This window comes from Centropristis striata, chromosome 9 (genome assembly GCF_030273125.1).
Source record: "Centropristis striata isolate RG_2023a ecotype Rhode Island chromosome 9, C.striata_1.0, whole genome shotgun sequence".
NCBI classification, from domain to species: domain Eukaryota; kingdom Metazoa; phylum Chordata; class Actinopteri; order Perciformes; family Serranidae; genus Centropristis; species Centropristis striata.
Window position 1 is genome coordinate 14,238,926 of NC_081525.1, and position 72,089 is coordinate 14,311,014.

At 35.8% G+C, this 72,089-nt stretch overlaps 4 protein-coding genes across 7 annotated transcripts in view; 2 read left to right on the forward strand and 2 right to left on the reverse strand.

Moving 5' to 3' along the window:
• Window positions 1–22,591: 22,591 nt before the first annotated feature.
• Window positions 22,592–27,028, reverse strand: LOC131977357 (ubiquitin carboxyl-terminal hydrolase 37-like). 3 transcript variants are annotated; one of them, XR_009394882.1, is made up of 4 exons: window positions 26,333–27,028; window positions 25,088–25,219; window positions 23,143–23,291; window positions 22,592–22,679 (listed from the first exon to the last, which is right to left on the reverse strand). XR_009394882.1 is itself a non-coding variant. In XM_059340613.1 (3 exons), exons 1-3 carry the CDS (start codon window positions 26,533–26,535, stop codon window positions 23,276–23,278), a joined length of 351 nt encoding a protein of 116 aa, XP_059196596.1. In that variant the 5' UTR covers window positions 26,536–27,028; the 3' UTR covers window positions 22,704–23,275. The 3 variants fall into 3 exon arrangements, 1 of the variants encoding a protein (XP_059196596.1); XR_009394883.1 differs by having other exon boundaries at window positions 22,593–22,676; XM_059340613.1 differs by lacking the exon at window positions 22,592–22,679 and having other exon boundaries at window positions 22,704–23,291.
• Window positions 27,029–33,981: 6,953 nt separating this feature from the next.
• On the forward strand, window positions 33,982–40,030 carry glulb (glutamate-ammonia ligase (glutamine synthase) b). Its single transcript, XM_059341779.1, has 7 exons — window positions 33,982–34,123; window positions 35,018–35,200; window positions 35,588–35,749; window positions 36,300–36,446; window positions 37,022–37,149; window positions 37,800–37,999; window positions 39,243–40,030. The coding sequence occupies exons 2-7, from the start codon at window positions 35,035–35,037 to the stop codon at window positions 39,559–39,561; spliced, it is 1,122 nt and encodes a 373-aa protein (XP_059197762.1). The 5' UTR covers window positions 33,982–34,123; window positions 35,018–35,034; the 3' UTR covers window positions 39,562–40,030.
• A 20,710-nt stretch (window positions 40,031–60,740) lies between these two features.
• On the forward strand, window positions 60,741–63,330 carry znf648 (zinc finger protein 648). Of its 2 annotated transcripts, XM_059341691.1 has the most exons (3): window positions 60,741–60,838; window positions 60,955–61,120; window positions 61,243–63,330. In XM_059341691.1, the coding sequence occupies exon 3, from the start codon at window positions 61,296–61,298 to the stop codon at window positions 62,784–62,786; it is 1,491 nt and encodes a 496-aa protein (XP_059197674.1). In that variant the 5' UTR covers window positions 60,741–60,838; window positions 60,955–61,120; window positions 61,243–61,295; the 3' UTR covers window positions 62,787–63,330. The 2 variants fall into 2 exon arrangements, with proteins under 2 accessions (XP_059197674.1, XP_059197675.1); XM_059341692.1 differs by lacking the exon at window positions 60,741–60,838 and having other exon boundaries at window positions 61,096–61,108.
• A 4,877-nt stretch (window positions 63,331–68,207) lies between these two features.
• The window catches only part of sec16b (SEC16 homolog B, endoplasmic reticulum export factor), a 27,905-nt gene continuing 24,023 nt past the window's right edge, over window positions 68,208–72,089 (reverse strand). The window contains exons 24-25 of the mRNA XM_059341444.1: window positions 72,008–72,051; window positions 68,208–71,180 (exon numbers count right to left, since the gene is read on the reverse strand). Of these exons, the coding sequence (XP_059197427.1) occupies window positions 72,035–72,051 (17 nt within the window). The 3' untranslated portion in view covers window positions 68,208–71,180; window positions 72,008–72,034. The remainder of the gene's footprint in view (window positions 71,181–72,007; window positions 72,052–72,089) is intronic.

Genomic DNA, 72,089 nt, shown 5'->3' on the forward strand with positions numbered 1-72,089 from the left:
CAAAAAAGGGGTGTCAAAACTTACTGAAGCAAAAGTACAAAAGTATTAGCATCAAGATGTACTTATTATGCAGAATGTTCTCACTCAGATATTCCAAATATTATTGGATTGTTATTTTTGCATTTATTAAAGCAGCCTTTTTATTGTTATAATCACAGTATGGCTAATTTTGACTACTTAATATATTGTTATCTGTTTTGAAATTTTTTTTGGAAATGCATAATTATCTTAAATTGATGCTATGTTTTTCCTTAATTCCAAAATTAGTAAAAAGTACAATATTTGCCTCTTAAATGTAGTGCAGTAGAAGTATAAAGTTACATGAATGGAAGTACCTCAAAATTGTACTAAAGTACACATTGCAAAAAAAAGGTGTGTCTAAAAACAAGATAAAAACACTAAATCTGAGGTAAATTATCTTGCTGCATGGACAGATAATTTCACTTGACAAGATTTCTTAAATTCAGTTTATTAAATCTAGAAATAAGCATGTTGTATGCTTAAAATAAGAAATTAACTCTTAAAACAAGATAAATCATCTAACTTTTTTTTTTTATCTTGGTAAGAAACAAATAATTGTCAGGTCACTCTGCTCGGGTCAGTTCATCGCTGCTTGCAGCTTTAATTTGTCTTGTTTTAAGAGTTAATTTCTTATTTTAAGCTGCTATGTGTGCTATTAGTACTTTCACTGAAGTAAAGGATCTGAATACTTTTTCCACCACTGCACAATCCTGCACAACGCATCTCAGTCATCTCATTAAAACATTTCTGTCCACATTCCTTCGACAAATTCAGTAAAAAAAAAAACCTGAAAAGAGACAATTTGACATCTTAAACCTCTGAAGACCAGGAGATTTTGGTTCAACTTTGTCATCTGTTACACCTTTTCAGAATTTTTAATTTACGATTTTTCATTGTTGTTTTTATTATTCTAATTTGTAATTGTTTCATTATTGTTTATTATTACTGCCATTGCTGTTTTATTATTATTGTTTTGTTTTTAATTGTTTATTGTAAGGTGACCTTGAGAGTCCTGAAAGGCGCCTATAAATAAAATGCATTTTTATTATTATTATTATTATCATTATTATTATTATTATTATTATTATTATTATTACTCCAGAGGGTTAATGGTATCTACATAAATGCTGTAATCCAGTGGAATGCTCCAACTCTGGACTGTAACTAAGTACAAGTAAAGTGCACAGCAAAAAAGGGGTGACTAATAACAAGATAAAAACACTAAATCTGAGGGAAATTATCTTATATCAATCTATATTATATATGTCAACTATATAACTATATAGCTAACTAACTCCTCACTATAGTTTCTTTCTTTCTTTCTTTCTTTCTTTCTTTTTTTTAACATTTAAAAAAATGCTATTAATTTCTCATCATTGTCTGTTTACATCCGACTACATTAGGCATATATTGTTATTTTTGTTATTGTCATTATAATATTTCAATAAAAAGACTGAACAGTAGTAGCCAACATTGGATGATGTCGACTGGAGGCCAGCTGTAAGCGGAGCAGATCTGTGACAGTATTTGACCAAAAGGGACTAATAACTAGAGGAAAAAACAAACATGAGGGTTGCACATCAGCCGAGCGGCGATTGTTTGTTTCCAGCGTGTATCACCCCCTCGGAGAGCAGGATTCCTTTACATGCAATGTGACAAGACTTCCTCTATTCTTAACTTCTGCCTCTGTGACTGCCGGGCTGGAGGACGGCGGGGTCGGGGGGTGGGGGTCGGCCGGCTCCTGGCGGTAAGATGTACTTATTATGCAGAATGTTCTCGCTCAGATATTCCAAATATTATTGGATTGTTATTTTTGCATTTATGAAAGTAGCCTTTTATTGTTATAATCGCAGTATGGCTAAGTTTGACTACTTAAAATGTTGTTATCTGTTTTGATTTTTTTTTTTAGAAATGCATAATTATCTTAAATTGGTGCTATGTTTTTCCTTAATTCCAAAATGTATTGGATTAAAAAGTACAATATTTGCCTCTTAAATGTAGTGCAGTAGAAGTATAAAGTTACATTAATGGATTAATGAATTGCAAAAAAGGTGTGTCTAAAAACAAGATAAAAACACTAAATCTGAGGGAAATGATCTTGCTGCATGGACAGATGATTTTACTTGACAAGATTTCTTAAATTAAGATTATTAAATCTAGAAATAAGCATGTTGAACGCTTAAAATAAGAAATTAACTCTTAAAACAAGATAAATTAAAGCTGCAAGCAGCGATGAACTGGCCCGAGCAGAGTGACCTGACAATTATTTGTTTCTTACCAAGATAAAAAAAACTTTAGATTTAGAAGTGTTAAATAATTTATCTTGTTTTAAGAGTTAATTTCTTATTTTGCAGTGTTCATGCATTTGAGCATGAAATATGTTAAGTTACTGCACTGTAAACATGTTTAAAATTGCAGTTTCATCATATCTGGTTAAGTGCACGGTCCTATATGTGGCCCTGTGGTAGTGTCCATGAAAAATTGTGGCCCCCTCCAACATTTATAATATCAAAAAGCTAAATCTGCTATTTTATAACATAACAATTTTAAACAACTTTGTTATATCAAAAAGTATGTTGAAGTTAGCAAAATCTCTTAAGAGTGGCCAGTTGCACCATCTCTACCATAACGGTATATTTTAATGATATAACAAGACATTTTAATCTTACAAAAACATCTTACCTACCCAGGTCTCTTCACAGACAGCCGGGTGAAATATAGCAATTCTGCTAAGCCTGTTTGTACAACCATCTTCTCATGTCTCATGTTTCATGTTGCAATGTTTAATGGCTCTGTACTGTCTGTCCTAAATAAAATTAATTAATTCATTCATTCATTCATTCATTCATTTAAGTTGCCCATCCCTGAAGTAGGGGATGGGCAACTTAAATGCTGGAGGGGATGTATGCTTAAAATAAGAAATTAACTCTTAAAAAAATAAAAATAAATCTAAAGTCTTAAAAACACTTCTAAATCTAAAGTTCTCTTTATCTTGGTAAGAAACAAATAATTGTCAGAGGACGGCCGGGTGGGGTGCTGGGGGGGTGGTGGTCGGCCGGCTCCTGGCGATGGCCTGACGGAGGAGCGTCTGACAGCCTCTCCGCTCCTCTCTGCTCCACCACTGTGTGCCTGCAAGACAGCACGCAGCCATCTGCTGGATCCCCCCCCCCCCCACCGCCACCACCACAGCACCACCACCACCACCACCACCACCACAGCCCAGAACCTCCACCCTCCACTCCATCCGGATGCTGCTATAACCACTGACAACGCAACAAGCTAATTAGGAGATTTACTGCACTAATTACACATGCACAGAAGTGTTGCTGGAGATTTCTATTTGGGGCTCATCTCGGCGCACGATTTCCCCTCGATTAAAGGCAAATGTAGCATGTAAAACAGTGTGATTGTCTTTTACACCCCTGCCTGATGCTGATTCACAATGACACCCGACAGACAGCTGGAATGGCTGAGGGCCACCTGACTTCTGAGGGCTGTAAGAAAGAGACGCGCTCCAAGCCCCTGCAAGCAAAGTGAGAAATGAGTGGCTCGGCGCTGAGGGGATGCTAGACTGGAGATAACACCCACAATCCATAGCATTTTGGTCTACTTTCTCTGTCAATTAAGAGACAAGCAACAACATGACTACAAAGGCAACAACAAGCCTACAGTGTGGAACGCCCGCCCAACACTACCAGTAGTTCTCTTTGATATCAAAGTCAGGTTTACTGCAGAGCTTTTCAAAAGTTGCATTGAGCCCCAAAGGAGGAATGAGACGGGTATCAAATTTATTCTCAGGAAACTGAAATGGCAGTGTTATTTTGAGAAGCCCTCCACTGAATCTTGCACTATTATGTACTTGAAATACTTCAGATAAACACAAAAATGAGTGTTTTATATTGCTTAAACTCTGTGAACATGCCACATTGAACTGAATCACCCAAAAACAGCTTGGAAGAGCACTAAGTGCTGCAGTCATGGATGGATTACTGAGCAGGCCTACAGGGCTCAGGCCCCGGGGCCCAAAGTGTCCTCCAACTCAACTCAACCTCAATCCCTAAAAAAGTCGTTATGCTGTGAAAAATTACTGAAAACAGAATGTGATGATCTACTAATCCTTTGTGACCTATATTTAGTTGAATACACAAGATATCTAATGCTCAAACTGGGAAACTTTCGTTTTTGTACACTGGATATGATGCACAGGGTCACAAGTTTTTTAGAATCAGGGTTGTGCAAAATTTCAATCAAAGAGACATGTATATATGTATACAATAAGAAGACTACAAAGTGACCAAATCAACTACAGAAAAATGCAAAACAGCTGCGTAGATAACGGAGACTCACAGCGACTTTGACAAAACAACCAGAAACAGAAACAAATAACTATGAAGAGACTGAAGAAACAACAAGACTCAAAATGAGCACAAAGAGACACAAAATTACAATGAAGAGACTCATGGTGACCGCAAAGATATATAAAATGACTACAAAAAGACAAAATCTTGCAATGAAAAGAACAACCACAAAGACAAAAACAAAGAGACGCAAAATTAATAGAGACACAAAGAGGCTTAAAGTCATCTGAGTGAGTCTGATGGTACTTCAAGATTAAAAGCATCCTAAAAATCCTAGAAATGATGGTCCAATAACAAAATTGTTAATATCATGTTTCAAGGAAAACATATTTTCTCTAAGATTACAGTCACAGTTATAAATACGTGATTCACATGGTTAGGAAAAGTATGTTATTTACGTAACTTGAGATATGTACATAAATTAAGTATGTTCTATATGTGATGTAAGTTCAGTCCATAAATGCAGCATATTCTCATGAATAGGCTCATATGATTTTTTTTACTAATCTTTTGCGTTTCAAAAGTACAGCACTTACTATGATACGATAGTTGCTGTTTTAAACACGTTGTTGATGTTGTGATATGGAAAAACAAAAACACTTGTTTAAGGTTAGGAAAAAAAAACTTAAAAAGGCTTAAAATCACAGAACAACTGGAGGCTGTTATGTAGGTGACCTAGAACCTGACGAGAGGAATTTCCAATAAGACTATGAAACACTGGTGTCCTGGGTCAAAGGTCAAAGGTCATGGTTTGTGAGGCCTTTTAGCTTCTCCTGGGTGAAGGTCTCATGTTTGTTTGACCCACCTCAACCTCCTCCTCCTTAAGTGGACTCTGATTAGAAACAGATTTGTGGTATGCCCTGGAAAGTTCTTTCTGATCTTATCTTTGCATGCTATAGTATGACTTATTTTTAAAGGGGTCATTTTGGACAAACTATACTACAACATGTATCAACAGATTATAGTTGACCCACTTTACGCATTTTTAGGCATTTTAAAATTTGACCATTTTTGACAAAAATCATGCTATAGTATGATTTTTTTTCTTCAGTTTTTGGACATCCCATAACATGGTATTTTTCTGTCATTTCATGTCATATTATGCTCTAATATGCATCAAAAGGACTATAATTGATCCATTTTAAACCATTCTATCGTATGACTTTTTTGAGGGGGTCATTTTTAAACATCCCATAATATGGTGTTTTTACGCTAATTTTGGACAAACTATAATGCTTCATGTATCAACAGATTATAATTTACCCATTTGTAGCATTTTTAGGCATTTTAAATTTTGACCATTTTTGACAAAAATCAACATCTTATCTTATCTTATCTTATCTTATTTCATCTTGTCTTGTCTTATCTTATCTTATCTTATCTTATCTTATCTTATCTTAGGTAATAAAGTGAGTAAGTGTTCTTCCCCAACTGCTCCTTTCACACCAAAATGTGCAAAACCCAACAGAAACGTGTGCACAGTACCAAGTTGAGTGAGGATGATGCTGAGTATCTTTGTCAGGTGCACGGTAATTCTACCTCTAACCAGAGCTAAGTGTAGCACCGTTTAAGCAGCGCAGCAGCAGCAGCATGCTGCCTTATTACTGGGAAAGGCCGAGCAGAGCGGCAGGAAATATCTGGAAGCCCACAGATCCTCTAAATATTAATGAACTTCTCCTCACACGGGAATAGTGGGAGCTTCTCCTTTCCTTTTTCTCTCCGTTATTATGCTCGTTTGTTTAATTAAAAAGAGTGTGTTTTAGGGAAATGAGCTGCTGTCGACCGCCTCTGGGGTGGTTCCCACCAGGAAGTGGGCTGCTGGCATTTAGATGAAGAAGCTGGTTGACATTGATCAGACCTGAGACCTGCTGGAAGAAGAAGATGACATTGTTTTTAGCTTAGTTGGCTTAGAATTTAACAAATTATCACATTTAGGTTATAGTGCTGGCAAAATGAACACATTCATATTTGCAAATTATCTGAAATATTGAACACATAAAAAAAAAGAATAACGCAAAATTAAAGTTCTTGGCTGTAGCCGGCAGAGTTTTAAAGATGCAGTAGTAATGTGCTATTATTAGTGATTCCATCAACAAAATTTTATGCACATTTTTGAAGATTTGCATGAGAAAAGCTTGATGAAAACACCAAAATTAGAAAAAAAAAAAATGTAGAAAAGTCACATAGAAGTTTTTATGTTCGCTTGAGTCGGTTCTTGTCTTTTTTTTAATAATAGTTAATGCGCTAAACGGAGATGGAAATTATTTTTAGTGAATAAGTTCTGATGTAGTGAATATTTAACTCCTGACTGATCAGCTGTTTTCACTCTGACCTGAAAGAGCAATTATAAGTTGCCCAATTGAATCTAATTCCTGATGACATATTTTCTCTCATGGGTGTTCAAAGTTGTCCGATTAGCAACATCTTTTTTATTATTTTTTCTCTCTTGCTGTTTACTGACGGATTAGCCTGCAGCAACACATAACACTGCCATCTTCTGACCAAAGTATGTTAATGCAGCTTTGTTTAGTCAATCCAAACCAGTTAGTGAAAACGTCCTTAATTCTCATTTTCTTTAATGCGACATTTCAAAATTTTGCTTCAAAATTTAATTCAACTTTCATGGAAACACTGCTCGTGAAGCAACTAGATAGTGCTGTTTAACAAAGGGCTGAAAGCACACTCAATTATCATTGAGTTCATTGCTTGAGCTCTTTCTTTAAAACTGAGAGCGCCATCTAGTGGGCTCAGAAAATAAAGAAAATGGTTCATGAAGCTTCATTGGCACATCACTAAGATACACTAAAGAAACTGGTATCTTATTAAACAGCCTGAGGAATTCATAATATCTTGTGAGAAATTGTGAAAAAAAAAATCCTCAGAAGTTGAAAAACTGGCCATTTTTAAAGGGGTCATTTGACCTCTGACCTTAATATATCTAAATGAAATTGGGTTCTAAGTGGGTTCTACAGGTGCATCTCAATAAATTAGAACATCATAGAAAAGTTTATTTTTGTCAGTTATTCAATTCAAAAAGTGGAAATAACACATTATATAGATCAATTACACACAGAATGAAACATTTCATGTCTTAATTTATTTAATTTCTTCTAATTATAATTATTATGGCTTACATTTAATGAAGACCTTAAATTCAGTGTCTCAAAAAATTGAATATAACAAAAGACTAATTTTAAAAAGTATGTTTAATATGTAAATGTTGGCCTCTGAAAAGTATGTCCAACTATATGACTCAATACTTGGTTGGGGCTATTTGACTTGAACTACTGGAAATTGACTTTTTCCATCATATTCTCATTTATTGAGATGCTCCCGTATAAAGAAATATTCATTATTATTACAAGCTTCAGTTTTAGGATGAAAAAAGCGATGAAACACAACAAACTGTGCAATGAATTAGTTAACTTGTTTTAATTGATTTACAGACCTAATACTAAATATAAAAGCAGCTGATAAAACCAGTTTGTCCTTTTTTTTTTATTTTTAATTTTAAATAATATTTGCTTGTTTAACATAGAAACATGATGCAGTAAAACAGTCTTGGCACAACTGGAGGATGTGTGCAGGAGAAATATAGTCTTGTATTTTTCTTATATTATATATGTCATATACCACTTATACTGTGTATATCTCTGTGTATATTTATATTTAATGTTCATACTTATACATGTAGCAATCTATTTAACCTGTTTAACATGCTGAAATATATTTTCTCCAATGTGCAATATTTGCAAAATGGAAAGTTCTTTCTGATCTTATCTTTGCATGCTATAGTATGACTGATTTTTAAAGAGGTCATTTTTGGACAAACTATACTACCACATGTATCAACAGACTATAATTGACCCACTTTAAGCATTTTTAGGCATTTGAAAATTTGAAAATTTTTGACAAAAATCAACATGCTATATAGTCTGATTTTTTTTTCTTCAGTTTTTGGACATCCCATAACATGGTGTTTTTCTGTCATTTCACACCATATTATGCTCTAATATGAATCAAAAGGATCCATTTACGCATTTTCAGGCATTTTAATTTTTGACAAAAATCGACACACCATAGTATGACCATAGAGTTTGTCCTTTTAAAAAACATTTTTTTAATATAATATATGCTCGTTTAACATAGAAACATGATGCAGTAAAACAGTCTTGGCACAACTGGAGGATGTGTGCAGGAGAAATATAGTCCAGTTGCATAAAAACATGGCCCGAGGCGGCTTTTAAATTCAAGCCACACAGTCCTTCATCATTAATAAGAGCGAGGTATCAGATAAGCTGATCTCTTCCGTAACAATAACATGAGTAAACAGGACTTCCTTTGGCAACAATCCTCCCGACTCTCTGTTCCAATTTCTCCACGCTTTACCCTTTCACAATCCAATTCACTTCAAGGCTCGACATAAATGAGCCCGAGTTGAACAGATAGTAGACATAGAGCTTTTTTATTTCCAGTATATAACAGTGACAGGTTTGTGGAGAATACGACCACACTTGAATCCCTGTTTTAATTGCTTTTCAACAGCGGTAACAAAGGAGTCATTTAGACCACATACAATAGCATTCTCAGCTGGCCTGCCCTAGTTATTCCAGAAAGAAACTTTTAATTCAAAGTGCTGTGTAGATTAATTTTCTGATATGTTAAACATTGTTCTGCATACTAATTGACACCATTTTTTATTGTGCAAAGCAAGTCTTTTCATGGAGGCGTAATTAAAAGGGTTGGCGAGGCTTTTATGGCACACGTTAGAACAGAAATTAGCCAATTACCATTTCTGTTTGAGGGGTGAAATGACCATCACTGTGCCTGGCTCTCTTTTATGTGGCCCACTTAATGGTTTTTAAATCCCCCCCCCCAAAATATTTAGTATTCCAAGCCAAAAGAGAGAAGCAGAGAGCAAATTACCAAGCCAATATATCTGTCCTCAAACATGAATGACTGTAACTTCACAAAAGAGGTTTCTCTCAGAGGGCAGCGTTGGTTTCTCTGCAGGAAATAAAAACCCAGGAGTTTATTTATCATATTTATCATCACTTGTCATAGCATAGCACAAAAGAACTCACTGCATGTTGGGGCTGACAAGCACACTGGAAACATTATTTCAACATTTAGATCATCTTCGGATTAAATATTTATCGCACACACACACGCACAATAAACATAAATAAATAAATAAACAGGAATACCGTTGTACCTGATGTTTTGGCTTTTACAGTCTTTCAGAGGAGAAAGGGTAAAAACACTGTCGGACTAAAGGTGGAGTGATTGCACCACCCTGTGGTTGAAATCAATGCAACATGTACACACATACACAAAGAAAAGGGTTGTCTAAAAACAATAAAAACACTAAATCTGAGGGAAATTAATATGTTGTTATCTGTTTTGATTAAAAAAAAACATAATTATCTTAAATTGATGCTATGCAAAAGTATCAGCATCAAGATGTATTTATTATGCAGAATGTTCTTACTCAGATATTCAAAATATTATTGGATTGTTATTTTTGCATTTATGAAAGCAGCCTTTTATTGTTATAATCACAGTATGGCTAATTTTGACTACTTAACATATTGTTATGTGTTTAGATTTTTTAAAAATGCATAATTATCTTAAATTGATGTTATGTTTTTCCTTAATGTTTTCCAAAATGTATTGGAGTAAAAAGTACAATATTTGCCTCTTAAATGTAGTGCAGTAGAAGTATAATGTAACATGAATGGAAGTACCTCAAAATTGTACTAATGGCAGATAATTTCACTTGACAAGATTTCTTAAATTAAGATTCTTAAATGTAGAAATAAGCATGTTGTACACTTAAGATAAGAAATTAATTCTTAAAACAAGATAAATTAAAGCTGCAAGCAGCTGCAAATTATTTGTTTCTTACCAAGATAAAAACAACTTTAGATGTAGAAGTGTTAGATATTTTATCTTGTTTTAAGAGTTAATTTCTTATTTTAAGCGTACAACATGCTTATTTCTACATTTAACAATCGTAATTTAAGAAATCTTGTCAAGTTAAATCATGTGTCCATGCAGCAAGATCATTTCCCTCAGATTTAGTGTTTTTATCTTGTTTTTAGACACACCTTTTTTGCAGTGTAGAGCAGGAAACCTTTTCAGCCTGATGCATCGACTGGATTTGTATTAGTAAGAACTGCTAGAATCAGCAATAAAAAGGGCTCATTCTGTGTTTTGCTTACTTTACCTGAATGTTTGACTGTTCACAATGATTAAGTGGTTTTCAACAAAGGGCTGACCATATGTCAATATGACTTTTTTTCAGTTTTTGGACATCTCATAATATGGTGTTTTTCTGTCATTTCTGGCCATATTATGCTCTAATATGTATCAACAGACTATAATTGACCAAATTTAAGCATTTCTAGCCATTTTAAAATGTCGCAATTTTTGACATTTTTTTAAATCAACATGTTATGACTTATTTTTAAATGGGTCATTTTTGGACATCCCATAATATGGTGTTTTCCCCCCATTTTTGGACAAACTATACTACCACATGTAATAACAGACTATAATTGACCCATTTTTAGCATTTTTATGCATTTTAAATTTAGACCATTTTTGACAAAAATCAACATGCTATATAGTATGATTTTTTTTTTTCTGTTTTTGGACATCCCATAACATGGTGTTTTTCTGTAATTTCGTGCTATATTATTCTCTAATATGTATCAACAGATTATAATTTTCCCATTTGTAGCATTTTTAGGCACTTAAAATTTTGACAATTTTTGACAAATATCGGCACAATATGACTTTTTTTGAGGGGGTGATTTTTGGACATCCCATAATATGGTGTTTTTCTGTCATTTCTAGACATATTATGCTCTAATATGTATCAACAGACTATAATTGACCCATTTTAAGCATTTTAGATTTTTTAAATTTGGCCATTTTTGACAATAACCGACATACTATAGTATGACTTTTTTTGAAGGGGTCATTTTTGGACATCCCATAATATGGTGTTTTTACACTATTTTTGGACAAACTATAATGCTTCATGTATCAACAGATTATAATTTACCCATTTGTAGCATTTTTAGGCATTTTAAATTTTGACCATTTTTGACAAAAATCGACATGCAATAGTTTAACTATTTTTTGAGGACGTAATTTTTTCACTATTTTTGGACAAACTATACTACCATATGTATGGACATACTATAATTGACCCATTTTAGGTAAAATTACTAATACCACACTGTGAAATTACTCCACTAAAAGTCCTGCATTCAAAACTTACTGAAGTAATAGTACAAGACTATCAGCATCAATCAAAATGCACTTAAAGTATCAAAAGTAAAAGTACTCGTTATGCAGAATGTCCCCACTCAGATATATAGTGTAAATATAATATCTGACTATTTGTCTTGATGTTTTTATTCAAGCAGCGATTTAATTTTGTAAAGGTAGGGCTTCTTTTAACTATAAATACTGTTAGGAGGTTTAATTTATGAAAATGTGTGATCATTTTAAATTCATCACATTTTCTTATGTTAAACCTCAACCTTAAAAGTAACTTAAGCTGTAAGCTAAATGTAGTGGAGTAAAAAGTACAATATTTGCCTCAAAATGTAGTGGAGTAGAAATATACAGTTACATAAAATGGAATTACTCAAGTAAAGTACACATACCTTACTTGAGTAAATGCATAACACTGGCACATCGCTCACAATTTGGAATATGGCAGTCAGATTTTATTGCAAAGCTCAATTTTATCCACTAGATGTCACTCTCTGACCACAGATTGCTTGTTGCTCTCCAGTGGCATTCTGGTGTGATGGAGACAGAAAGCTTTTCTAGTTTTAGATAAGTAAGCATGTGATTTTTGAACCTAAAGATATTATCTCAAAATTTGAATCTAATGACAAAACAGTATGTTTTATAACAAATCTTATGCTTCTGATGGGAAAGTTTCACATCCACATGGTGAAGTTTTCCAAATCCATCCCTAACTTTAACGTTTTCACAAGAGAATTAAAATGTTGAATCAAAACTTTAGAGTTGAATAAAAAATGTGAATACACTTTAAAAACTTATTTTCAGAAGCCCCAGAATAATATAAAGGGAAGCACCTTATACCCTATGTGCCTTATTATGTTATTATTTTTATGTATTTAATTCTATAGATACTGTAACTGACATTTTTCTCTATTTATCTTGTTTATATACTGAATGCCTGTATTTCTTTCATTGTTAATAAAGATCTGGAAAAAAAAAAAAAAAAAAAAAAAAAGATAAGTAAGCATGCGCTGAGTGATGAAGACTTGCCTTTCTGTGACATTAGGACTAGGGTTGTCACGATACTAAAATTTTCAACTCGATACCGATACTCGGGAAAATATTCGATACTCGATACCATTTTCGATTATTGGAGGATATAACATTCTGCCAGCATGTATAAAAAAAACATACGAAAAAAATATTTTTAGAAAAAAGTTTACGAGATAAAAGTGGCAAATCTACGAGAAAAAAATGCGCAGATTTATGAGATTTAAAGTGGTGAATCTGGGAGAAAAAAAAAGTTGCTTTTTTCTCGTAAATCTGCGACTTTTTTCGCACAGATTTGCCACTTTAAATCTCTTAAATCTGCAACTTTTTTTCTTGTAGATATACCACTTTAATCTAGTAAATGTGCAACTTTTTTCTCGAAATATTACCTGAAGTTACCAAATATAGTTCTTTGGGTTAAACACTTCTGGTTAGATGCTATCTGCATTTCGTTGCTTTGTACTTGTGACATGTGCAATGACAATAAAGTTTAATCTAATCTAATATTCATCTGCTACCACTTTCATCTGCTTACCTGCTGGTTTGCGGTTGTACTTGAGCACCTCACAGAGCACCAGCTTGTTGGGGTCTTTCCTGAACGGGTCCCTGAACATGGCAGCAGGGATCAGGAACATGTCGCTGTTAGACCCCTCTGACTGGTAAGTGCTGGAGCCGTCAAAGTTCCACTCAGGAAGATCTGACACAGAAAAACAACTGAAATCAATAATCCAAAATCTTAAAAAAAAAAGATCATCTTTGACTGCATGCTGACTAGGGTTGTCACGATACTAAAATTTTCAACTTGATACCGATACTCAGGAAAATATTCGATATTCGATACCATTTTCGATACCACAAGGATAAAAACAAAGACCCCAAAATTAAACAGAAATATTCTTATTAACAAGAAAAAAGCAACATGTAAAAATGAACAGAACCACAGGTTAAATATTTATAATAAAAAACAGTTGTGCAAAAATAAACTGCAACTATGATAACAAGCTTCAGGTCTGAGGTAGTGCAAAAAATAAATAAATACAATAAACAATAACAATTAGAACAATATTTTCAGCTGTGTGTGTTGCTGTTTGGTTGCAGGTCGATTTTTCTCTGCTTCATTCTGGGACTTCAGGAGAGAAAATAACACTTTTCAGTCACCAACATTTATGTAAACTTATCGATACTTTTGAAAATGAGTATTGTATCCGGATACAACGTTTTAGTATCTATACTTTTTTGAGTATCGATACTTTTGACGACCCTCATTAGGAGAATGCTGTAGGTCTTCGTGGAACACAGCTTGTGTTAGATGAAATATATACAGACATGGACCCCCATGAGAAAGTCTGTGAAACCCTCCGGGGGCTCCTGCCACAGGGTCAGCAGCTGCAGAGAGGCCTCGCAGCAACAAAAAGCAAAGGACACAGCAGGACAAGCTGTCAGTCTGCAGGTCACCAGACAGAGAGGAGGGGTTAATACAGGTGTGTGGAATCTCTACACTTACACAAGCGTCAATTTGATTTTATGCTCCACTGTTGTAGACACTTTTGATAACCGTAAATCAAATAGCACAAAACTTCAACTTTTACTGTCATAAACTGTAGGAAAGACACAGTTCTGCTGTAAAAATATAACATTTTCTTAATACTTTATTGCGAGGCTTCTTACTTTCACAAACATAATCAGTCATTTTGTTTTCTTTATAATATTGTACCTTGCATATTTAATAATATTTATAAGGCAAACTGGTATTTCCCAAATGAGGATCTGAAAGAAAAGAAATAAACAACAAAAAATAAATAAATGAAATAAAATAAAATAAAAATAAGATACTAAAATAAACTAATGGGAAAATAAGGGGTGGTGCATGTATGCGTGTTCATGTATCTGTGTGTTTGTATGCATGTGAGTGCATGAAAAAATATAAAATTGTCATGTAAAATTAAATTTTTGCTGATATTTACTTTTAAATTTACAGTAGAAAAAACCCACTCACTGTATTTTTTACGGTGAAGTTCTGGCAACCACAGCTGTCGGTATTTTACCGTAAATTAAAGTTTTTTTTTTTTTTTTTACAGTATGAGGACTTATCTTGAGCCTTCTGCATGGTAAGAAGCAGGATCAGAAATGGCCAGAATCAAACTCCATCATAAAGTCAAGTCAAGTCAAGTCAAAGTTTATTGATAGAGCACATTTAAAAACAACCTCAGTTGACCAAAGTGCTGTAGAGTTATTAAAATAGAATAAATCATACACAAATACACTCACAGAAATGAATCATGGTGGAGTTAATCTTTAAGCATACAAATCTATTTGATTTTATTTAAATACTCATAATTTTTAAATTTATGTAAAGCAATTCATTATAATCTGTATAATTCGGTCAATTCTAAAATATATTAAATGTAATTACTTAATACATATTAATACGGTTTAAATAGTCAAAGCTGTGAAACAAACACGATTATTTTATATTAAATGTATGTGATTGGTTTACATACAATTGAGGGGAAGTGAAATCGGGAAACAGGAAATTACATCCTTATTTTTTGCTGGACGCCATCTTCATTTCACAGTGTATGGGTGCCTCTGGCATGTGAGTAATCCAAGTCATCCATTGTCTAATTACATCAATTTGTGTATTATTCTTGCAGTTTAATTCATATAACATTAATATCAATTCATTGATGATGAAATTACGTAGTTTGTGATGATTATAAGTAGTTTTACGTCGTGTGTACCGGCGCTCGCTAGCTAACGTTAGCTAGCAATTCATTGAACTTCGTACAGCTGATAACAGTAAATTATTATGTTATTACGTTACGCTGAGTGTACAGCGTGTTTTAAAACTAGCTCCTTTCATAGTGCCGTTCAGTGCCGGGACATTTACTGATCTGTAACGTCTTGCACCATGAACGCGCCAATTTTCCGCCTCCAGAGGTAGTCACACTGACTGTTGGAAGCAGGGCAACTGCGAACGGCCATTGGGGTAAAGCGGGATATTTGACGTCGCACGTGATGTCGATCACGTCTCCCACTTGGTCCGACAGTCGTCAAATCAGCAGCTGCACAACTGCGGCTGCCGTCGCTAACTGTGCACAGAGTCCTCCGCTTACTAAACAAACCAGCATGCTAACTGTAAACAAAGTGTCCGGTGCTTGTTGTAAACAAACGGAGATCGCTAACTGAACACATGCTGCTGCAGCACATACACACTTTATTGCTACAGAGCTAACTGCATAGCCTATTAGCACTGCACTGCTACACAGCACTGCTGCTGCTCTGACGCACGTCACTATCGTCTCCTCCACCTCGTTCCGCCACGCCGGACTGCACTATGAAAGGGCACGAGGGCAGTTCAAGGGGCCTTTTTTTGCGCCGCGAGTGATCGTGTTTAGTCAGGCAGGAAGTCAACAATAAAACAAAGGGAGAATCTGGTCAATTTTCAAAATAAAAACACCGCGACTGATATATACGACATGCGTGTGCTTCTCAACGGAGCGCGACACACACGTTGACTGACAGTTCATGTGATTTTAAAATTGTTTAAGATATTAAAGCTAAAATTTTGAGTCAATGGGATAAATTCATTGATAACAGAAAATGTAAATGGCCTAAAATTTCTGATCTTGCAGAAGCTTGGATGTGTGGGGCGGGAGCTACCGCCACCCCTGTCCAAGTCTGTATCCTGTCTGTTGTCTTTTACAGATCAACTTGGAGTTTATGCGGCTGACGACTGTACCTCTGACCTCCAAATTCCTTGGGGAACTGGACCGCCTGAACGACGACCTGATCAGGGTTTTTCATACCAAAGGGGGAGCCGCAGGAAGAAAGATCAGAGCCGTGATGGCAAAGACGGATAATGTAAGTATTTTTTGGTCTAACCTAATACACATAGGGTTTGTTTGACTCAGCCATATGGGAAAGCTCCTTTTGTTAACGGTTTGGAAAAGGATAGGCACTTTCAAAATGACTGTGTAGTGAATGGGCTAGGACCTGTGTGACCTTTAACTGAGTGGGGTGAAACCAGGTGAGTTCAGGATGGTCAAGGAGGGAAATGTCAGTGGCTTGGCTTGCCTCAGCACATGCATGTTGATGTGTCTCTGACACTGACCAGCATGGAATCATGTAATGTTTGTTTCAGAGTGAAGACATCAACGTGAGGCGTGATTGTGTGCTGAGCTGTCTGAGCATCTACCTCAATGAAGACCTGGACACACTGGTCAAAGAATACGTGGTAAGTATGTCATACTTCTGTCCTTTGTGCCAGATGTAATTATTAGTGGTGTCAACAATAATCGATTCGGCGATGCATCGCAATGCGGGGCATGCACGATTCAGCATCGATGCGGCAAAGTGCCATGATCGATTATGTTTATTTCCTGTCCTCCAGTGGAAAGTTGTGGGGGCCAGGGTGGGCATTTCACACTCTGGCCTTGATGCCCTGTGAAAAAATGTTCAATTTACGGCCAAGGTGGCCTTTGCGCCCCTGTCAAAGTTCCAGTAAACACAGCGCTAACCCGACCTGCTCCCCCTCCTTCGAGAGGTGTGCACATCAACACGTGGCTCATTTGAATATTCAAATGAGCCATGTGTTGATGCGCAGCACTGGTAAGCTAGCGGGACAAGCTGTTTTGATATGTTGTGACTGAAGTATATGGTAGTATTTGACAGAACTTAACATTTACGTTTTTATAGAAAGTACTATTGATAGGTAATTACCATTGTATTTTCCTATTTAAAGTCAACTCGTTAATGTTACATTTTTGCGTCATGAAACTAGCGATAGATAGCTAGTTGGGATAGCGCTAACGTCTTCCCTACCTCAGGAACAAGGGGTCGACATTTAGCTGATGTAAATTTCACCTCAGCAGGTTCCTTTTTTATGGCAGGGAGGAGGCATTTCTCTTTCCTTACTCTTAGATGAACTCAGGCAGGAGATTCATTTTGCCATCTTTTCAAAAAAATGCATTTGCCATCTTTTCAAAACAGGTTCATTTGTCATTTTCCAAAAAGGTCCTTCTAATATATTTAATATATTGTGCATTAATGTTTCTTGGTGAATGAGAATGTTAAGGTATTAATCTGAAAGGTAAAACCAGCGTAATTTAACCAAACGGCCTTTATGCCCTGTCATGTGGCCTTTGTGCCCTTAAAATAAGTGTGAACAGGAAGGCCAAATGGCCTTGCCCCTAAAATGACAAAATTCCAAGCCTGGTGGGGGCAATTGCTCTGTCGCTAGTTTGGAGTTTAAAACTGTGTTAAACTCCAAACTAGTGACAGAGCAGAGTGGATGATACACACATAGCAGCCAATAAAATCTATTGTTATTAGGCCTATCTGACTGCTTGTATTGCCTCATGACTGACGAAAAATGTCCCTTGTGTGCAGTATAATTGTGATGCATCGCAATGCATGGTAGAATCGAATTGAATCGAATCGTTACCTGGTGAATCGTAATCGAATCGAATTGTGAGGGCAGTGCCAATGCACACCCCTGGTAATTAATTTCCCTCCAGGTCTACCTGATAACATGTGGCGTTCATGAGAATGGGATGGACATTAGGTCACATTGACCTTGACCACCAGTAGTTTGTCATTGAGTCCAATGGGTTGTTTGTTTTGAGTAAGAAATTCCTTCAAGGCAATGGTGGTAGTGCTGTCAATTGAAGGAAGCAAATCCACATGGTCCGGAGGAGTCTGAGGTTAGGGCTCGGGTCCTGGCACCTAAGCGCCTCCAATATGCCAGTGACGACAATTCTGCCCCAAACAAGAAGGTAAGGACACAGAAACTTGACAGTTCTCATAAAGCAGCAGTTATGTAATTTGCACCTGTTTTGGAAATGTTATTTAGTAACAAAGGCCTTTCAGATTATGTCAGGTGGGTTTTGATTCTTGATTCTGATCAGCTTGATTCTCCTGTTTAACTAGGATGCATGTTGTGGACTGTCTGCTTATGAACGCCTTGAGAACATCAGAGAGAGGGAAGCCTTCGTGTCTTCCTTGAAGTTAATGCAAGTAAGTGGACATGTTGACTGGAACTCTAACCAACACAAGACTGATCAACTGGTTGCACTTTGCCTGTCTCCCCTACTCTGTCCTTTCTGTCCTCTCCCTCCCTCTTTTCTGTGTCTGGCCGTCTCCCTCTCCTCTCTCTCTCTCCATCCTGCTTTTACTCTCTTCTTCCTCTGTCTGTCTGTCTTCTCCCTCTCTGTGTCTCCCACAGACCTCACACATGAAGCTTTAATGTGTGTTACCTCCTACCACAGTGTAACTTCACACATACATAAAGCATGTGATTTTAAAAAGGTGTAAAAGTATGGCTAAATGTGTTAATTCTCCATTTTTTTTACAATGTAGTTTACAAAGATAATGCCATACCTTTTTTCCTCCTTTACCATACCTGTAGTATATTTTGGGCTGATATCCATGGAGAGAAATAATGGGATAATTTTTTTTCTGTGTCCAAAGGAAGCTGAGGATCTGAGGAATTCACTAAAGCCAAAGCCACATGTCAAGAGGTAAGTCATAAAACTGTCGTTGTAAGGATACTTTGTTTTGTTTTGGCTGTTGGGACTGATTCTGTTTAATAGAAGGCATTTTCAAGGGTTGATGGGTTAGGAGAGAGAAGGTGAGGACAGAAAACAGAAGGACGTTAGGAGAGAGGTAGGACAGCACGAGAGGTTTGAAGAGGGTTGGATAGGAGGGAGGAGTAAACCTTAACCTATGAGAGGAGGTGAAGAGAGATGGCGGAGGGTAGGAGTGAGGGAGCGGGGGGTGGACAGAAGAGGTTGGCCTCTTTCCAACTGGCCTTTCTCCCCTAATGTTTTCGTTTACTTCACAGATCTATGAATAAAATGGGTCTTGTATTTTTTTCTTACGTTTTAAGTTTGTGTTTTGTTGACTCCATTTTTATTGTGGCAGGTCAAAGACTTCATTGGGTAAAGTGCAGTCTCTTTGGTCTCCCCGGAAATCAGCACAGAACCTTACCCTCAGAGGAGGACTAACCTATGAACATGTAAGTTACTATCTTATGTTTCATGTGCACCATTAAGAAATCACTATATTAAAGGATTAAAAGTATTACTGTTCAGCAATAAGACACTACATGCCGTTGTTTACGGCACAGAGTACCCACAAACACAGTAAAAAAGGGCAATGAGGTTCTTTAACCTTCATTGTGATCAACAATGCTCAAAGACCACTTTTTATCATTTTTAAATAGTTGATGATCATTGAATGTACAACTCCATTTACACATAATGTCACTTTTTGACTTTTTTTTTGTCTTCCAGGCTTCTAGGGAGTCAAAGATCTTGAGGCCTTTGTGACCTTGAACTTGTGTCCATCTCATTCTCATGAACACTATATATATATATGTAAGTGCCTTAAGGGAATTTCTTCAAATAACCACGCACTTGGCCTCAGTGATGAGCTGCTTAGAATTTGGTGGTCAAAGGTCAAGGTTAGGGTGACACAGCTCATTGTTCTCTGTTCCCTCCATCTTTCAGGACATCGACTGCAGTGAGGCTGAGGCAGATGTCGCAGAGATGACCATGGCAATCCACACCGTTCGAGCTGAGGGTGATGATCCTGATGGTCTTGGTGGACGCTTTGCAGATGTCGGTGTTGTCCTGGAAGGGGTTGAAGTTCTCCACAACCTCCAGAGTATCAACCATACATGCGTGATGCTTTTTGGGTGAATCTACGCACTTAATCTAAGCTATCCAAAAAGCTTGAAGAGTACATTCAAAGTTTACCACAAGATCCTGATGGACCTGGAATCGTCCACGCTTTCCCCCAAAGTACGAGCACTGAAACTCAAATTGCACAGGTGACTCTTTTTCGGGTTGGGGCGGGGATGGGAGGAGGAAGTTCAGAAAGAGAATGGCCATGCATGCCGATAACCATATATAGTGTTCTTGTACGTTCACAACCTGGGAGATTCACACAAATCGAAAACACAGAAAGCTAGAAATGGCAATTGTTCAGTTACTTACAAAAGTGTTGAATGTGTTGAGCCTGTTGAGTTTGTTCTAGACCAAAAAAAGAGCAGGTCCTTTCAATATATCCCAGTACTGCGATCGTTAAAGCAGATAATTGTTTCTACTGAAGTGTTGAATAGAGTTATTGATACCCACAGAACACAGGAGAGTAACACTGACCAGCCTGAAAACCAGCAGTATTGCTCCATAAGAGATAGTGTATACTTCAAGGAAAACCCGTTCCTGCAAGTGATGAGTTAAAACTTTGTTTAGCCTTCCTAACTTGCCTCTGTGTTTTTGAAGTTAGAAAACATTTATGTTCCATAATCCGTGTTTCATTCGTCCTTAGGTTAGGAAGGCTATTTTACATAAATCTTAAAAGTTAGGGTTGAATATTTCTGTGTGTGTAGTTTTAGCTAACCATTTCAACTGTTTATCTGATAGTTTTAGCTAACCATTTCAACTGATTATCTGATAGTTTTAGCTAACCTTTTCAATTGTTTATCTGATAGTTTTAGCTAACCATTTCAACTGTTTATCTGATAGTTTTAGCTAACCATTTCAACTGTTTATCTGATAGTTTTAGCTAACCATTTCAACTGTTTATCTGATAGTTTTAGCTAACCATTTCAATTGTTTATCTGATAGTTTTAGCTAACCATTTCAACTGTTTACCTGATAGTTTTAGCTAACCATTTCAACTGTTTATCAGTTACTTTTAGCTAATCAGTTCAACTGTTAATCCATTACTTTTAGCTAAATATTTGAAATTAGCTAACTTCTATTAATTAAATTATTAAAATCCATAGTTTTTTTATCCATAGTTTTATTTTTTCACACATTTTTTTGGATGTTGTTTGTAAAGAAAAGGAGAAAGAAAGAAAGAAAGAAAGAAAGAAAGAAAGAAAGAAAAGAACAAGAAGAACAGTGGTGTTCCCATGAACGGTTTTCAACGCGAATTTAGAGGATTTGCATGAAAATGGCTTGATGGAAACACATGTTTTTACAGACACCCTCTGTCCATTGACCCTCACAGTGGACCAGGAAAAACTCCTCAAAAAACCCTTTAACGGGTGATAAAAAAGAGGAGAAACCTCAGGGAGAGCACTAGAAGAGGGATCCCTCACAGGACGGACAGATGTGCAATGGATGTCGTTTTTTAAGAATAGGAGACAGAAAGAAAGAAAGAAAGAAAGAAAGAAAGAAAGAAAGAAAGAAAGAAAGAAATGTTTTTTTTACCAGACTGTGCAGAGTACAACACCTTCTGTCCTTTGACTGTCACAGTGGACCAGGAAAAACTCCTCAAAAAACCCTTTAACGGGTGATAAAAAACGAGGAGAAACCTCAAAGAAAGAAACAGAAGAAAGAAAGAAAGAAAGAAAGAAACAGAAGAAAGAAAGAAACAGAAGAAAGAAAGAAAGAAACCGAAGAAAGAAAGAAAGAAAGAAACAGAAGAAAGAAAGAAAGAAACATAAGAAAACAAACAAAGAAAGAAAAGAACAGTGGTGTTTCCATAAACGGTTTTCAATGCAAATTTAGAGGATTTGTATGAAATTGGCTTGATGGAAACACGTTTTTACAGACACCTTCTGTCTTTTGACCCTCAGGACGGACAGATGTGCAATGGATGTCGTTTTTAAAGAATAGGAGACAGAAAGAAAGAAAGAAATGTTTTTTTTCCAGACTGTGCAGAGTACAACACCTTCTGTCCTTTAACCGTCACAGTGGACCAGGAAAAACTCCTCAAAAACCCTTTAACGGGTGATAAAAAAGAGGAGAAACCTCAGGGAGAGCAACAGATCAATAGAGTACCTCAAGAGAGAGACAGAGAAGAACAAACACATAAATATACACATATAAAAATAAATATATATATATATATATATAAAACTAGATACCAATCAACACATAAATATATAAAAGAGAAAAAAAATATATAAAATATACAAAACACTGTTTTGAATTTTGGTCCTCCAACGATGATTCTTTTCTACTGCTGAGAAGACAAAATAAATTAAATAAAGGTTAAATAAAAAAAATAAAATAAAAAAATAACAGTCACCAACATTAATATAAACTTATTAACTATATGCTTGTGTATACTGACACTGTGTCAATTAACGTAATATGGGCATACTACGTCCCTGATTTATTTATTTATTTATTTACGTTGTTTATAATCATTAACGTGACGTCAGCCTTTAATTGTTAGCTGCGGCTAACGGCTAATAATAACACGGCTAACATTAATGCTATGATAACATCAGTAACAGGTCAGTTTGAAACGAAAGTTTGGGCGGTATCGATACTTTTGAAAATGAGTATCGTATCCGGATAATACGTTTTAGTACCGATATTTTTTTGAGTACCGATTACTTTTGACAACCCTAGTGTGTGTGTCTATCCGCTTCTTCAAAAAGACACATATTTCTCTCCATAGAGAAGAGCTGTTGCCTTACCTGCTTCACGTAGAACAGGAGGTAGGCTGTTTGTCGGCGGTTGTGGCAGACAGACGCGCCGGTCGTCTCACTGACGTGTTTGTCGTTGTAAGTTAGCCATCGGTCTTTATTATCTCCCGGTCTGTAGGCTCCGTCACAAATATAATGTCCTGAGAGAAGAGGAGGGGACACGTTTTTATACAGCTGAAGGGGAAGTCGATTTGTAAATGATAACATTTGACTAATTTTCAACATGTAGTCTAGACCAGCTATTCTCAACCTTGGGGTCAGGACCCCAATTGGGGTCGCGAGATGATTTCTGGGGATCGCCAAATCATTTTTGTTTGTGTTTTATTCTCTTTGGTCACGTAATGTCTTTTTTTGACCATATTGTAGTCAATTTGTGTCTATTTTGGTCATTTTGTTTCTTTTTTTGGTCATTGTGTGTCTTTTTAGGTCATTTTGTGTCTTTTTTGATCATTTTGTAGTCAATTTGTGTCTATTTTGGTCATTTTGTTTCTTTTTTTGGTCATTTTGTGTCTTTTTTGGTCAGTTTGTGTCTTTTTAGGTCATTTTGTGTCTTTTTTGATCATTTTGTGGTCAATTTTTTGTCTTTTTTGGTCATTTTGTGTCTTTTTAGGTAGTTTTGTGTCTTTTCTATCATTTTGTAGTCAATTTGTGTCTATTTTGGTCATTTTGTTTCTTTTTTTGGTCATTTTGTGTCTTTTTTGGTCATTTTGTGTCTTTTTTTTGTCATTTTGTGTCTTTTTAGGTCATTTTGTGTCTTTTTTTGATCATTTTGTTTCTTTTTTTTGTCATTTTGTGTCTTTTTAGGTCATTTTAGGTCTTTTTTGTTCATTTTGTAGTCAATTTGTGTCTATTTTGGTCATTTTGTGTATTTTTTTGGTCATTTTGTGTCTTTTTAGGTCATTTTGTGTCTTTTTTTGATCATTTTGTAGTAAATTTTTGTCTTTTTTGGTCATTTTGTTTCTTTTTTGGGTGATCTGAACTGTGTGTGTGAGATTGTGTTCAGTGAGCGGGGGTCATGGACAACATGCATGTTAAATTGGGGGTCGCGACTCAAAAAGGTTGAGAACTACTGATCTAGACGAATTTCAGAAAAAAGGCCTTCTATAAGAAGTGAGGAGCATTTATGGGTACAAGTCAGGAACCGGCCTACCTTACATATCTCAAGGGTGCTGAGTCAAAAAAAAAATGGTTCCCAAGCGAAATTTTGAGTTTTTGACCTTCTAATTTGTATATCAAATGGCCACCAAATTGCCCATCTTAGTCAGTCATTGGACCATTTCCCCTTAGTTTTTTTGTAAGTAGGCAATGAAAGATGAGGAAATTAAGTTTCTGGATCTATAGTCTAGGGTCAGAGCAAGGAGATAGTGGAGGCTCAGTGTCTTTTTTATGTATATATATATATATATATATATATATATATATATATATATATATATATATGCAAAATACCAACTGGAACATTTAAAAGTGATTGATTGCATATTTATGTCGGCCTTAAAAAATGACACAAATAATGCTTAATTTCACCTTAAAAGTTGGTATTTTGCATATATATAAATATACATAAAAAAGACACTGAGCCTCCACTATATCCTTGCTCTGACCCTAGACTATAGATCCAGAAACTTAATTTCCTCATCTTTGATTGCCTACTCACAAAAAACTTGGGGAAAATGGTCCAACGACTGAGCAAGATGGGCAATTTGGCCGCCATTTTGATATGCAAATGAGAAGGTCAAAAACTCAAAATTTCACTTGGGAACCATTTTTTTTTTTTTTCAGCACCCTTGAAATAAGTAAAGTAGGCCGGTTCCCGACTTGTACCCATAAATGCTCCTCACTTTCATTTTTTGGACAATTCCGTCTGGACTATAATGATGACCTGCAAAGCTAGAAACCAAACTAAAGAGTGAAAGTGTGTGAGGAGGTGCTGTACCTGATGACTTCAGATCCGGGGTGAGACATCCACACCTTCTTCTGCTTGTTGATGTCGTGAACAAAAGGTCTCAGCGTCAGGAGGCCTTGCAGAGTGGAGTTCATGTAGCAGGTCTGCGCCAGGTTGGGGAACCTTTAACACAACACAAGATCAAAGTCAGATTGGAGCTCAACATAACCTAAAACTAACTTAACCCATTTAGGCCTAAAACGGCTGGAAAAAATGCCTGTAAAACCTCTGGGCGATTCTGAAAGAACCCCCTAAAACCTGAAGTTTTTCTGGAAATTCAACAGAAGATTTTTCAGCCTCTGTAGCAGATAGAAATGAAATTCAAAAAGTATTTGAGAGCTTATACCCGTGGCTTTCATGAGAAGTTGAGTTTATTTGTCCAAACCTTCAATAAAGTTTTTTAAAAAATCAACAAACTCAGCAAATGTTACATTTGACTGAATAAAAAATCCTATGCATAATACTAATACATGCCCATTAGCAAGATGCAAACATGATATGACCATTGGAAGAAATAGACATAGTTCTCATTAGCCTACTGTAATAAAAAAAATATAATTATCATAATAATAATAATAATAATAATAAATAATAATACATTTTATCTATATTGCACTTTTAAGGGTACTCAACGACACATAAAGTAATATAAGACATAAACAGTCTTGATTTCTTCTATCATCACAATCAATTATTATTATTATTATTAATATATTATTAATAATATTATTATTATCTTCAGATGGCCACAAATCTGTCTGTTCTTCAGTGAAAATATGTCGTCTAAAAACATATTCCTCATCCATAAATGCTGGTCGATTGGTTCCGAGGGTTCAAAGGGAGGGATCAAGATCGATTTTTTTTTTTTTTTGGTTGTCTGTCTGTTTTCGCCGTGTGGCTTTGTACTGGTGTATCGTTGTTTTCATTTTTTGTTGTTGTGGTTATCATTAATATTATTCTTTGTATGTTATTTGTGTGTACATTGTCTTATTTGTAAATATGTTCCTGAGTCTTTGTTGTCTAGAATTGTGTTTTAGCGTTTTGTTTTCATATTGTGGCTCCTAATAAGTAATCCACTGTTCTTTTCTTTGTTTCTTCGTTAATAAAAATAATATAAAAAAATAAAATAAAAAAAAGATCGATTCAATGGTAGAAATGCGATAATGCTTTCCCGGCGTAAATGGGTTAAACTAAAATGACTTTATATGAATGTGAGTCTCTTTGCACTGTTCTTACCCGAGGCAGACCAGTTCCTCTCTGGGGATGACTTCTGTGCTGGCTGAGGTTTTTTCCTGCAACAAATTATTTTGCCGACTGAACACTTTTCTATATATATCGGCGTTGAGAGTTTCGACGTCTATACTCCCACCCTGCCCTATTGGGTTGGGTTTTTTACTGTGAATGGTAAATGGCTGGGCCTCAATGCAATCTGTGTCCATCTCTGCTGTCTCAGGTGGAGGTTCTGTCTCCACCTTCTGTTTCTGTTGGTTGTCAGAACAAAAAGAAAAGTTTAACACAACAAATAAGAGCACATAATACACAGCATGCAGAATTAATATGTTACAGGATCACATTATTATGGATCCCATTGCAGTTCACAACAAGACCCTTCCTACGGTGCTATGATGGCTCAGGGCAGTGCCTTACAAGGTCCTTGTGGCTTAACGTTAGCAATAAAAAGTGTACGGAGGGCAGGATTTAAAGCTGGCTGGTTCGGGTTGGAAGTCATGAGACTGATTGACAAATGTTTTGTTCAATTCTGTTTGGAGTGTTGGGAAAATGGTTAAGGCTGTTGATCGATTGGTCATTTAGTAAAACGAATTGGTACGGTAAGGGTTAACTTATAATTATACGTGGTCTCATGATACCAACAATTTGCGAGTGGTTAAGTGAAACATTCAGCTAATAAACAACTTCCAAAGGTTATGTTTTGCTAGCTTCTTCCAAGGGTGACAAGAACCCAATGTGGCAAGACGACACTGTGTAATGCTGGATGTAAACCTGCGCTCTGACCAGTGGTGTAGTCTAGTTTTTTGCTGTGGGTATACTGTCTATACTCGTACTCAACCGTCCCAGAACAACACATCAACAACAACAACCATCTTGGAGCAACACCTCATAAGCATGTTAAAATAATTTGATTATTCTGTCTATTTTGTCTGTCTCTGTTCTCTGTCTCTGTGCGTAACGCAGGTCACTATCAAAGGTCACTATGTATGCATAATTCACTAAACCTTGGAGAGGTTTGAGTTTATTTACTTTGATTACATATATTCATTTGCTTAAACTGATTAAGATTCTATAATCACAAAGAATATATTGTATTTCATATTTTTTAGACTTTAGAATCCATGTAAGCCAGTAAAAATCTTTTGGCTTCTGTTATATCTCTGTAAGACATAACAAGGCAGGAGGTTTTTGTTGAATGTTCTGGAGAAGAGGCCAGGTCAGGACTTGATGTCACGGCCTTGTTCTGGGCAGCCCAGCTGGCATGACGTGCCCTTGTATTGATTAAGACTGGCGAATCAGCGGATGAAGAAGGCGGTACGTACGGTATTTTACTGTCATGGTTTATCAGTTTTTCACCCTAAAATCTACAGACATTTTTTTCAGTGTATCTCAAAGTTTTTTCTATAATTAAACGTGTTTATTTGCTTTCATTGTTGTGAGTTCGTCCCATTCAGCAAAGTGGCATTACACTCTCTCATCCTGCTGAACTCCCCAAAGCAAAGGAAATACAGAAGCCTTACACAGATTTGTTGCACATGTTTTTAATTAAAAATATTACGAGTAAACATTAATGCTCTGTTTTATGCTGAACAGACATTCACACCTATAAATATATTAATAGTTTAGTTATTCTCATTAATTATTATTTACAGGTAAAAGGCGCTGCAGAACTTTCCACAACTCAAGTGGAAACATTCACTCTGTGAGCCAACAGAAACTGGCAAGAAAAAAAAGAAGCTTTTTCTGCCAACTGGAGCATTGGCAAACCAATTCAGAGAGAACTATATTATTGCTTCCTTCATGACTTTCCGTAGCTTTAAATACAACCTCAAAAGTAAAGGTCACTCTTTTTGGTACTCTGGAGTGCTTTTATTTTGAAGGTTTCAGGCTGATGGATGGCCAGTGGTGACAGAATTACTGAGATTATTTTCTTAGGTAAAAGTTCTAAAACCACACTGTGAAATTACTCCACTACAAGTAAAAGTACTGCATTCAAAACGTACTTAAGTAAAAGTATAAAAGTATCAACATCAAAATGCACTTAAAGTATCAAAAGCAAAAGTACTCGTTATACAGAATGGCCCCACTCAGATTGTAATTTTGTGTCTTTTTTAGTAATTTTGTGTCTTTTTTAGTAATTTTGTGTCTTTTTTAGTAATTTTGTGTCTTTTTTTGGTCCTTTTGTGTCTTTTTTAAGTAATTTAGTTTTTTATTGTCATTTTTTGTTATTTTTTTTTTTTTTTAGTAATTTTGTGTCTTTTTTGGTAATTTTGTGTCTTTTTTAAGTAATTTAATTTTTGGTCATTTCGTGCCACGAACACTGTGACTTCAACACCTTCAAGACCTGTTGTAAACAGCTCTGGGCGATTGATGAATCAGCGTTTTGCTCTGCAGGGCAACAGGCCAAAACATTTCTTCATGTAACGTATTTTATTTATCTCTCACTGTTGCTATGCAAGACTTGCAATTGACATTCATTTTTATCCAACCAGCTCTAAATACACAATCTTGTTCCTTAACCCTCTGAAATGTTGGGCTATTATTTCTGTTAAAAAAAATCTGTTAATGTTTTTTCAGCGTTACCTCACCTATATGTCCTGATAATTAATTTTTAACTTTGACTTACTTGATCAAAATTTTTAACCCAAAAGAAACAAAGGAAAACATAAAATCTGATCTTGAGAATTATGTTTCACACACAGAAATTTACATGTTGCAAATATAACATATAACAGGTAAAATGAGGATAATATCTAATTCTATATTATTATACTAAATATATTTGACAATATCTACTTGGCCGAATATCATTAAAAAAAATCTGGTATGGAGTTTCAAGCCAGAACTTTAGAGGGAAGCTGATGGCAAGACTCCATGTTGCTTAATTTTTATGTCTTCTTGTCAGGGGTCTCACACTCAAATTACCTGGGGGCCGCTGGAGGTAGTATCAAAATGACCAAAAAAAGACACAAAATTACTGAAAAAGACACAAAATGACCCACAAAAGACACAAAAAGACCAAAAAAAGACACAAAATGACAGAAAAAACTATATTACTTATAAAAAAGACACAGAATTACCAAAAAAGACACAAAATTATTACAAAAAGACACAAAATGACCAAAAAAAGACACAGAATTACCAAAAAGACAAAAAATATTTTAAAAAGACACAAAATTATTTTAAAAAAAATACACAAAATTATCTAAAAAAAAAAAGACAAAATAATTTTAAAAATACACAAAATTACCAAAAAAGGACACAAAATAATTTAAAAAAGACACAAAATTACCAAAAAAAAAAGTAATTAAAGGGACCTTCCACACACAACATGGTAAAGTGCCATTCATATAAATCTCACATTAAACTTTCATATCAAGGTGGGGGCCACAAAATATCGTCACAAGGGCTGCAATTGGCCCACGGGCCGCGAATTTGAAACCCATGTCCTAAATCAACAAAACACAAGTGCGGCTCTCAGCAATTTATGAGCAATTCATACTGCACAAAGAAAATATTATGCAGAGCAATGCAACACACTCTTACAAACAGATTTGTCCTTAAGTGGCCTGTACAACTGATTTAGAACTAGAGAGTTGAACTTAGGACTACTTAAGAGAACCTGTTTTATGAACCATTTGCAGTTCTTCACTAATATCATTTGAAGCAAAAGCTTGAAAGCTTGAAAATCTTACATGAATTATTAAGTACACTGTAAAAAATGTTTGTAGAAATTACAGTAAAACACTGTCAAATTGCATCGGAAATAGGTCGTAAAATTAAACATTGTACATCACCGTAGTAGATACTTTTAATTGCTGTAAATCAAAAAATAGTATAAAACTTTAAATTGTACTGCCATAAACTGTAGAAAACAGAGACCCATGCTTCACGTCATGAAAAAGTAATGTGCAGGTGGTTTCATGGACTCCAGAGGTTTTTAAGAGCTAGTTCTCTGTTTACTGGTGTGAAATCTGGATCTCAGCCAAGTTTTCCTGTCTCATCCTGTTTGGAAATGTTTTTCTACAACTGTCAAATTTAATGAGATGTTCATGCTAGTTGTGACATGTGTTTAATGTGTCATCAAAACAAAATATATGCCAAAGTTGAGATTCTCCCTTTGTTGCAAAGCTCTGAACATTCAGAAAACAAACGTTTTAAAAGCGGTTTGCTTGTTGTCTTGTGGACAGACCTGACCAAGCATGAACTCAGACTTTTCACAGATCAGCTTCATGTTTCAGTTATTTCAGGATCCTTTTGGTCTGTTTATTGCATTTCAAAAATCGGTTTATTTTGGGTTGATGCTTCTGTATTAGCTGCAGTCACTACTATAGCCCTGATCATCCTGAACCAACCTCAGAAAATAAGTTTATTAAAAGTACTGACTTTACAGATTCTGATTTTCCATGATGCACTGTTGTATATCATCTATATGACTACCATCTGTGTATAAAGTAGGTCAAATTTACAGCTCCAACAGCTACAAAATCAAAAAGTTGCCAACATTAATGAACCATAATCATCCAATAAAACAATAGATTTAATAGTTTTTGCTGGAAATGTTTCTGTACTTGAACAATATTTACTGCTGTTGATTTTTACTCACTATGGAGAGTTTCAAAAAGGTGTAAGAGATCTGAGTACTTCATCCACCACTGATATAAAATACTGTACATACAGCATAATATGAATATTGAATATTTTTCATACACAGTGTTAGTGCAGTTGGAAGTCCTATTCTTATCCTAACTTTCTCTTACACTGTAAAAAAAAAAATCTGTTTAATTTACGGAAAAATACTGGCAGTTGTGGTTGTCAGAACTGAGTGTATGAAAGAGTGTATGTAAATGTAAATATCAGCAAAAACTGTAATTTACACTGAATAATCCCATTACTTTTAGGATAATTGTGTCATCATGGTATTTCTCCATTAGCTTTACATGAAAATTTTATGTTTTTACAGCAAAATTGTGTGTTTTCTACAGTTTATGGCAGTACAATTTTAACTTTTATACTATTCTTTGATTTACAGTAATTAAAAGTATCTACTACGGTGATGTACAATGTTTAATTTTACGACATATTTCTGATGCAGTTTGACAGTGTTTTACTCTAATTTCTACAAACAGATTTGTCCTTAAGTGGCCTGTACAACTGATTCAGAACTTGAGAGTTGAACTTTAGAATACTTAAGAGAACCTGTTTTATGAACCATGTGCAGTTCTTCACTAATGTATTGTATAATATTTGAAGCAAAAGAGCTTGAAAATCTTACATGAATTATTGCATTGCTCTGCATAATATTTTCTTTGTGTAGTATGAATTGCTCATAACTTGCTGAGAGCCGCACTTGTGTTTTGTTGATTTAGGACATGGGTTTCAAACTCACAGCCCATGGGCAAATTGCGGCCCTCGTGACGATGTTTTGTGGCCCCCACCTTGATATGAAAGTTTAATGTGAGTTTTATATGAATGGCACTTGACCGTGTTGTGTGTGGAAGGTCCCTTTAATTACGTTTTTTGGTAATTTTGTGTCTTTTTTTGGGGTAATTTTGTGTCTTTTTTTGTTTCTTCTTTGAGTAATTTAGTTTTTTTCTGTCGTTTTGTCTTTTTTGGTAATTCTGTGCAATTTTTGGTCATTTTGTGTCTTTTTTTTGGCTTTTTTAAAGTAATTTTTTGCCTTTTTTTGGTCATTTTGTGTCTTTTTTTAAGTAATTTTGTGTCTTTTTTTGGTCATTTTGTGCCTTTTTTTGGTCATTTTGTTTCTTCTTTAAGTAATTTAGTTTTTTTTCTGTCATTTTGTGTATTTTTGTAATTTTTGGGTCATTTTGTGTCTTTTTTTGTCATTTTGTGTCTTTTTTAAACTAATTTTGTGTCTCTTTTTAGTAATTTGTGTATTTTTTAAAGTAATTTTGTGTCTTTTTTTGGTCATTTTGTTTCTTTTTGGGTCATTTTGTATCTGTTTTTAATAATGTTGTGTCTTTTTTGGTAATTCTGTGTCTTTTTTTTGGTCATTTTGATACTGCCTCCAGTGGCCCCCAGGTAATTTTGGGAAAAAGTTTGAGACCCCTGATTTAGGATTTGTCGATTTTGAAATCTAAGATAAGATAAACCTTTATTGAGATGAAATGCAGGCGTTTCAGCAGCACAAAGACAGAAATAATTAAAGGGAAATAGAGAATTTAAGAAATGGAATAAAAAATAAGAAGTATTTTCAACTAATATAAGAGCAGAAGCGAAAATATGAAATATACAATGCCAATTAAAGACAAATGTGTGATGTTAAAGAGAAAAGTTATGAGGTAAAGTGATTCTCGCATACATGTAAACAGAAAATATCAGAACAAGTCAACTACACTGTGATCTCATGATACTTGTCCGTAATAACATAACAAAATAAAAATAATGTATGTTGCAGGAAGACAGTATAACATTAGTTTAGTTTATTTATTTGTACAATAATGCAGACAGAAAAATATGTACCATAAAAAAGGTAATGAGTGCCAGAGAGGAAGAAAGCCTGTAAGGCTTATTCAGAGTCTTCCTATACTTAAGCAAATAAACAAATATTATTGTTCTTCAAAGGGAAACAGAGCAAGCAAACAATAAGTAAACCAACAAGAATACATTTTGACAGGAAATAGTATTTCCTTCCTATTTCCATTTTAATAAATGCAATAACAAACTTTACATTCATATATCATTTTTCATACATTACATCTGAAATGTATGTATGTATGTATAATTACTGTGTATAGCAGGGATGGGCAACTTAAATGTTGGAGGGGGCCACAATTTTTCATTGATTCTACCACAGGGCCACATATAGGACCGTACACTTAACCAGATATGATGAAACTACAATTTTAAATATGTTTACAGTGCAGTAACTTAACATATGTCATGCTCAAATGCATGTATAACAGTATAAATGGGAATACAAAAGGTTTGAAGTAAATAAAAATTAACCATTTAATGTGATTTCTTTTTTTTTCAGTGCAAGAACAGTAGACCAACATTAATTGCAAGAAGTAATTTTGTGCATTTCTACACTGCACTTTTAAGATTTCATGCTCAAATGCATGTAGTTGTACTGAGGGCCACTTCAAGTGAGGGTGCGGGCCGTATGTGGCCCCCGGGCCTCCAGTTGCCCATCCCTGATGTAGAAGTAAATTATATTTATGTTTTTGTAATACAAGACATGTTTCGACAAGGATTTTAAGTCGTTATATTTAAGAAGAGTTTGTCTTACTCTTTTTTTTATTTCTTTTTTTTCATATTCGAAATAAACTTGAATCAAATCTAAATCTAAGTCAAATTAAAAAAAGTCCTCTCTTTTTTTTAATGAATTAATTTGAACTAGTGAGAACAAATTGTTCTTTTTCCTAAAAAAAAAAAATCATGTCACGTCACTAGAGGGCGCACCACTTGTTTATCACCACCATTGACAACATGTCTTTCTCTCTGTGTGTCTTTTTTAAACTCCTGTTTGATTTTACTCTCTCAGTTTGAAAATAATTGTGCTTTTGAGGCTTAACGTGTGTTAAAGAAAGCCAATATAAAGTTTGTCTCTTTGTTATTCTCTGCAGTGAAAAACACGCTCCTGCATCTCCTCATCACGGGCTGATCACGTTTCTGTTCAGCCAATCAGAAGCGGCGGAGACGCTCCGCAGCTCTATAAATCCCAACGCGGACACGGTGGAGGAAGCAGGAATGAAAAACAATAGAAACCTTCACAAAGACCTCGCATCTAGACGCGCTTATATTCTTTTGATATTTTCCTACACTTAACATAAGGTAAGAGCTGCTGATTAATTCCTACGAGGAGTTAGAATCTGTCTTTTATGTGCGTGCTGCTGAAACTTTCCCTTTGTTTCTACCTGTTATGTAACTATTCAGATATTGCATACATTATTTCTTATGCAACTTATATGTTAATGTTGATTTTCACATTTTTGCCAGTTTACTTTATAAATCAGAGCGACAGATGATTAGACCGGTTGTAGTCTGACTGACTGGCTGACTGACTGTGGTGCTGATGTTGTGTAATCATAATGCAGCACTTTTCTTTGTCAGCATTTTAGTCTTTTTCTGTGTCACCTTTATGCACTTTTTAAAAAATCATATCCTCTCTCTGATTGTACATATTTTACATGTGCATTCAGATATAAGTGGCTTCACTTTATCATAGGGCTGGGCGATATGGACCAAAAGTCATATCCCGATATATTTAGGCTGAATATCGATATACGATACATATATCACGATATTTGTATCGCAAAGTGAGAGCAAATGTTCAGTCAAAGCCAAATATGACATGTCACAAGTAGTGTTATTGAAACTTTTCATTTAAGTGAACATAAATACTAAAACAACAGGAGTACCTTTTTTTTTCCAAATGAAAGCTCAATAAAGTACACATTTAAATGAAACAAATATCTTAAATATATTCTATATATAATAGGCTATGAAATAAAATATGGCAAATCTTTTTTCGAAATAAATATATTTATATGAGAAAAGAATAACAAACATTACTAGTAAGGGCAGCATTTATATATAAAGAATTTTTTAAAACCATATTGATATATGCGATATGGTCTAATTCCATATCTCATTTAAAAATATATCAGTATATCGCCCAGCCCTACTGTATCAGGCTTGTTCTTATCTGCTCTCATCACTCTGTAGGTTTTTGGTCAAGAAAAATGGCCACTTCAACAAGTTCAAAACTGAACAAAGCTGTTAAGCAGCAGTACATGGACCTCCCTCAGGGGGACAAGGTCCAAGCAATGTACATCTGGATTGACGGTACCGGAGAGGGACTGCGATGCAAGACCAGAACTTTGGATAGTGAACCCAAGACGATTGAGGGTAAGATCACACGTCCATGTCAGTATTAGGGTTGTCAATAGTATCGATACTCAAAAAAGTATCGATACTAAAAGTATCGAGTATCTGAAGCTTGTTATCATAGTTGCAGTTTCTTTTTGCACAACTGATTTTTATTATAAATATTTAACCTGTGATTCTGTTTTACATGTTGCTTTTTTCTTGTTAATAATATTTCTGTTAAATTTTGGGGTCTTTGTTTTTATCCTTGTGGTATCGAAAATGGTATCGAGTATCGAATATTTTCTTGAGTATCGGTATCAAGTTGAAAATTTTTGTATCGTGACAACCCTAGTCAGCATGCAGCCAAACATGATCTTTTTTTTTTTAGATTTTGGATTATTGATTTCAGTTGTTTTTCTGTGTCAGATCTTCCTGAGTGGAACTTTGACGGCTCCAGCACTTACCAGTCAGAGGGGTCCAACAGCGACATGTTCCTGATCCCTGCCGCCATGTTCAGGGACCCGTTCAGGAAAGACCCCAACAAGCTGGTGCTCTGTGAGGTGCTCAAGTACAACCGCAAACCAGCAGGTAAGCAGATGAAAGTGGTAGCAGATGAATATTAGATTAGATTCAACTTTATTGTCATTGCACATGTCACAAGTACAAAGCAACGAAATGCAGATAGCATCTAACCAGAAGTGTTTAACCCAAAGAACTATATTTGGTAACTTCAGGTAATATTTCGAGAAAAAAGTTGCAAATTTACTAGATTAAAGTGGCAAATCTACAAGAAAACAAAGTCGCAGATTTAAGATATTTAAAGTGGCAAATCTTTGCGAAAAAAGTTGCAGATTTACGAGAAAAAAGCAACTTTTTTCTCCCAGATTCACCACTGCGCATTTTTTTCTCGTAGATTTGCCACTTTAATCTCGTAAACTTTTTTCTCAAAATATTGTTTTCATATGGTTTTTTTTTTACACATTTTGGCTGTATGTAATATCTCTTGGTTCTCTAGGTTTGAAATTTGGAATTTGCAAGTATTTCAATGAGTGCCTTAATAAGGGTTAAGCAGTAATTAAGTGAATCATAGTGCAATATATTTAGTTATGTAAATTAATCCTTATTGTTTTTCCAACAGAGACCAATCTGCGGCACACGTGTAAACGGATCATGAACATGGTGGAGAACAACCACCCGTGGTTCGGCATGGAGCAGGAGTACACTCTGCTGGGCACGGATGGACATCCCTTTGGCTGGCCCTCCAACGGCTTCCCAGGTCCCCAAGGTAGATATCAGGTGTCAAGCATGTCCTATTGTTAATTGAAATATAATACATTAGCGATCCTAAACATATTTATATTTATTTGACATTAAGTGGCTATATATAGAGAGAGACAATCTTTTATTTGAAGTATATAATATATGCATCTAGCCTACGCTGTTGTAGTTTATGTTGTTGTTTATTTTTTTCGATTCGAAAAGAAGAATTAATAAAATGAAGAAATGAAATCAAAGGCCAGTTCAGTGTTAAAGGTCCCTTATTGTAAAAATGAGATTATCATGTCCTTTTTTTAAATACAAATCAAGCCCCACTTTTTTGGATTGGAGGTTTGCCACTACAGTAATTCTCCATCTTATAGCGCAGAACAATGACCAATCAAAGTGGACTGGGCTTTTTAAATGGGGAATGGGGCTTAAAGAGATGGATGCTAAAGTGTTTCAGACGGAGTAAATTATGAGAAAAATAGTTTTTTTTTTTTACCTTTAAAGTAGGCTTTCTATTAGATACTTGAAATGGAATAAAGCTGAAAATGAGCAGAATGTCTCCTTTTAATACTGAGTTTTCTTCCACCTGATTAGGGCCTTATTACTGTGGAGTGGGAGCAGACAAGGCATATGGACGAGACGTAGTGGAGGCCCACTACAGAGCCTGTCTGTACGCCGGGGTCGACATCTGTGGCACCAATGCTGAGGTCATGCCAGCTCAGGTATTGTCCCTTTTTCTTTTTCTTTTTCTGTTGTCCCACATTCATATAAAAATGCATTTTTTTTTGTCGTAAAAAAACCCCCCAGAACTCCAGTAAAGCCAAATTCCTTATTTGTTTTTTGTCTTAATGTTAAAGAAAGTTAAAAATAACTGGTGTATCTGCACTGTGATTCATGCTGGGTTCTTCTTTGGCTCAAGCTACACCCTTCCACCAAGTTTGATGAAAACACAGGGGCCACTACCATATATATATATATATATATATATATATATAAAGATCATTCTCACTGTACTGCACTTTCAAAATAAAAAAAAGTAATTGTGCACAAAAATGAGAAATGTCATTGTCGTACAAAAATAATTGTTATAGTTGGTAAGTCTCATTGTTTCAATCATTGTATTTGTATCTTCCAAATATACTTAAATGAGATTTTTAAATAAGCTAAAATAAAGGTTTTGAATGCTTAAATATCATCTTTGCCGTTTTTTAATGTGTCCCTCTGATTAAACACTGGCCCCTGCTTGGCCCCCACAGTAAAACTGGTCTAGGACCGCCACTGCCAGTAGTTTTCCATTGAAAGCTTGGTGACCTACTTGGCCGAGGTCATCAGTTAACAATGTTAATAATGGAGAGCCTCTTTTGTGTTTCAGTGGGAGTTCCAGGTCGGGCCGAGTGAAGGTATCAACATGGGGGACCATCTGTGGATCGCTCGCTTTATCCTTCACAGAGTCTGTGAAGATTTCGGTGTGATTGTCTCCTTTGACCCCAAACCAATCACAGGAAACTGGAACGGTGCTGGCTGCCACACCAACTTCAGCACTAAGGAGATGCGGGAAGATGGTGGACTGAAGTAAGAATGAGTTTTCGTTGTTCCAGTGTAGTAAAATCTGTGTATGATTCGTTCTTTCCATTTTCAAATCAAAATCAAATAATGAAAAATTGACTAGTTATTTTGTTATTTGTTGTCTATTATAAAACAAAAAACGAAAAAAATGCTTGTTTTTTTCGTATTTCAGATCGAAAATACGAAATGGAAAAATGGGCACCAGGAATTAATTTGATTTTAATATTTAATTGGTCGGGTGTATGTGACCCGGAAGTTTGACTGCAGTCAAGTTAGCTTCTCTGTGGTCAAACCAGCCATCCCTATATAATAATAATATATAATGTAGTGCGCCCGTATTGTGATATTTACGGTAAATTAGTTGAAACTGCTCAGAGCGAGCTGACATGAAGGATAAACACTTTTCTGTCATTCTTTCTCACTTTTTTCAGTATAAAACTCTCACCAGCAGTAGTATTAACTTTACATGAACACATCGTGAAATAATCAAATTGCGTGCGGTTTTCAGTTTTCAGAATAAAGTGTTACACAACCAGGCCAAAAAAACAGATATATAATAAAAAAACAAATAACAAAATAACCAGTCAGTTTTTCATTATTTGATTTTTGATTGCCAATTGAAAACGGAAAGAACGAATGATACATGGATTTTCTTTCCATATTTATCTGGTATTTGGCCCTGATTGTGTAACACTTTATTCTGAAAACTGAAAACCGCACGCCAACACAACAAATACATTTTTGGCGCGACGCAATTTAATTATTTCACGTGGTCAAGTTAATACTTCATCTCCTCTCTGCAAGAGTTTTATACTGGAAAAAAGGTGAAAAAGAATGACAGTAAAGTGTTTATCCTTCATGTCAGCCTGTCTGAGCAGTTTCAATGAATTTACCGTAAATATCACAATACGGGTCACTCCATTTTATAGGGACGCAGTCAAATTTCCGGGTCAGGTAAACCCGACCAATCAAATATTAAAATCAAATTCAGTCCTGGTGCCTGTTTTTCCATTTCGTATTTTTGATCTGAGCCTAATATTGAAATATGTAAAAACAAGCATTTTTTTAATTTTTTGTGTTATAATGAAAAACGAATAACAAAATAACCAGTCATTTCTTCATTATTTGATTTTTGATTGCCAATTGAAAACGGAAAGAATGAGTGATACACGGATTTAGTAAAACTGTGTTATGACTTTTGAATTTGTCTTGTAAGTGTGTTTCTCATTCCCCTTTTTTTCTCCCACAGAATCATTGAGGAGTCGATCGAACGGCTGGCGAAGAGACACAGCTATCACATCCGAGCCTACGATCCCAAAGGAGGGCTGGACAACGCCAGACGCCTCACCGGCCGCCACGAAACCTCCAGCATCGACGAGTTCTCGGCCGGCGTGGCCAACCGCGGCGCCAGCATCCGCATCCCTCGCTCGGTGGGGCAGGACAAGAAGGGCTACTTCGAGGACCGTCGTCCGTCTGCCAACTGCGACCCGTACATCGTCACGGAGGCGTTAGTGCGCACGTGTTTACTCAAAGAAGAGGGAGACGAGCCCACAGATTACAGCAAATGAACAAGTCATTTCTAGGACTATATTTAGTCAGGTCTATTTTAAGACTTTATGGAGTAATGGTTACCATTTAACATGTTTTTTACTTGACAGATGACATAATAATTGTTGTATTTCTGCATTTTTTTGTGCATTTGATCTTTGTCTCTATCTGTGGCCAACACATTTAATCACAGTAACTGATAACTTGTATAAAACTACATTGTTGTGATGTGTCTAACTCGTACTAATATAGTGCTGTAGACCTTGTAACTCTACAGACCCAAAGGATCCCAAAGACATTTGAATGTTTTTGATAGCGTTGGCCTCCATCACAATAATGGTTTTATCATTTTTATGAATCATGTCATTATAGTATGTAAGCCAATCCACTTTTGTATGGGTTTTTTTAATAATGCATGTCTGTTTTGTCTATTTTTTCACTTGTAATTGTAAAAAATTAAAAATAAACCACTGACATTTTTAAATCTGATTTTTAACTCCAGTTTAATCCCACATGCCCAGACTGTCAGCTGATATGAATCTCTGAAATGTGACCAGAGTTAAGGAGAAATGCACTGTAATATTTTACAAATGGTGGTAAATTAAGACACGTGAACGTCCACATCCTCCCACTTATTCCAACAGTTAAATAGGTCAGAATTGGTTTTATGTATGTGTCAACATTCATGGAATATGACTCCGGTTTTACAATGCTCCATAAATGGAGAAAAAGCAAAAAGGCTAAACACAGACAAAACTGAGGCACGTGGCTGCTTTAACTGAAATTACATCAAACCGTAATGTTTTGACAGATTCATAACGTACAGTAAAGGCGCTGACAGCATGCACGTGAGAGCCCTGACTTGTAGAACTGCTGTCTTTCTGGTATGTTGTTTTGACACGAGTCTCGATAACCTTTTGGCTCGCTCTTTAAGTAGGCCAGGGAAGTAAAAACAGGATGGGGGACTCCTTCAATATGTGCCTGAAGACCTGAAAACCCCCGTGACGAGGGATGGTTCATTTTGAGCAGTTAGTTGTACGCTGTGCTCCGTTAGTCACCATATCACATTAGGTGCTTTAACAAGTTTAGGTACGTACAGTTACATAAGAACTTAAATTGATTAATATTATACCAAACAGCTGACAGTGTGTGTAAAGTGGACAAGTTGGGACTCAGGCTTTTTTAACCCTCTGGAGTCTACGAAAGCGCCGGAGCAAGACTTCTTCATGACGTCAAAAAAAGACACACAAATGACCAAAAAAGACACAAAATGACTAGAAAAAAAGACACAAAATGACCAAAAAAGACACAGAAGACACAACATGACAAAAGAGATACAAAATGACCAAAAAAAGACACAACAGACGCAAAATGACAAAATAGACACAACAGACACACAATGACCAAAAAAGACACAAAATGACAAAAAAAGACACAACAGACACAAAATGACCAAAAAAGACACAAAATGACAAAAAACACACAAAATAACTAAAAAAAAGACACAACAGACACAAAATGACAAAAATCACACACAAAATAACTTAAAAAAAGACACAACAGACACAAAATGACCAAAAAAGACATGAATAGGATTCAAAAATGTACAAAATAGTCCAAGACTCCATAGAGTTAACCCAATCAGCGTTGCCTGTCATGCCTTCCTCTGAGCTGCAATGGGACACTCTGACCAAGACATGCAGGAGGGAGAATTGTGCCTCTGTCATTCTCACTTTACAGCCAGAAACTTGTTTTTGCACTATTTAGCTTTGGTTAGCAAGGGCGATCTCTTTGGGGAAGTGGCCACACTAACATACAGTACCACCAGCTATGACACTGAAACAGGATCATATTTTATGGGGAAATGGTTTTCTGGTTTTCCCTATGATTGTCCTCCTGCTTATCTGCTTCAACTTTGTGATTTAGGATGGGCAGAAAGCTTTACTTGTTGCTGGAGGAACAATAAGTCAAGCCGGGCCACCAGGCAAGGGAACTGGGCACAGCACCTGCGAAGGTAGGGGTGGGCAATTTATTTTCCAAAGGGGCCACATGACCAATACCATGAAGGTTGTAGGGGCCGGACCAAAACTCTGAACTAAATTCTGCTCAATATTAATTTAATCGCTTTATAAAATACAGTAAATGATCTGGTTTTGAGCTGCTACTGATACACGTTATGATAAGACTGTTAATGTGGAATAAATCTAATTTAGCAGTAAAAAGTAGTAAATACTCCAATCACTGTATCACTTTTCCATTTATTTTAAACACAACTGTAAACGGCCATTAGCAAGGTTCCTATAGGTGTTTTTGTATTATATAGCTTGTTTTTCATGTTTATAAATTTACTTGGTGTTTTACAATGATGTGATGCTTTTATTTTGAAAAGGTGCCGTCCAGTGTGAAAAGGGTTCTTTAATTTTGAAAGGCAGTGACAAGAAATAACGGTGAAATTAAAAACAATAATAATAACAAGTGAGTCGTAATTCATATAAACTTGATATAAAGTGGCTATATTTGTTGTCTTAACTATAGTAAAAGTGCTTGTTTGCTAAAGTGCTAATGCTAATGTTTGCTATGTTTTCCACCTCGTAGCTCTTACGGTGGATTCACAAGGTGACCAAGGAATGTCTTATTTTTATTTTCATACGCAGAGGAAATTAAATACTGTTTCTCCACAGTAAGAGTCAGACACTGAGCTGGTCTTCTTGCTGTTGGATGAATTAGTAATATTAGCTGACCTGCTATGTCTTATGTTGCTGCACTTTCTAGATGTTTGGCTGTGTCAGCAAAGTTCTACATTCCCTAGTTTTATGATGTTATCATAACAAATTCATTTTGTACAGCTGTTCATATTTACAATAGTGTTGTAGAATTATATTGGTTCTACATTGCATTAAAAACATATACATAATGTTGCTTTAAATCTATTTTCAGGACATCAAAGAAATGAAGCCATGGAGGATCTTCAGACATGCTTGATCTGTAAGGTTAGGGACAGTCCTGACACCATCCCCCATGACTCCAACTCCACCTCCCGCTGAGTCAGGAGGTCTTTTGGTTTTCCAAAACCGCCCGTCCCAGAGGCCCCCTCCTCCCCCACCACAATTATGACCGTCCCTTCTCAACAGACTTTTCAAGAGGCAAAACTTTGTCCCAAGGAAGAGTGTGGAGTGTTAGAAAAATTGCATGAGGAAACCTTGAAAATTGATAATCTGTCACCGACAGAAAAAATCTGTCACCAACAGAAAAAACCTCACCATTTTTCTGCGCATTCTTTGATGGGGAAATGAAGAGCTGGAGAACGTCCAAGTTTCTCAGTTTAACAAAAGTTTTATTACAATACGTCAAAAAATGTGCACTTTACAGAGATCTCCGGGTTCAAAATCAACTCATGTCCCTGAATACAAACAGACGTGTTTCAGTTCGTGAAGTCTCAACCACGACTCCCTCCCTGGAACCCATTAAAATACTAACATTTGTTTACAAAACATGCTGGTCCATTTCTTCCAGGAAGTCCCGCCTTCTTGATCCGCTCATTCGCCAGTCTTCTTTCATACCGTCACACATCAGGCCACCTGGGCAATACAATCACTGCTTCCCATAACAAAGCCTTGTGGCCTGCTAACAAACTTGTTAGCACAAACATTTTTCCTTGTTATGACTTACAGACATTCTCTCACGGGATTTTCATTTGGCCTTCTGTGGCCCTCCTCTCCAGACACACATACACACACACACACACACTCACAAATGCACATACACACACAGCAAAAACTATGCATCAATATATCTGGATGTCATTCTTTGTGAGTTATAGAATCTTAATCAGTTTAAGCAAATGGAAAATATGTAATTAAAGTAATCATAGTTTTCTACATCAATATTAACACACAAACACAATCAATGTATCAAATCATATTGTCTGACTTAATATAAATGCATAGAGATATTTATTACAGTCAAGGTTTGACCTTTGATAGTGACCTGCGTCACTCACAGAGAACAGAGACAAACCACAGAAGCAGAAATAAAGCATAAAACCATTTACCAATATAGAAAATAATCAATTATTTTAACAAATACTAACATTTGTTTACAAAACATGCTGGTCCATTTCTTCCAGGAAGTCCCGCCTTCTTGATCCGCTCATTCGCCAGTTTTAATGCATACAACGGCACGTCATGCCACCTGGTTGCTTGCTGCCGAAACCAGGCCTTGCCTTGGCCTACTAACAAACTTGTTAGCACAAACATTTTTCCTTGTTATGACTTACAGAGATTCTCTCACGGGATTTTCACTTGGCCTTCTGTGTTCTCCCCTCTCCAGACACACATACACACATACACACACACTCACAAATGCACATACACACACTCACAAATGCACATACACACACAGCAAAAACTGTGTATCAATATATCTGGATGTCATTCTTTGTGATTTATAGAATCTTAATCAGTTTAAGCAAATGGAATATATGTAATTAAAGTAATCATAGTTTTCTACATCAATATTAACACACAAACACAATCAATGTATCAAATCATATTGTCTGACTTAATATAAATGCATAGAGATATTTACTACAGTCAAGGTTTGACCTTTGATAGTGACCTGCATCACTCACAGAGAACAGAGACAGACCACAGAGAACCATTTACCAATATAGAAAATAATCAATTATTTTAACAGGAGCTTTGAAGTCAGTTTGACATAGGGGCAAAACCGTGGAATTACAACTTCCGGGTCCATCATGTCAAGCCATGGGACCCAAAAGTACTATTTCTCATTTCTCGACATTGGGAGTTCTTTTTTTCCATTTCTTTTTTAAAGGTATTTCAACTTTGCTCTCCAAACTCTTAAATAGCCCTTATTTAAATCATAATGTCCTTAAAGTTGTAAAATTCACTAATAATCCAGAGTTATATTACCGGTACTTCCTCTATTCAGGCGAATGAATCTGAGTCTCACAGGCCTGTATTTTTCACAATTGCTCAATTGATCCCACAGTGCAGAAGTCAAACTTTTTTGGCTTCTTGAATCACTGAGAAACTTTCATTGTTTTTATTTATACCTATTTGTGTATGATTTTTTTTCTATTTTAATAACTGTACAGCATGTTGGTTAACTGAGGTTGTTTTTAAATGTGCTCTGTCAATAAACTTTGACTTGACTTGACTATGCTGCAGCAGGATGTGTTCAGTAAGCGACCTCCGTTTGTTTACAACAAGCACTGGACACTCTGTGCACAGTTACCTTGTTGTTCAACTCTGAATTTCTCTGGCACGATTGTAATGCCGCTATGAAATGTGACCACAATTTTGAATTAGCATTGATACGCTAATGGCTACTCTTGTAGCTGTAACAAGCAGCGTCGCTAGCATCAGTTAGCCGCTAGCATCAGTTAGCCGCTAGCTTTCGCTAATGACCAAATTTTACAACAAAGAAATAAGAGTTAGCAGAACTATTGTCCCTTGTTTTGAACCCCAACGTAAAGATATAAGTAACAACAAGTTAGCAGACAACTGGCTTCCTTTGCCCTAAATGTCAGTAATTTATATTTCCAAGTTTTACCAAATTAAATCACTGTTTTAGGCCGAAAAATACAAGTTGGCTTTTCTTGCAGTGTGGATATCCAACTAAAGTGTATTTTCTTACCTGCACATGTATTGTAATGCATATATAATGTTACACAACCTATTGAATGTTTCCATTGCCTCTCAAGTGGAGCGCCTCCCCAGTTTCTACTATGTTATCCGAGCCCATTGTACTGTCTGTACACACTCTTCGGCGTAAAGTGAATGCAACAGTATGAAGATAAACACTAATATTTCAGATAAGATAACCTGAGCAGATAAACTAAACAAAGAGGAGGTCTCATGAAGAAAACCATTATGCCTAGAGACTTGTTTCCATGGCAGCCAGGGTCTAAACTCGGGCAATCTGGTGTGTGGATGAGAGGCGGGGGTGGGGCTCCATACCAGGCTATTACATAACAACAGGCAGGTCAAGAATATGTAAAGAGCACAGAACAAAGAATAGTTTGCTTAAAGCTGGGCCACTTTTTAAAAAAAGGCCTTGAAAAGCCAGTGTGGTATCACATATCAAGACATGGTGGATAATCTGACTTTGCCCTTTTCATCAAACAACACAGACTATTCATTGTGAATAAGAGGCATCTTAACTGCATTTCACTTAGACTTAATCAGATATCGTGAGTACAAACATCACTACCCTCGACTGTGTGAGCACTAATCTCATCACATGAATACAGTCTCGTCTGCTTTTGGCCAAGCAGCCCCAGCTACCACTGCTATCACTGGTGACAACAGATTGGCTGTGTTTTCTGTGCCACCCCTCCCCCTCATGCTCACCCAGATGCTTCTCCCTTGTGGTGTTAGGTTTGGGGACATTAAGCCTTTGGAGTCTGGGGCTATTCTGTTGGTTTTGGACTCCTTTTCATTCTGCCTGTATAAACCACTTAAAAAGTGTTCACCCTGCCACGTTGGTATCATTGTTTTCAGTACAATCTCACCTATATGACCAGATTATTATTTTTTCATTTTGACTTACTGATCAACATTTTGAACACAGAAACACACAAGAAATACAAAAAACATATAAAAAACCCGATAAAAAAACTCAATTAAATTACAAAAAACACAAAAAAATTACCAAAAATACACATAAAAATTACACAAAAACACACAAAAAAATGCAAAACACACACAAAAAACCCCATAAAAAAACTCAATAAAACTACAAAAAACACACAACCCCCCCCCCCCCCCCCCCCCCCCCCAAAAAAAAAAAAAAACACACACAAAAATAACAAAAAACATACATAAAAATTACACAAAAACGCACAAAAAATGCAAAAAATTACAAAAAATACACAAGAAAATTGCTGCAAAATTCAAAAAAATCTCTTCAAAAACTTCAGTAAAATCATGTTAGACTTGGTCGAGGTAGTTTTAACTTTTCTAAATGGGACATGGAAACTTCTAGATAAGCCAAAACTTTAGAGGGAAGTGACAGCAGCAGGGCTCTCCGGCGCTTTCGTGGACTCCAGAGGGTTAAGTGACCATCAAGCGCTGCTGGCCTGATGGTCGGAAACTTCAGCAGCTGTGAAAGCAGTGCCGCACAGTGAGACAGAGAGGTTAGAGAACCTTGGATGTAGGAGCATGGTTGGAGATCAGACCACCACCAATTCACACGTCATCAGTCCGTGGAAGTTAGACCTCGAGGTTAGAGAATCTGATTCCAATCCCAGGACTGACACGCACCTAGCCCCTGGGTTAAATGCAAAGGTTGAATTTCCCCATTGTGAGGCTAATAAGTGATATGGCAGTTGTATGATTAGATCTAAAATACTTTCCCCAAATTGAACACAACAAAGTTCAATTCAAGTTACATCCAAAAGAACTCATGTTGCTCACATGCTTGGATAAGGAGCTTCCTTGTGTACTTGTCTGGTGGCCAATTAGGCCAGTCCTTCTGCACCACGACCTGCTGATACGAAACAAGAGAGACTGGGACAAGCCTAAATATAAGCTCAATACAAGTTGACCCAAATGAAATGATGACAGACACAATTCAATCCAAAAGACTCATGTGATAAAGAAATTACTGGGCTTTGCATTTGAATTGTTGCGATGGGCGTACATACTTGAGGACAGAATAATAAGTCTGGAAAGAGTTGTTTGTCATTTTAGAAAATAGCTTGTATGCTTTTCTACCAAGCAGAAATATTTATATCCCATAAAGTCATTACAGTCAACTGAACTGTTGTGAATCATTTTGTACAAAGTGTTAGAAAAATGGACAGTATCTGAATACATATGCTTCTAAATTTTTCTGTTATCTCAAAATAAGAACATGGGGGGAAAGAAAAGAAAAGTGGGAAACAAATCAGGTGATCTAAGTATCATCCTTATTGTTTTCTCTCTTGTGTTTATGTTTGTGACTCAAGAACAGGTGAAAAAAACTTTTTTTTCCATGCATTAAATATCAATTCTCAGCATCACCATGTCAAGCAAACACATGGCAGTTGTTTGATTTAAAACTCAGGTTTTATTGACTTTAGTTACTGAAATACTTTCTCCCAATGGATAAGAGAACATAACAAAGTTCAATACAAGTTATGCCCAAATTCATCTCCAGTCTTCCTTCTGTACTTGTCTGGTGTCCAACAAAATATATATAAGCTTAATACTAGTTGACCCAAATGAAATTATGGCAGACACAAATCAATCTAAAAGACTCATGTGATAAAGAATCTACTGAGCTTTGCATTTAAATACCTTGTATGCTTTTCTATATAGCAGAAATATATTTATTTAACCCTCTGGAGTCTCCAAAAGCTCCAAAGCATGACTTCTTCACCACATCCAGACTAGAAAACAAAGCAGCGTGGAGCCCTACTGTAAATTTACCTCTGAAGTTCTGGCTGTAAACTCCATGAGGCCAGTTTCAGTTTGATGATGATATACCAAGTAAAACTGGAGACAAGCTCAAATATATTTAGTATAAAATGATAGAACTGGATGTAACCCTCTTATATGTTATATTTGCAACCTTTGTTCACATTTGCAACATTTCTAATTCTTTATTGAGCATCATAGTGTTTTGAAAGTAAAAAAAAGATTAAAAATCACATTTTATGTTGGACTAAAGGACTAAAAAAAGATACAAAATGACCAAAAAGACACATAAAGACCATAAAAGACACAAAATGAGAAGACAGAATGACCGAAAAACACCCACAGAGGACACAAATGACCAAAAATGACACAACATGACTTACAAAGACACGAAAAGACATGAAAATGATTCAAAAATGGACAAAGACTCCATAGAATTAAGTCCCATAAGGTCATTAAAGTAACAGAACTGTTGTGAATCATTTTGTACAAAGTTTTAGTAAAAATGGATCGTATCTGAGAACATGTGCTGAAATTTTTCAGTCATCTCAAAATTATGAAAGTGTGACAAAAAGAGGAAAAAAAAATCTGGTGATCTAATATCATCCTAATTGTTTTTCTCTCTTGTGTTTATGTTTATGACTCAAGAACAGCTGATCCTTCTGCACGTGTGCACACTGGTCAGAGCTCTTGGTAGGAAACATGAGAGTGGAACAAGCCGAAATACAAGCTCAATGCTCTTTGACATAGAAAAAATCATGGCAGACACAAGTCAATTCAAAAGATGAATCCATCATTGCTTAATAATTATAATAATAATTGCATTTAAATTGCTGTGACAGGCCTACAGACTATCAGTGTGATTGTATGTTTCTGCTTCAGGCTTGATTAGCATGTACAGTAGGCTGACCTGTATGGAATCTCATTGCACACATGAGAAGTTGTCAACATGGTCGAAGCCGGCTGGTTTTTCTCTGTAGCAGACAAGACCAGGCTAGATGCTTCTTCCCGGAAGTTTTTTTCTTTATCCTGTTCTGCTGAACTCACTGGTGTCAGGTTTCCATTACACAGCTGGGGCAAAATGTTCTCTCTTTTTTTTCATGCACGTGTCTGCTACACGAGTGTTTTTGTTGTTTTGGCGAGTGTAAAAATTGCAACATAGTCTGCATGTTTACTTTTATTATATTTTGGTCTCTTGATTAGGTCATATAGGTGAGGTTGTGCTGAAAACAACAACAACAACAACAACAACAACAACAACAACAACATGGCATTTAAACATTTTTTCAGTGGTGTATACAGGCAGGATGGAAAGGATTCAGAAATGGACTAAATAGCCCAAAAAGACTCCATGGAGTTAAGCAGAAGTAACCTTCAGTAACCTAAAAGTGACTAAGTTGTTTTCATTATTGATTTGTTTATTGGGCTTTCTGTTTCTTCACCGGCCCTGACGTTGTGTTTTCTCCTCCCCCGCTGTCAAGTCTCATCCTGCAGTTTACAACCCCCCCCCTAGCGTGACCGTGAAGGCACCGCCACCTCCACCGTCCAGCCACAGGGATAATGGAATTTTACAAAGGTCACACAAGTTAGCACAGGGTGAGCAGAAAACAGACAGAGCCTTGTGGCTGACGTAAGTGGAATGACATAAAAACACCTCAATCTGCAGTTCTGGGAGAAGGTATTGCCACAGCTGAACCTTTCATATGTGATGGATTTTGTTGAACCTAAATGGCATATTTATTTTCTAGCATTGAGTGCAAAGTCTTAACTATGTTGATGTATGTGTCATGCTCTATGCATTGAGCTTCACTGCACCCAAGAGAAAAATAAGCTGAAACAAATAGACAAAAGATATGTCTGTTCGCCAGAGCATGAGGTCAGCTTAACACTCCCTTTGGTTTTACAAACCTTTGCAAGTTTTGCAAAGTGTCATCTTTGTAATACTTAATACTAAAATCCACTGTTTTGGCACTTTCCCAACAAGCAAAAATGCCAAATATATTGTTTCAGAAGTATGGACATATGAGATGTATTACAGCAGGGGTCTCAAACTCACGGCCCGCGGGCCAATTGTGGCCCTCATGACGATATTTTGTGGCCCTCACCTTGATATGAAAGTTTAATGTGAGTTTTATATGAATGGCACTTTACAGTGTTGTGTGTGGAAGGTCCCTTTATTGCGCAAGTTGGAGCTTTGTTACACTTGTTTCTCTGACGATGTTTACAAAAAGAAAGGCAGGTCATTTTGTGTCTTTTTTTAAATAATTTTGTCTTTTTGGGGGATTTTTGTGTCTTTTTTTGGAATTTCGTGTCATCTTTTGGTAATTTTGTGTCTTTTTCTGGTAATTTTGTGTCTCTTTTAGTAATTTTGTGTCTTTTTTTAGTAATTTTGTGTCTTTTTTTGGTCATTTTGTGTCTTTTTTGGTAATTTTTTGTCTTTTTTTAGTCATTTTGTGTCTTCTTTTGGTAATTTTGTTTCTTTTTTTGGTAATTTTGTGTCATTTTTAAGTAATTTAGTGTTTTTTCAGTCATTTTGTGTCTTTTCTAAGTCATTTAGTTTTTTTCTGTCATTTTGTGTGTTTTTTTGTTGTAATTTTGTGTCTTTTTTTGGTCATTTTGATACTGCTTCCATCGGCCCCCAGGTAATTTGAGTTTGAGACCCCTATATTACACAGTAACGGGAGGATTGTGTCTAAGAACAAAATTATTCCAACTTCATGGGCGATTGTATAGAATCAATGACAACTGTGTGTTGTATCATTTAGGGGCCACAAATACAGACACAACAATTTTTTAATAATCATTTTAGGAAATGTGCCCTTCTTGCTGTGAGTTGGATACGAAGCTTGATACCATTGTTGTTATCTGTCTTCTCAATCTGAAGCCAAAGCCAGTGGACTGTTAGCTCTGCTGAGCACAAAGACTGGAAGCAGCAGGAAACATTTAGCCAGTTTAGCTGCATACTAAATGTGCAGAGCCCTGGGCCATGCAGGCTGTTTTTACCCTGCTAAACTAAGCTAAGCTAAGCTAAGCTAAGCTAAGCTAAGCAGTGTTTGTGTAATTGTTTACTTACACTTGCTGTTTAAAGTGCATGAAGTGCGTTCACATTGACAGTATGGCATCACAGATTGGTTGCACTCATTGAAAACATGATGCATGATACATACAGGCCGGCCTATATGAAGAGTAAACACAACCGGAGAATAAAGCCTGGTCTCAATGCAGCAGGTCTTTATTTAGTTCACACACACACAGTCACACACACACACACGCACACACACATTTATATAAATATATATATATATATATATATATATATATATATATATGGACTCCAGAGGGTTAACGCACTTTATTAATATATTGAGCCCATAAATACACAAAAATCATGAAATCGGAAATAAAATTATAGTATTGATGACAGTAAAAACCACAAATATGCTCAATGACCTGTTTAAGACCAGAAAAATGGCAACATAGGTTACAAATATGAACATATAAAGGTAAAATTCATATATAATAAAACTATACACAAAAATTACCATAAAACATGTATACATGTAAACACAGACACACAGACACACAGACACACACACACACACACACATGTTCTATGTTCTATTTTTAAAATTCATTATTCCACTATACAATACACTGGCACAGTGTTTGACACAAACATATACTGTAATATATATACAAGACATCACTGTAATTTTTGCATTTATTTTTTGTAAAAATACTTTTTCTCTCTGTTAAATGTACTAAACACCATATATCTAACAAAAATATACTGTAATATTTTATGCATAAAATCTTTCATTTATGCAGCATTCATACAGTATTTTCTTGTCATTTATATGGCAGAACGGAGTTTCTTTCGATGGGAATTTTTTTTATTTTTTACTGCAAAATATGAAATAAAATGGTAATCTTAAACGTGGAATCAACAGTGCTAGTATCATTTTACCGTAATATTAGAAAAAGTTGCACCGTGTTTATTAGGGTAAAGTTCTAGCAAAAAAAGCCACATTATCATAGACCCCAGAGGATTAAAGCAAATGGGAACTGTGCATATAATTTGTAATCACAGCAGGTAAAAAGTACAACTACTTGTTTAGTTTAAAGGGTCATTGATTTAAACTCTGATATGATGTTTTCATAACTTTTTTGTGCCTTCAAAAGGACCAGATGGACTCATTACCCAGTACTTTCTTTCAGCTTCGGGGCCAAAGGCCTCTTGACCCCCTGTGAAATTTGGTGACCTTTAGTGGGGGTTGGGACCCCCAGGTTGGGAACCAGTGGCCTGTCTGTTGGAGATTTAAATTTTGATGTGGGGCCATAAATAAACTTAATGTTAACCTTAAGATCTTATGTTATATGACACTTTCCAATACAGCTAACCCCACTGTAAATGCTGGCACACTCCGCCTCAGAGATTAGAAGGATTTTCTGATATTTTTCTTTATTGTCATTTTTCTGCAGCGCTTTGATGCAACAGTTCATTTTTGCTGTAATTACACTGTGCATTAGAGTCGTCAGTTCTGCATGCCTCCTTGATATGATATGAACATTCTGAGTCATTCGAGTTATTGTGGACATCAGTAGGAGGGTTTCTGCAGGCTGGAAATTAACAACACAAACTGTGTACTCTCTCTGTTCAATCTGTGTTTAACCCTCTGGAGTCCACGAAAGCTCCGGAGAGCCCTGCTGCTGTCAGCTTCCCTCTAAAGTTTTGTCTTTTCTAGAAGTTTCCATGTCCCATTTAGCACGTCAACTCTTTTTCAGCAAAGGTTAAAACTACCTCGACCAAGTCTAACATGATTTACTGAAGTTTTTGAAGAGAATTTTTTTTAATTTTGCAGTGTGCATTCAGCATTTCAATGCATTTTTAATGCAATCTTTTTTGTTAAATGTTTTTGGGTTTTTTTTTTTTATTTTTGTGTGATTTTTTGTAATTTTTGTGTCATTTTTATGTGTGTTTTTTTATATGTTTTTTTAGTAATTTTTGTGTGTGTTTTTTTAAATTTTATTTTTTTTGTTTTTTTGTGTGTTTCTGTGTTCAAAATGTTGATCCAGTAAGTCAAAATGAAAAAATAATAATCAGGTCATATAGGTGAGGTTGAACTGAAAACAATGATACCAACGTGGCAGGGTGAACACTTTTTTAGTGGTTTATACAGGGAGGATGAAAAGGAGTCCAAAACCAACAGAATAGCCCCAAACTCCAAAGGCTTAAAGAGGCAAAGTGTCAGAGTGTTATTGTCTGAGTAGATCAAGATAACCAGTGATTACATCTGATAATTCAGACTAGGGCTGCAACTAACGATTAGTTTCATTGTCGATTAATCCGTCAATTATTTAAACTATTAATCGATTAGTTGTTTGGTCAATAAAATGTTGAAAAATATCAATGTTTCCCGAACCACAAGATGACGTCCTCAAATCTCTTGTTTTGTCCACAAACCAAAGAGACATTCAGTTTATTGTCATAAAGGAACAAAGAAACCAGAAATATAAACATTGAAGAAGCTGAAATCAGAGAATTTGGACTTATTGTCTTTAAAAAAAACTGCTCAAACCAATTATTCGATTATCAAAATTTTTGACGATTATTTTAATAATTGATTATTGTTCGATTAATTGAATAATTGTGCAGCTGTAATTCAGACAAAATCTACATTTCTAGCAAATTTGCAGTGCTGTCAATTCAGACTGCATTCTATTGTAAATACTTTTTTTTGGTCCACCTCCTGTATTTCTACTGGCTACAATATAAAGACATAAAGGAAATAATTCCAACATTATTTATACGTGTGCAATGTCACCACACTGCAAAAAAAAAGAAAAAAGAAAAGGTGTGTCTAAAAACAAAATGAAAACACTCAATCTTAGGGAAATGATCTTGCTGCATGGACAGATAATTTCACTTGACAAGATTTTTTAAATTACGATTATTAAATCTAGAAATATGCATGTTGAACGCTTAAAATAAGAAATTAACTCTTAAAACAAGGTAAACTATGTAACACTTCCAAATCTAAAGTTTTTTTTTATCTTGGTAAGAAACAAATAATTGTCAGGTCACTCTGCTCGGGCCAGTCCATCGCTGCTGGCAGCTTTAATTCATCTTGTTTTAAGTTTAAGTTTAATTTCTTATTTTAAGCGTTCAACATGCTTATTTCTAGATTTAACCCTCTGTAGTCCACGAAAGCGTCAGAGCACGACTTCTTCATGACGTCACAATGTAAAAACGAGCTGTCCAATTTAATGCATTAACCCTTTTTCAGCAAAGGTAATAGAAATACCTCAAAGTGTAATAACATGATTTTACTTTTTTTGCAGAGATTTTTTTTCTAATTTAGCTTTGTGCATTAAGTGTTTCTAATGCAATCTTTTGTGTTTACTGTTTTTTTTGTTTTTATCATTTCTGTGTTTTTTTGTAATTTCTTTGTGTGTTTTTTTTATGTGTGTTTTTTGTATTTATATTATGTTTTTGGTGTGTTTTGAGTGTGTTTGTATGTGTTTTTTTGTAATTTTGTGTGTGTTTTTGGTTTGTTTTTCATGTTTTATGTGTTTTATGTGTGTCTTTTTGTGTGTCTTTTGGTGTTCAAAATGTTGATCCAGTAAGTCAAAATGAAAAAAAAAAATCAGGTCATATAGGTGAGCTTGTCTTGAAAACAATGATACCAACATGGCATGGTAAAGATTTTTAAGTGGTTTATACAGACAGAATGAAAAGGAGTCAAAAACCGACAAAATAGCCCCAAACTCCAAAGGGTTAAGTAATGTGAATGCTGAGACTTCTAAGGATTAATAATCTTAATTCAAGAAATCTTGTCAAGTGAAATTATCTGTCCATGCAGCAAGATAATTTCCCTCAGATTTAGTGTTTTTATCTTGTTTTTAGACACCCCCTCCCCTTTTTTTGCAGTGCAAACAATACTAGGTCTACAATATTACCAGAAAAAACACTACAGAGAAAGTGTATGTATGTATACTGAATCTATAAGAACATCAAGTTCTAAATAAGAGGTACAATATGGGTCAGTGTGCTGTTGGGTAATAGTTATGCAACCATATGCTGAGCGAAGAAAATCCATGAATTGCCATGTACATGTGTTCTGTGGAAAATTCCAAGATCTGGTATGGTCTTAATTAAGGCGGTCTACTCCACTGTGAAACCCAGGAGCCACCCCCAGAATGACTCTGCAGTTTTTCTGTGCGGTGTGCCAGTGGGTTACATATATATCAATGCTATATTCATCCATGTCCAACTTCTAGCAAAAAAAACCCAGCTGCTAGCAGACAAACATTCATCTACTTCTGTTAGTAAATTTACCTCTAAAGTTCTGGCTGTAAACTCCATGAGGCCAGTTTCAGTTTGATGATGATATACCAAGTAAAACTGGAGACAAGGTCAAATATATTTAGTATAAAATGATAGAACTGGATGTAACCCTCTTATATGTTATATTTGCAACTTTTGTTCACATTTGCAACATTTAAAATTATTTATTGAGCGTGATTGTGTTTTTAACGTTAAACAAAAGATTCAAAATCATATTTTATGTTTGACTAAAGGACTAAAAAAGACACAAAATTTCCAAAAAAGGTCACAAAATGACTAAAAAAAGACACAATATGACTAAAAAAGACACAAAATAACCAAAAAAGACACAAAATGACTAAAAAAAGACAAAAAATGACAAAAAAGACACAAAATGACCAAAAAAGACATAAAACGACAAAAAGACACAAAATGACCAAAAAATACACAAAATTACAAAAAAAGACACAAAATGATCTAAAAATACACAAAATTACAAAAAAAAACATAAAACGACCAAAAATACACAAAATGACCAAAGAAAGACACAAAATGACTAATAAAGACACAAAATTACAAAAAAAAAAAAAAAGACAGAAAATGACCAAAAAGACAAAATGACTAAAAAAAGGCACAAAAAGACAAAATGAGAAGACCAAATGAAAAAAGATACAAAATGACTAAAAAAAATACACAACAAAAGACACAAAAGGACCAAAATTGTTCGGCTAAACACACAAGACACAAATAAAATTGAGTCCCACTAGAATAAAAACCAGAGTTGGATGACAGGATCACACACAATCACAAGATCACATTTATGTTGGTTTTTCTTTGTTTCTTTTTGATTCAAAATGTTGATCCAGTAAGTCAGAATAGAAAAATAAATTATTATTAGGTCATATAGGTGAGGTTGTGCTGAAAATAATATACCAACATGGCATTTAAACATTTTTAAGTGGTGTATACAGACAGGATGACAAGGATTCAAAAATGGACAAAATAGTCCAAGACTCCATAGAGATAAATGAGTGGACAGAATTTGTGTTTGTTTGTCTCCTTTGAGGCGATTGTGAGGGAAAAAAAACACTTTCCTGACTGGGGGTTGAGAAGAAACACAAACACACTGTGAACTAACAAACCACAACCAGTTTGTTCCCAACAGGAACTTCCTGGGTGAAGCTCCCTAAACTCCTTTGTTGTTAGCACAGTTTCAGCATCTGGGCTCTTTTTTTACGTCACTGTAACAGACACTTGCATAACTCCGCAGCTTTGTTGTGACAGCTTCCAGTCGATAGAGACAAAGACACAAAGTCATAGACGGTTCCACTCCGACCGGCTTTGAACTTTTTTTTACTTTTTATACAAAAAGTTAAAACCTTGGAACTCGATGTACTCCTTTTGAAACAAGTCAGGACTTCAAATAGAGATTAAACTCCTGTCCAAACTGTTGTACAGAACGTTCTATTCAGGTTCACAACGAAACAGTTAAAATTGTTAATAATTGTAACATAAAATCATAAGGAATGTATTATAATTGCACTGCAAAAAAGGGTTGTCTAAAAACAAGATAAAAAACACTAAATCTTAGGGGAAATGATCTTGCTGCATGGACAGATAATTTCACTTGACAAGATTTCTTGAATTAAGATTATTAATCCTTAGAAGTCTCAGCATTCACATTACTTAACCCTTTGGAGTTTGGGGCTATTTTGTCAGTTTTTGACTCCTTTTCATTCTGCCTGGATAAACCACTTAAAAATCTTTACCATGTCATGTTGGTATCATTGTTTTCAAGACAACCTCACCTATATGACCTGATTATTTTTTTTCATTTTGATTTACTGGATCAACATTTTGAACACAAAAAGACACACAAAAAGACACAAAAAATTTACAAAAAACACACATAAAACACATAAAACATGAAATACAAACCAAAAACACACACAAAATTACAAAAAACACATACAAACACTCAAAACACACCAAAAACATAATAATAATTCTTGAGATTATTAAATCTAGAAATAAGCATGTTGTTTGCTTCAAATAAGAAATTAACTCTTAAAACAAGATAAATTAAAGCTGCCAGCAGCGATGAACTGGCCCGAGCAGAGTGAGCTGGAAATTATGTTTCTTACCAAAATAAAAAAAACTTTAGATTTAGAAGTGTTAGATAATTTATCTTGTTTTAATAGTTAATTTCTTATTTTAACCGTTCAGCATGCTTATTTCTAGATTTTACAATCTTAATTTAAGAAATCTTGTCAAGTGAAGTTATCTGTCCATGCAGCAAGATCATTTCCCTCAGATTTAGTGTTTTTATCTTGTTTTTAGACACACCTTTTTTTTTTTGCAGTGTGGTGACATTGCACACGTATAAATAATGTTGGAATGATTTCCTTTAGGTCTTTATATTGTAGCCAGTAGAAATACAGGAGGTGGACCAAAAAAAAGTATTTACAATAGAATGAAGTCTGAATTGACAGCACTGTAAGTTTGCTAGAAATGTAGATTTTGTCTGAATTACAGCTGCACAATTATTCGATTAATCGAACAATAATCGATTATTAAAATAATCGTCAACTATTTTAATAATCGAATAATTGGTTTGAGCAGTTTTTTAAATACAATAAGTCCAAATTCTCCGAAATAGTGTTGGCCAAGGATGATTTTTTGCTTTTCACTGTGTCCAAGAGCTAATTTTCAATTCTGCTAACCCACAACTCTTTATCTTCATTTTGCCTTTTTGATTTATCTTCATTTTCACCTTTTGCCATTCTGATAATATGCATTGAGATTATAGCCAATAGCTAATACAAGGGACATTGTTCAATACTTCTTATTTTAGGAAATGTAACAGTATGCATGTGTTGGTGTGTGGGAAACTCTGCATGAGAAACCCCACAGAGAACAAGATACATCAGGGTTTAAATCTGCAAAGGTGATGTGGTGAGGGTCCAATTTCCATCTGCTCTCCTGGGAGAATGCACTGTATTCAGGACACCACTATCCATTTAATTACAGCATGAGTCTCACGAGAACCTTTTAATTACTTAACGCACGCAGGCTGTTCAGCCCTGTCTGTCTCTGAGAGGGCCACTGTCTTAACTCTATGGAGGGCTATTTTGTCCATTTTTGAATCCTTTTCCTGTCTTTTGGTGTCTTTTTGTGTCTTTTTTGTGTCTTTTTTGGTCATTTTGTGTCTTGTTGGTCATTTTGTCTTCTCATTTTGTGTGTTTTTTGGTCATTTTGTGTCTTTTCTTAGTCATTTTGTGTCTTTTTTAGTCATTTTGTGTTTTTTTTTAGTCTTTCTGTGTCTTTTTTAGTCATTTTGTGTCTTTGTTTAGTCATTTGTGTCCTTTTTAGTCCTTTTGTGTCTTTTTGTGGGTTATTTTAGTCTTTTTGTGTTTTTTTTTTAGTAATTTGTGTCTTTTTTTAGTCTTTTTGTGGGTTGTTTTAGTGTTTTATTAGTCATTTTGTGTCTTTTTTTAGTCATTTTGTGTCTTTTTTGTCATTTTGTGTCTTTTTTAGCCCTTTAGTCCAACATAAAACGTGATTTTGAATCTTTTTTTTTAACTTTCAAAACACTATCATGCTCAATAAAAAAATGTAAATGTTGCAAATGTGAACAAAGGTGTCAAATCTAACATATAAGAGGGTTACATCCAGTTCTATCATTTTATACTAAATATATTTGAGCTTGTCTCCAGTTTTACTTGGTATATCATCATTAAACTGAAACTGGCCTCATTTACAGCCAGAACTTTAGAGGTAAATTTACAGTAGGGCTCCACGCTGCCTTGTTTTCTAGTCTGGATGTCATGAAGAAGTCTGGATTTGGAGCTTTTGGAGACTCCAGAGCGTTAATGGAAACAAAAAACAGAAGGATTTTGCACACTCAGTTAACATTTTCTAAGAAATTCTCCAAAGAAACCCCAATATATTCTAGTAAATCAAAGTTTTAAAGATAGATTTTTCATTCCATGCCAAGAACATCCTCCTCACTGGTTGCATCGTGATTTTGAATGGTTCCCAAATCATAAATAAGACAGGGATATGAGGTCACCTATTGACAAAAAAAAGAATTGCAACTTATTCATCACAGGGCACATACTGTTCTCAAAACCACATCAAATTAAATCTATTGCCCTTTTTTTGGTTTTAATCATATCCAGGACACAAACATGGACAGTGGTGTCCTGAATGCAACACATTTTCCCAGAATAGTAAAAAACAAAGGCTCTGTGTTCCAGTAAAAGAGAGGAAAAGAGGAGATTATCATCATTTTTATCCCCTTTACTGAATATTGAACTGAGTACATTTTGTTATTCCTTAAAAAACACACATGTTCACAATGAGATGTTTTCTGAGATAAGATTTCCTGTTTTTTTTTTAATGAAGCCAGTGTTTTTCCACAGTCTGTGGTTAAAGAATAGTGAGTGAACAGCGACATGTTGAGGCCATTACACGAAACTACACATGAAACTTAAAATAGACGTGGAAGCTGTTAGAGCTTGGCTGGGAGCTGAAACACATTATTAGAGTCTTACTGGATTTCATCACCACTGTGTCAGCTGTGTCAGTGGAATTGCTCGTTAACATTTCTTTACTGTATGAAGGTTACACACGGGATATCACCGACATTTGTTTTGACAAAATAAAATAAATAAATAAATAATATAAATAAACAAACAAACAAATAAATAAATAAATAATAGTTAGATTAGTTCTTTGTTTCATGTCATTTATTTGTTTCTTGAAATCACTTGTTGTCTGACCTCATGATTGCAATGTTCCTTAATTGTCAATAAAAACTAAAAAAAACACATCAAGAGACATCAAAAAAATAAATAAATACACAAACAAAATAATAGGAGGACTAGTTCTTTGTTTTATGTCATTTATTTGTTTCTTGAAATCACTTGTTGTCTGACTTCATGATTGTAATGTTCCTTAAGTGTCAATAAAGACAACCCCCCCCCCCCACCTCTTCAGATATGTTGACGAGACACCCCCAAAAATAAAAATAAAAATAATAATAAAAATAATAAATAAATAAATAGTTAGCTTAGTTCATTGTTTCATGTCATTTATTTGTTTCTTGAAATCACTTGTTGTCTGACGTCATGTTTGTAATGTTCCTTAAATGTCAATAAAGACAAAAAAACAAAAAAAAAAAACACCTCTTCAGATATGTTGACGAGACACCCCCCAAAAATAAAATACTAATAAATAAATAAATAAATAGTGAGATTAGTTCTTTGTTTCATGTCATTTATTTGTTTCTTGAAATCACTTGTTGTCTGACCTCATGATTGTATTGTTCCTTAATTGTCAATAAAGACTAAAAACAACAACAAAAAACACCTCTTCAGATATGTTGACGAGACACCAAAAAAAAAAAAAAAAAAATCTCAAACGATGCTACATAACTTTTGCTAACAAAAGATGCCGGTTTGGGTCTTTGGACATGTTATTTGAAGTTCTCTGTTCCGGATTGTGAAACAGACTCGCCAGACGGCTCTGTGCCAGTGGAAGGTAAGCTGAGCAGGCTGAGATATCATCGCTGCTGCTGACTAGCAGGATAGATGCTGACCCAAAGACGGCTGCTGCCAAACTCCGCCCGTTAACTCCACTGCACATCTCCCATACAGTTATAGAAGACCCGGGGCTGGTATACCTCTGTGGCATCTCCTGGAAGTAAGTAGCAGCTCACTAAAATGTTTTTAATCTCTGATGTTGTTAGCCTTCATGAGTGTGTTTTATTTTTTTATAGAAAGAGGAAGAGGAAATGCTATGCAGCAGCAGGTGTGGTGAATTGTGAGGGAATTTCATCTATGTAAAATATGATATATTCACAATAATATTTAAGTTATGGGTAAGGCTCACTAGGCGTAGAGGATTGTGGTGATAACATGCTGTGTTTTTTTTTTTTTTTAAAGGAATTTTAAAGGAGTCTGGAGTTTCCTGATCAGTGTAAAACTCATAGCAGCAGATGATTTCACTCATGGCTGATGAAATCTCCCCCCCACAGATGGCTGACAGGACAGTACTTGGAAAGAAAAGTAATACAAAACAACAAGAAAGGCATTGTGTCACTCCTCCGTCTCTCCCAGATGGACAGATCTTGACTGACAAGGCTGACTCTTCATTTGGTGTCTGTGTGGTGAACTCACTGTCAGACAGCAACGACACTGGAATCCTTTATCTGAACCCTCAGACACCAAACTGGTCTCTGGTGGAGAAGTTTGCTGAGCTTTCATCAGCAGAAGATGAAACAGGATTTAAAGAAGACCACAGCAATGGAGGATTGTCACATATTGAACATATTGAAAACAAAATATATGGATCTAATGAAGCGGCCGTGAATGCTGCACAGAAGAAGGAAAGCTCTAAATACCTCAAGAGCCGTAAGATACAAAATAATACCTCAGCCAAACAGAGGGCATCCAGGCTCAAAGAGCTAAACGTTGAGGAATATTCTCCAGGTGGAGGTGGGAATAAAACCAAAAAGAAGAATGCAAATAGGCCTCAGGTGAAGAAATTACTAAAAAAGTGTGCAGATGACAAAATCCCTCGACTTCTGGTGGCGATGAAAAAGCGAAGCGGAGTGGACAAAGAGCACCGTCCCTTCAAGTGCACACACTGCAACTGGGCTTTTAAGAAGCTCTGCAACCTACAGAGTCACTTACAGACACACACTGGCCTCAAGCCACACGTGTGTGATATATGTGGCAAGGCTTACTCCCATCAGGGCACGCTGCAGCAGCACAAACGTCTGCACACAGGTGAAAGACCATACCACTGCCCCTTCTGTGTCAAGACCTATATCTGGTCCTCAGATTACCGCAAGCATATCCGCACCCACACCGGAGAGAAGCCTTACGTCTGTGACACTTGTGGTAAGGATTTCATTCGCTCCTCTGACCTGCGAAAGCATGAGCGGAACATGCATACCAACGACAAGCCCTTCCCGTGCACGCACTGTGGCAAGACCTTCAATAAACCCCTCTCCCTGAAGCGTCACGAGCGTAAGCACCTGGGGGAAAGGCCCTTCTCCTGCCCCGACTGTGGGAAGACCTTTGCCCTGGCTAGCCGCATGGCGGAGCACCAGAAGATCCACATGGGAGTGCGTCCGTACATCTGCTCCGTGTGCTCCAAGTGTTTCACCAAGTCGTCCAACTTGACCGAGCACGAAGCCATTCACAGCGGCGAGCGGCCACACAAGTGCAAAGAGTGCGGCGTGGCGTTCGCCATGGCTTCTCGCCTCATTCGTCACCAGTACGTCCACAATAAAGAGAAACCCCACAGCTGCACCGGCTGCAGCAAGAACTTCAGCCACCTCGCCACGCTGAAGCTTCACCAGGAGCAAACGTGTGCTGGGAGGATCTTTGTCTGTGTGGAATGTGACAAATCTTTCCAGTGTGCTGCAAAGCTTGCACAGCATATGCTGAACCACAGGGACAGAGTGTCTGAGTCAGTGTAAAGACAGGTACTGTACACAGCCATCACTGTGCTAGTACTGTTGACTCCATTTGGAGATGTAGCTAAATGCAATGGTTTCATTTGTTCGTATAATAAGACTCGGGTTGCAATGGTATGAGATTGTCGCAGCACAATAAGCGTCTCAGAAAGAAAAAAAAACAGCATAGGGTATTACACAAATATGCTTCTTCTTGCCAGTTCTGTAGGGCCAAGTGAAAATTTACTTTGGGCAAATAAATGTCCCACTACGGAAGGGGATTGGGGCCAGGTAGGAGAAAAAATAATGAGTGGAGGATTAAAAAAATATATATTATGCAGTTTGAGAAAAAAGCCGAAATAACTAGAATGATGTAAAAATGACGAGAATAAAGTTGAGATGTCGAGAATAAAGTTGAGATGTTGAGAATAAAGTTGAGATGCGATTTTCGTGAAAAAAGTTGAAATGAAGAGAATAAAGTTGAGATGTCGAGAATAAAGTTGAAATGCAATTTTCGTGAAAAAAGTTGAGATGTCGAGAATAAAGTTGAGATGTCGAGAATAAAGTTGAGATGTCGAGAATAAAGTTTTTTAAATGGAAGTATCTGTAAAAAGCCTCTCTTTTGGAGATAAATGAAAGTTGACCAGTCTGACAGGCAGGAAATACCGTAGCTAGTAGAGGTGGGGAAAATCGATACAGCATAGTATTCATATGATTCATGGTGGCCAAGTATCAATATTTAGCATTGGCTGTCAGTATTTTCACAGTTTTTTTTTCACTTTTATGAATATACTGGAGATACTGGTATCATATGAAGCTGGAAGATCTAAGGAATCTATAAGTGCATCAGGATGTCGTGTCGGTAAGTTTTAGAGATAACGCTGCAAAGTTATGCTTTTTTTCTGTTTAATTCAAACAAATTTCGAGCAGCGAGGCTTAAAGTTGAGGAAAGTTTGATAAAATGCTGCAGTTGTTGTTGTCCATATATGTTTGATATCAGTTCAGTTCAGTTTGACTGAATACTTTGTTGGTCAGTCTGTGGGTTTGACTCTCATTGTGGAGAAATAAAAAGACTAAAGTGAGATGAATAGACTGAGAATTTTCTCTTTTTCGACAAAATTTTTTTGATTGAATTTAATTTTGTGGACACAAAATGCAGTTAAATCGCAATATATTGTATCGTGACTCAAGTAAAGGAATCCGTGTATCATTCCTTCTTTCCATTTTCAATTGGCAACCAAAAATCAAATAATGAAAAATTGACTGGTTATTTTGTTATTTGTTTTTCATTATAATACAAAAAATGAAATTAGATTTTAATATTTAATTAGTCGTGTTTACGTGACCCGGAAGTTTGCGTCCCTATATAATGTAGTGCGCCCGTATTGTGATATTTACGGTAAATTCATTGAAACTGCTCAGAGCGAGCTGACATGAAGGATAAACACTTCACTGCCATTCTTCTTTTTTTTTAAAACAGATAGATATGGAAAGAAAATTTTGTGTATCATTCGTTCTTTCCATTTTCAATTGGCAATCAAAAATCAAATAATGAAAAACTGACTGGTTATTTTGTTATTTGTTTTTTTTTATTATAAATCAGTTTTTTTTGCCTGGTCGTGTAACACTTTATTCTGAAAACTGAAAACCGCACGCCAACACAACAAATACATTTTCGGCGTGACGCAATTAGATTATTTCACGTGATGTGTTCATGTAAAGTGAATACTTCATCTCCTCTCTGCTGGTTAGAGTTTTATATATTATATATATATATTATATATATTATATTTTTCGCTCTGAGCAGTTTCAATGAATTTACCATAAATATCACAATTCGGGCGCACTACATTATATATTATTATTATTATTCTATAGGGACGTCTGGTTTGACTACGGAGAAGCTCACTTGACCGCAGTCAAACTTCCGGGTCACGTAAACCGACCAATTAAATATTAAAATCAAATTAATTCCTTGTGCCCGTTTTTCCATTCCGTATTTTTCATCTCAGCCTAAGATTGAAATATGAAAAAACAAGCATTTTTTTCGTTTTTTGTTTTATCATAGACAACAAATAACAAAACAACCAGTCAATTTTTCATTATTTGATTTTGATTACCAATTGAAAATGAAAAGAACGAATGATACACTGATTATCATGGGGCCTCTGGTGATTCCCACCTCTAATAGCTGAGCATATACAAGGTATTACAACCTTTCATTTTCATACTGTGGTGTATCGGGAAACCAGTGTACCGCTGCAACCTTATTCCAGAAATGTCGGATCCAATCGGAGTCATAGGGTGCCAGTTTATTTCTGTTACAGTATGTATGTTAATTGTGCCTTATGAGTTTTAAAAGTTGTCACTCACACTCACCCTTGCCCTCCCTCCTCCCCCATGAGAATGCCGTGGGATAAAAATGGCCACCAGCATTGACACTGGAGCTGACAGCTTGATGGTGTGATGTAAAAGTGGTTACATGAGCACCAGACCGTTTTTAATTCTTTTAATTTTAGGGAGCATATATCAGTTAATAATTAGTTAATAATACACACAATATTGCAACTTTGCATGTAGGAAATGCAGACAGTTAATGATGATGAATGCTGTAGTAGCATGCACGGCTCATTCTCAATCCTGAGCCAAGCTGGAACATGCTGACTCAAGTCAAGTATGGATGGCACTGAGCATTGCATTTCAAAAGCCCCATCACCTTCTCATGATGATTTTATAGGTACACAGAGATTTATTAAGCCAACTTTAGCATCAGTGACATTTGGGTGATTCTCATGAACATGGTACAGCTTATAGCAAAAATCCAAGAGCATTTAATACATATTTCCTTTGACCCTTTATAACAAATACAATCTAAAGTCACTGTTTAACATTAATTTATAATCTATTTTAAACATTTTTAAGGAATTTTCTGAAATTTTTAGAGACACTGTGAGCAAAATTCATTACTGTAACACATTCTTAAATTTAAAAAAAAAAAAAAACACAACAAAAGTTTTTCTTTCTTTCTTTGGCAAGCCCTTAAATATGCTCAAGGGTAGCTGGGAGCACCAAAATGTATTTTTTTTTTAATTTACACATTTTAATGCAAATGATTCTATCATTACCCTAACATTTAACCATTTTTTCTCATCAATTTTCATTCATATTTTGTTGTTTATACATTGTTAAAAACAATTATGTTTGATTATATTCTGTTAAATTATACATTTTTAAACAAATGTATATTTATTCTTATAAAGTTTATTAAATATTTATTGTATATAAGTGTGGGGAAACCATGACATTTTTATGTGGATGCATTACGGTAATGAATTTGTGAATCAAAAATATGTTTAAAAATATAGAAAATATTATTTTAACACAAAACAATGAATTGTGCCTCACTATGGCTATATTGTTCATTCATTTAAAAGTGAAATATATTTAGTTTAATAAAGTATGTCCTTATAATCTTCACAGACATAACTTAGACTGGCTTCATGAGAATCACCCATTAAGAAACATGAAGCAGAGGACAGCTTTGATATGATATTTGATATTTCAGTGTAACTATTTACAGTACAAGTACAAGTATTCAAGTGCAATGTTCAGGTACTTCACTTTTCTTGCAAATATTGTACTTTACTCCACTACACATATTTTCAAGCTATAGTTAATGTTATATATTTAATTTTTATTTAGTATTATAATCTAAATCTGGAAATAGTTTATAATATATTATTATGTATTACCCCAACCAGCAGTATATAAAGTAGTTAAAATCAACTCCATCTTTACCAGCTGCAACATAAAAGTGATGGATCCATGTATGCACCAAAAGTTATATTTCTATTACATACATGATTATGAATTGGGCCATTCTGTTTATTGGCTACTTTTACTTTTCGTACTTACTTACTTTTACCTTATTAAGATTTTGAATGACTTTTACCTACAACAAAGTATTTGTATTCTATAGTATTGCTACTTTTACTCTAGTAAAAGATCACCACTGGTCCTGACAGTGGGAGGGGCAGCTTAATTTTCTCAACCCACCAAAATACCAGCCACATAATATTTATTTATTCAGGGGCAGGCTGTTTTTTTTTTTTAGTAAGTTGCAGGAATTCCTGAATGCTGCACTGTAAAAAAAAAATCTGTTGCTTTTACAGTAAAAAATGGCAGCTGTGGTTATCAGAATAATTCTGCAAAAAATACAGTACAAATGTAAACAACTTTACAGAACAACTTGTAAATTTTACTGGTATTCAGTGTACAATGAATAATTATTGAATGTTAATTCACTGGTATTCAATGCACAATAAGCAAAATCTGCATTTAAATTTTGCATAAATAATTAGTATAAAAGCAGCATCATCCTGTTAAATTAGCAGTAAAGGACAGTATAATCTACAACTTTAATTTTTTAAATAAATTACTACAGTTTTAGGATGTAAAATTTACAAGTTGTTCTGTCAAGATGTTGGCACATGTACTGTATTTTTTTACGGAAATATTCTGGTAACCACAGCTACCAGATTTTTTCTGTAAAAACAACGGGACATTTTTACAGTTTGCACTTTTTCTTGACGCATAAGCAACAGGAGCTGTAGAAAAAGTGTTCCAACATGGCCACGAGCCAGTCATTACTCACGAGACTCATCACTGTGAGCACATTAATAGACCACAAGAGCTTTAGTGGTTCAGGCAATGTAGCTACTTAGTCATTTCTCTTCTATGTGAATGATCTTGTACTCCTTGGCCGGTTTATTCATTATTATGTTTGGCAGTACAGCTACTTCCATGCAGGAGAATCTTAAAATGTGCTACGCCGTAATTTCAAAATGTATGAAATGTAAAGCTGTAAATCTAACGCTCTTTTTAAGAGCTCTTTCAAACTCGAGCACTAGTGAATAAATGTGAAACATTGCACATGTGTAGTCTTTTAGGAATATGTCTGAAGATGAATCTCAATAAATGGCTTTTTAACCAAATGTCAAAATAACGCCATCAGCTCTTTTCATTTTTTATTTTATTTATGATAATCATTAATATTTGCTCTCTGGTGAGTCATTTAAATATCAAGGTCGGATCACATTTGTGCAAAAACAAATTTATAAAATAATTTTGTGAATGACTTGATAGGAAGCTGTATATTTGCCAAAAGAGGAACAGGCTTGTATCTTCTGTCAGAACTTCACTTTTCAGAGAGATATTTTGGATGCCATTCTGAGCTGTCTTTCACAAAGCTATCCATTCTAAATGTGTTTATGCTCTGACACATTATTGGCAGGCGCTGAGCGTAGACACACATCCAGGTTGTTTGTGTGTGTGCTGAATTCCCGGCCAGTGTGTCCCACTCACTCTTGGCTTCTGCAGACTAATCGTAAAAGGAGACAGCACCTGCTGTGTTGTCACTTACTCTAAATTAAGTGAGAGTCCCCGTTTAAAATCCTAGATATGCCTTGGCAAGTGGTTTTTATTCAATATGTGACAGCTAAACTGTCACAAACTGGCAATAATCCATTGCATGTGCTTGTGTAGAGGTACAAAAAAGCGTTGACATACATAATGTGATACATAAAGCACAATTACAGAGGTAAAAAAAAAACGTAATTACATTAAAATATGTTTACATAGTGACACTTTAGAAAGATATTACAAGAGCATATATTAGTGTGTTTTATAAACATTTTACAGGTCTACACACAAACATTTATATAATAGGGCATTGTCAGATGAGGGCATTGCAAATACCAGCGTGTAAACAGGTTAATCCTGTAAGTGTCTACTGGCTGGTTGTGTAGGGGCTTTGGGCATGTCGGGTGTTGCCCCGCAGAAGTTTTTCCCAACACTTCCCTCACACTATCATGTGAAATCATCCAGCTTGGCAGCACAACAACTCTTTTTTTCCTGTATGTCTTGTAAATATTTCAAGCAATTGCACTTTACAGATGGTAAACATAATCAGATCGTGTACAGATTGTTCCATAATTTATCAGCCTTGCACTCAGGTCAGGCTACAATTTCAGCTAAATCACTAAAAAGTCCCTTTTACCAAAGCCCCTTTCATAGTGCTGTTTCATACCGACATTTACGGCTCTGTAACGTCTCGCCTGCACCAGAAGCGGGACGCAAGATCAAGTGATCCCACCAATTCAGAGGAAATCACAGAGGCGGAAAATTGGTGGGACTGTTGGAAGCGGGACCACTATGAATCGGCCATCCCGCCAAGGCGGAATATTTTACGTTGCGTGTGAGGTCCGACACAAACCTCCCACTTTGTCCGACAGTCATCAAATCACTGTTCAGCAGCTGCACAACAACTGCGGCCGCCGTTGCTAACTATGCACAGTGTCCGTGGCTTATTGTAAACAAACTGGCATCGCTAACTGTGCACAGAGTGTCCGGTGCTTGTTGTAAACAAACGGAGGTCGCTAACTGTGCACAGCGTCCGCGGCAAACAAACGGGCATGCTAACTGTACACAAAGTGTCTGCCACTGATCGTAAAAAAACGGCATCGCTAACTGTGCACAGAGTGTCCCGTGTCTTGTTGTAAACAAACAGGCATGCCAACTGTGCACAGTGTCCGCAGCTTATTGTAAACAAACTGGCATGCTAACTGTACACAAATTGTCTGCTGCTGATTGTAAACAAACCTGGATCGCTAACTGTGCACAGAGTGTCTGGTGCTTGTTGTAAACAAACAGGCATGCTAACTTGTGCACACCGTCCGTGGCTTATTGTTAACAAACGGGCATGCTAACTGTACACAAAGTGTCTGCCGCTGATTGTAAACAAACCGGCATCACTAACTGTGCACATGCTGCTTCAGCACATACATACTGTACTGCTACAGAGCTAACTGTGTAGTATATTAGCACTGTACTACTGTGCACCAATGCGGCCGCTCTGTTTCACGTCACTATCGTCTCCTCCCATCTCGTTCTGTGACACCGGACTGCACGATGAAGGGGCACGAATATCACACCTTCGCAGGATCACTATGAATGCCCTAAGGCGAAAAGCCGGAACAGATCTTTCCGGCAATATAATGGGTACATTTGCAGGGCCGCACTATGAAAGGGGTCTAAAGAGATCAAGGAATTTTGCCAAAAGGATCAGCAATTATGATCTGCTTTTCGGTGGCCAATTGCTGCCCCAGCCTCCAGGCATAACTCGTAATGCTACGTTCACACCACCCGACTATAAAAGTGATCGGATCGCTCTGCTGTTCACACTAAACAACTTGTCTTGTGATCAGAGGTCTTAAAGTCGTTGTGGTTTTCACACTACGTGACTGACCAGTGACAGAGGTCACACGCCACAAGATCTCTCACCAAGAGGAATCACTGAGGATTATTTTAATAGGGATGAGCATGCTGACCGGCGAGTTCGAGCTTTATACAGTCTGTAATTTAAGCTTCAAAGAAAAATATCACTGGTTCGGGCAGGTGGGTCAAAAAGTGACCAAGCAGCTTTCCAAATGAACAATTAATTAGGCCTGCTGCAGAAACACAGTGTGGGCCTATAATCTCAAACACACCACCACATTGCTTAATATTCCTTGTTTCAACTTAGTGTTTTCACTGACTGGCTGTAGCTGTCGGACAGCTCCAAAAAGTAATTGAGTGGAAAATCAATATATTAAACCAGTATTTTATCTCCTTTAACAAGTCATTTTGTAACTCTGCAGCACCACAAAACTTCATTTAGTACACAATAGTCCTTTGACACAAATGTTTTCTTTAACAAATATTGTGCTCTTCTTCATTTTTGCAATATTGCACTTGTCCATACTGTGATTGCTAAAACATTTTTCATTAATAGTGCAGCTCTAGCATGTAGTCCTGCCATGCCAGCTGTCCCCTTCACACAGACTACATAGATTACATTTCAGCTCGGATCTCATTTTTGCTTGAGTATATTAAATGAATAGACATTTGATCATAAAAAGATGATGGATGAATGTATAAATATAATTTTTAATGAGCTAATGCTCTTGCAGCATATAGCACAGTTAGCCATGGAGCAGTGAGGGTCTGATGACATACTTTGGTGGGCAGATATGCAGGTGGTCACCCTGTTGCTGGCATCGATGGCACTGGTCAAATATCCAACCCCCCCCATATGTTCCGCATCCACTGGTAATTTCCTTGCCAGCTTTAAGAAAGAACATCTCAGCTGTTTCACACGCTGCAGTATGAGTTACTATACCAGTCCCTTCAGAGTATTTCTGTATAATCTGCAACATGATGGTGAGCAGGCTGTGAGAGTTTGAAAGGGCGTGATCAAAAAAAAAAATGGGAGCAGTGCGGATATTATTGGGGTTCATCCAAGCTCAGGTAAAGCTCTCAGACATGAAGACACTCGTAATGGTAGGTGCTGTGATATCCCCCTTTTTGGTTCTTGTGTTCCTACAAAAGAAAATTTAAAATGAATGTGAATCATTTTACAATAATCATATGGTTAAGTTTTATGACATTTTTGTCCTCCAGTGACCTCAGAGCAGTTCACACAGTGAGCAGTGGTGGAAAAAGTATTTAGATCCTTTATTGAAGTAAAAGTACTAATATCATACTGTGTGTGAAATTACTCCACTACAAATAAAAGTCCTGCACTCAAAACTTACTTCGTAGAAGCATCAAAATGTACTTAAGGTATCAAAAGTAAAAATACTCATTATGCAGAATGGACTAGCTCAGATTGTTATGAAATTAATATATTCCAAATATATTATACTAATATATTAATTAAGTAATATTATGATGCAATTATGTATGCAGAGTTTTAATTTCTCAACATAGGGCTCGTTTTAACTACTCAATATACTATTCTTAGGTTTCTTTTTTCCAGACAAAAGAAAAGTAGGAGATCTTCTTTACCTTACTTTCCTTTGTCTGAAAAAAAAAAAGAAACCTAAGAATAATATTCAGAGTTGACAAAATGACCTTGCTAGAAGTACTCAATATACTGTTATGAGATTTACTTAAAAAAAGAAGTCTCATCACTTTAAATGTATCATGTTTTTATGTTAAATCTCGACCTGAAATGTAACTAAAGCTGTCAGTTAAGTGTAGTGGAGTAAAAAAATACAATATTTGCCTCAAAATGTTGTGGAGTAGAACTATGAAGTTACTCAAGTAAAGTACCTCCAAATTGTACTTAAGTACAGTACTTGAGTAAATGTATTGAGTTACATCCCACCACTGAAAGTGAGTAAGGGTTAAGTAACTTAATTTACCTGTTATACAGACTAGTGGTCCTTCTTCTAGCCCAGCTGTTGGCCTGTGAAGAACACATGGATATTTATAGAAAACTATCAC

Bases quoted from the DNA above. Each gene is read 5' to 3' on its own strand.
- znf648 (XM_059341691.1), top strand. From the start codon at position 61,296: ATGATTTCACTCATGGCTGATGAAATCTCCCCCCCACAGATGGCTGAC.
- LOC131977357 (XM_059340613.1), bottom strand. From the start codon at position 26,535: ATGGACACAGATTGCATTGAGGCCCAGCCATTTACCATTCACAGTAAA. The intron at 25,220-26,332 runs GTAAGAACAGTG...GTTGTGTTAAAG, and splicing joins GAGGAACTGGTCTGCCTCGG to GTTCCCCAACCTGGCGCAGA.
- glulb (XM_059341779.1), top strand. From the start codon at position 35,035: ATGGCCACTTCAACAAGTTCAAAACTGAACAAAGCTGTTAAGCAGCAG. The intron at 37,150-37,799 runs GTATTGTCCCTT...TTTGTGTTTCAG, and splicing joins CTGAGGTCATGCCAGCTCAG to TGGGAGTTCCAGGTCGGGCC. The intron at 38,000-39,242 runs GTAAGAATGAGT...TTTCTCCCACAG, and splicing joins CGGGAAGATGGTGGACTGAA to AATCATTGAGGAGTCGATCG.